Source organism: Aegilops tauschii, chromosome 3 (genome assembly GCF_002575655.3).
Source record: "Aegilops tauschii subsp. strangulata cultivar AL8/78 chromosome 3, Aet v6.0, whole genome shotgun sequence".
Lineage (NCBI taxonomy): Eukaryota > Viridiplantae > Streptophyta > Magnoliopsida > Poales > Poaceae > Aegilops > Aegilops tauschii.
This window is the reverse complement of record NC_053037.3, coordinates 464140997-464211151: the sequence shown is the minus strand read 5'-3', so window position 1 is coordinate 464211151 and position 70155 is coordinate 464140997. Positions and strand designations below refer to the sequence as shown.

Sequence of the window (70155 nt, the reverse complement as noted above, 5' to 3'; positions counted from 1 at the left end):
TTGCACCCGTTGTATTTGAACGTAGAGCCTATCACACCCGATCATCACGTGGTGTCTCAGCACGAAGAACTTTCACAACGGTGCATACTCAGGGAGAACACTTATACTTTGATAATTTAGTGAAGGATCATCTTATAATGCTACCGTCAATCACAGCAAGATAAGATGCATAAAAGATAAACATCACATGCAATCAATATAAGTGATATGATATGGCCATCATCATCTTGTGCTTGTGATCTCCATCTTCGAAGCACCGTCATGATCACCATCGTCATCGGCGTGACACCTTGATCTCCATCGAAGCATCGTTGTCGTCTCGCCAACTATTGCTTCTACGACTATCGCTGCCGCTTAGTGATAAAGTAAAACAATTACATGGCGATTGCATTGCATACAATAAAGCGACAACCATATGGCTCCTGCCAGTTGCTGATAACTGGGTTACAAAACATGATCATCTCATACAATAAAATTCAGTATCATGTCTTGACCATATCACATCACAACATGCCCTGCAAAAACAAGTTAGACGTCCTCTACTTTGTTATTGCAAGTTTTACGTGGCTACTACGGGCTTAGCAAGAACCGTTCTTACCTACGCATCAAAACCACAACGATAGTTTGTCAAGTTGGTGCTGTTTTAACCTTCGCAAGGACCGGGCGTAGCCACACTCGGTTCAAATAAAGTGAGAGAGACAGACACCCGCCGGTCACCTTTAAGCAACGAGTGCCCGCAATGGTGAAACCAGTCTCGCGTAAGCGTACGCGTAATGTCGGTCCGGGCCGCTTCCTCTCACAATACCGCCGAACCAAAAGTATGACATGCTGGTAAGCAGTATGACTTATATCGCCCACAACTCACTTGTGTTCTACTCGTGCATAACATCAACGCATAAAACCAGGCTCGGATGCCACTGTTGGGGAACGTAGTAATTTCAAAAAAATTCCTACGAACACGCAAGATCATGGTGATGCATAGCAACGAGAGGGGAGAGTGTAGTCCACGTACCCTCGTAGACCGAAAGCGGAAGCGTTAACACAACGCGGTTGATGTAGTCGTACGTCTTCACGATCCGACCGATCAAGTACCGAACGTACGGCACCTCCGAGTTCAGCACACGTTCAGCTCGATGACATCCCTCGAACTCCGATCCAGCCGAGTGTTGAGGGAGAGTTTTGTCAGCACGACGGCGTGGTGACGATGATGATGTTCTACCGACGCAGGGCTTCGCCTAAGCACCGCTACGATATTATCGAGGTGTAATATGGTGGAGGGGGGCACCGCACACGGCTAAGAGATCAATAGATCAATTGTTGTGTCTATGGGGTGCCCCCCTGCCCCCGTATATAAAGGAGCAAGGGGGAGGCCGGCCGGCCCTTGTTGGCGCGCCAGGAGGAGGAGTCCTCCTCCTAGTAGGAGTAGGACTCCCCTCTTTCCTACTCCTACTAGGAGGGGGAAAGGAAGGGGGAGAGGGAGAAGGAAAGGGGGGCGCCGCCCCCCCTCTCCTACTCCAATTCGGACCAGAGGGGGAGGGGGGCGCGGCCCCTCCTGGCTGCCCCTCTCTCTCTCCACTAAGGCCCATAAGGCCCATTACTTCTCCCGGGGGGTTTCGGTAACCCTCCGGCACTCCGGTTTTCTCCGAAATCACCCGGAACATTTCCGGTGTCCGAATATAGTCGTCCAATATATCAATCTTTATGTCTCGACCATTTCGAGACTCCTCGTCATGTCCGTGATCACATCCGGGACTCCGAACAACCTTCGGTACATCAAAACATATAAACTCATAATATAACTGTCATCGTAACGTTAAGCGTGCGGACCCTACGGGTTCGAGAACTATGTAGACATGACCGAGACACGTCTCCGGTCAATAACCAATAGCGGAACCTGGATGCTCATATTGGCTCCCACATATTCTACGAAGATCTTTATCGGTCAGACCGCATAACAACATACGTTGTTCCCTTTGTCATCGGTATGTTACTTGCCCGAGATTCGATCGTCGGTATCTGAATACCTAGTTCAATCTCGTTACCGGCAAGTCTCTTTACTCGTTCCGTAATACATCATCTTGCAACAAACTCTTTAGTTGCAATGCTTGCAAGGCTTAAGTGATGTGCATTACCAAGAGGGCCCAGAGATACCTCTCCGACAATCGGAGTGACAAATCCTAATCTCGAAATACGCCAACCCAACAAGTACCTTCGGAGACACCTGTAGAGCACCTTTATAATCACCTAGTTACGTTGTGACGTTTGGTAGCACACAAAGTGTTCCTCCGGTAAACGGGAGTTGCATAATCTCATAGTCATAGGAACATGTATAAGTCATGAAGAAAGCAATAGCAACATACTAAACGATCGAGTGCTAAGCTAACGGAATGGGTCAAGTCAATCACATCATTCTCCTAATAATGTGATCCCGTTAATCAAATGACAACTCATGTCTATGGCTAGGAAACATAACCATCTTTGATCAACGAGCTAGTCAAGTAGAGGCATACTAGTGACACTCTGTTTGTCTATGTATTCACACAGGTATTATGTTTCCGGTTAATACAATTCTAGCATGAATAATAAACATTTATCATGAAATAAGGAAATAAATAATAACTTTATTATTGCCTCTAGGGCATATTTCCTTCAAAATTATGAATAACTTGTGTACAGTTTGATCTACCCATGGGGTACACAATGGGTATGGGTATGGGTAAAGTTTCATACTTGTGGGTATGGGTATGGATAGAATTTTGTACCCATTTACTACATGGGTATGGGTATGGTATTGCTTTACCCGCCCCATACCCTATCCATTTCCATCACTACCCAGGAATGGCTAGGTATTACAGAATGTTTTTCCAAAACTATGTAGTAATTTGCAAGAACATGGCATACTAAAAAAAGACTCTTTCCATTGGACTAATGCTCAAACAAAAGCTTTTAGTCGGCTCAAACTCAACTTGACATATGCCCCTGTACTAGCTCTTCCAAATTTTTGAGCCCTTTACCCTGGAACATATGTAGAGAGGTGTTATAGCAGTGTTAATGCAAAAAGGGCGACCTTTACCTTATTATAATAATTATATTGTAACATATTTTTCTATATAAAAACAATTAACTATATAACTTAAGAAACTAGTCCAATGAAAAGATTGAAAGTTTTTGTTAGCTATAGACTTGTCGTACTTCTTTGACTCGAATACCAAAAGGAGAAAAAATATGATTGAGTGAATAGTAGAGGCATATCTTGAATGTGCCTGATAGATCCATTTTTCATGAAAATAAAGATAGTCAAATTAGGTCTGATTCCGACACCCTCAAAAATATTGAACCGGGGTTATGTAGGCATCTATCTGCTCAGAAGTAGCGAAAGATCGGTCCCAAAAATGCTTTCAAGAAAGAAAAGGACAAGCAGCCGCTGCTAAACCATGATCTCTATCTCTTGACTCTGCCAATAAATCTTACTTTATAAGGCAGAAAGGTATGTTTACCACTTCCTTTTCCACTAAGTGATTGCATAGCGAATTTAGTATACGATCTGGGTTGTCTCCCTCTCGACTTTGGATCTTAGCACCCAATTGCTACTTGTGAGTTGCGTTGTGTTTTCCTCAAAGAGGAGAAGATGAAGCAGTACAGTAGAGATAAGTATTTCCCTCAGTTAAGAACCAAGGTTATCAATCCAGTAGGAGAACAACGCAAAACCTCGTTAGCAGCACCTGCACACACAAAAGCAAATACTTGCACCCAATGCAAACAAGGGGGTTGTCAATCCCCTCGGCGGTTATTTGTAAGGATCAAATCTCGTAGTGGTAGATAGATAGAATAGAAACACAAAATAAAATGATGGTAATAAAATTGCACCAAGGTATCTTTGGATTTTATACACGATAAAGATAGACCCGGGGGCATAGTTTTCACTACAGGCTTTTCTCTCAAACAAAAAGCATATTGTGGGTAAACAAATTACTGTTGGGCAATTGATAGAAAAGCGCATAGTTATGACGATATTCAAGGCAATGATCATGTATATAGGCATCACGTCCAAGACAAGTAGACCGACTCCTGCCTGCATCTACTACTATTACTCCACCCATCGACCGCCGTCCAGCATGCATCTAGGGTATTAAGTTATAAAAACAAAGTAATGTCTTAAGCAAGATGTCATGATGTAGCCAAAGTAAATCCAAACAATATGAATAAACCCCATCATTTATCCTTAATGGCAACAATACAAATACGTGTCCTTTGCCCCTACTTTGTCACTCGGATGGATCACTAAAAGATTGAACCCATCACAAAGCACCTCTCCCAATGCAAGATAAATCAATCTAGTAACGGATAGATCAGAGGGAAATACAAAGCTATAACAATCATGCATATAAGAATTCAAAAAAGACTCAAATATTTCTCATAAATAATCTGATCATAAATCCACAATTCATCGGATCCAAACAAACACACCGCAAAAAATAATTACATCAAATAGATCTCCAAGAACATCGACGAGAACATTGTATTGAAGATCAAAGAGAGAGAAGAAGCCATCTAGCTACTAGCTATGGAGCCGTAGGTCTGTGGTAAACTACTCACTCATCATCGGAAGGGCGGCAAGGTTGATGTAGAGGTCCTTCGCGATCGATTCCCTGTCCGACAGAGTACCGGAGAAGGCCTCCAGATGGGATCTCGAAAGAACAGAGACTTGTGGCGACAAAAATAAGTATTTCGGGTGGCTCTCTGATGTATTTCGGGCATGCAATAAACTTCCTCTCAACTATTGGACTTCAATTACTTCATCGAGTATAAAAAGGGAAAGGAAAACAAAGTTGTTGATACATTCAGTAGAAGAGACCTACACTTATGGCCATTACCACAATCACTCCACTCTAGATTAAGGCATATAAAAAGGGCAGCAAGGCAATGTGTGTACGTGATGGTGGCATGTGTGGCGGCTTGCGTAGAGAATGACAAAGGTGAAATTTTGGGTATTATTGTCACAAAGGAGGTGGGTACGATGCATACGGGCAATGTTGTGGGCGCATGCACGTGGGAGGGGAGGCGGCGGTGCAGTGTAGATACTTCTCGTTACATGGAGAGACCGTACCCATTGGGACAGCAGCTCCGGTCTATTTGGAAACATGGTCAACACTGATGCATTGGTGGCTGGCATTTTATTGTGCAAACCAAACACATGATTATGATGTCTCAGGCTTGATCGGTAAGAGTATCGAATTAATTTGGGAGGGCGTCTAGGTACTCTACGTCAGGAATGGCCAGAGACATCGTCGTTGCTATTGTTCCGCGGAGACCACCATCTAGATGGTGCTATGGCTTCGATGCTAATTGGTCGATGTTTTTTTTACTCAAATGGTAGGTGCTCTACCTTTTCAATAAAGGTAAGGAATATACAAGGGGTTCGTAGTCATCATAGACGCTGCCTTTACAAGAGTTATTCTAGAAGGCTACTCTAATGAGACCTTTTTGAGTTAAAACAAAACTTTATTCATTAGAAATAACCAGTACATCGTTTGTGAGAATCATTACAATTTTAGTAAGAGGTTCCTCAAACCAATCCGAAGTTGAAGAAAATCTAGCTAATCTAGCAAGTTCATGTGCTACTTTATTTGACTCTCTATTACAATGTTCGAATCTATTCATGATAAAATCTACACTAATGAGACCTAAATTAGCTTTGATCACAGAGATCACATCGTCTGTCAAGATAGACTTGGCAGTGAAAACCCTCATGCTCCATGCAATGTACTCCCTCCATTCCTAAATATTTGTGTTTTTAGAGATTTCAAATGCACTACCACATACAGATGTATATAGACATATTTTAGAGTGTAGGTTCACTCATTTTGCTCCGTATGTAGTCACTTGTTGAAATCTCTAGAAAGACAAATATTTAGGAACGGAGGGAGTAGGCAACAATGACAGTTTGTTCCTTGGTGCTCTGGGAGCAGACCGGTGTTGGATTGAGTTCAAGTTACCAGAAAGGGTTGGGCAGCACAAGGGTCGGGCGATCTGTAGCTTGTATCAAACTTCTTGCACGAAGGTGCAGTGCCGAACAGGTGAAGCGTCAATTTTGTTTCTTGACCATAGAGGGCACAAACATCACAATTGTGATAGCATGGCTTAATAGGATGATAGACTACTCATATCAATAAGGAATTCCTTCTTTTCCGATAGCACATTCGAAAGAACTACAAATTTAAGCATGCTCAGCTTGGAGCAATTTCAAGATGGGTGACCAACTAAGAAGTTGGTCCCAGGTGCACATGAGTGAGGACAAAGTGCGTGGGAAAGACTAGTGTTGATCTATGGGGCCAGTCTAGATCCTGCCAGGAGTAACGGCCAGTAACCAACGGGTGTGTTCAGGGTGTTGCAAGTTGGTATCAGAGCAAAGTTGGTAATCAAAATGGTCCAAAAGAGACTCGAGTTTATCACTAAAAAGGTCTCTAAGGGCATGCAATAAACTTCCTCTCAACTATCGGACTTCAATTACTTCATCGAGTATAAAAAGGGAAAGGAAAACAAAGATGTTGATACATTCAGTAGAAGAGACCTACACTTATGGCCATTACCACAATCACTCCACTCTAGATTAAGGCATATAAAAAGGGCAGCAAGGCAATGCGTGTACGTGATGGTGGCATGTGTGGCGGCTTGCGTAGAGAATGACAAAGGTGAAATTTTGGGTAATTGTCACAAAGGAGGTGGGTACGATGCATACGGGCAATGTTGTGGGCGCATGCACGTGGGAGGAGAGGCAGCGGTGCGGTGTAGATACTTCTCGTGACATGGAGAGACCGTACCCAATGGGGCAGCAGCTCCGGTCTGTTTGGAAACATGGTCAACACTGATGCATTGGTGGCTAGCATTTTATTGTGGAAACCAAACACAGGATTACGATGTCTCAAGCTTGATCGGTAAGAGTATCAAATTAATTTGGGAGGGCGTCTAGGTACTCTACGTCAGGAATGGCCATAGACGTCGTCGTTGCTATTGTTCTGCGGAGACCACGATCTAGATGGTGCTATGGCTTCGATGCTAATTGGTCGATGTTTTTTTACTCAAACGGTAGGTGCTCTACCTTTTCAATAAAGGTAAGGAATATACAAGGGGTTTGTAGTCATCATAGACGCCGCCTTTATAAGAGTTATTCTAGAAGGCTACTCTAATGAGACCTTTTTTAAGTTAAAACAAACTTTATTCATTAGAAATAACCAGTACATCGTTTGTGAGAATCATTACAATTTTAGTAAGAGGTTCCTCAAACCAATCTGAAGTCAGAAGAAAATCTAGCTAATCTAGCAAGTCATGTGCTACTTTATTTGTCTCTCTATTACAATGTTCGAATCTAGTCATGATAAAATCTACTCTAATGAGACCTAAATCAGCTTTGATCACAGAGATCACATCTCTGTCGAGATAGACTTGGCAGTGAAAACCCTCATGTTCCATGCAATGTACTCCCTCCATTCCTAAATATTTGTCTATTTAGATATTTCGAATGGACTACCACAAACGGATGTATATAGACATATTGTAGAGTGTAAATTCACTTATTTTGCTCCGATTGTAGTCACTTGTTGAAATCTCTAGAAAGACAAATATTTAGGAACGAAGGGAGTAGGTAACAATGACAGTTTGTTCCCTTGGTGCTCTAGGAGCTGACCGGTGCTGGATTGAGTTCAAGTTACCAGAGAGGGTCACTACTGGAATCAGCTTCTTTGTCGTCCGCCATGGCAGACGGCAAAGGCATGGATCACGGACGGCAAACTTCTTTGCCGTCTGCCAGCAGACGGCAAACTGTCCGTCTGAACACGTGCCAGCAAAGGCCTTCTTTGTCGTCCGCTTCCTGGAAACGGACGGCAAAGGATTGTGCCGTCCGCCGTTGGTGGCCAGCAGACGGCAAAGATCGTGGACGGCGGTGAGGTGGGGTGAGAGCCGTTCGGGGTTAACGGCGTGCTTTGCCGTCAGCCAGCGGACGGCAAAGAGGCTAAGGTCTTCGCCGTCCGCTGGCGGACGGCAAAGTGCTCAAACATGCCAGTCCCAGGAATCACAGGTAGCTGCCACGTGGCATATTTGCCGTCAGCTAGCTGACGGCAAAGAGCCTGTACAGCCCTGTTTTTAATTTAATTCATTCAATTTGACAGCAATTCACAGATATACATATATACACAACAAGCATATCCAACACACAAGTTTCATCATATATACATACATAACCAACACATATATAGTTCCATCCTCACATATTACAAAAGTTTCACATTGTTCATCCAACACCGTTATCCATCCATCCATATAACAAGTTCCAACCATGCAAGTTCATTGATACAAAACAAAAGCACAAACGGAAAAGAAGCACTCCATCCATGCAAGCTTCCATGAATTAAATCAAATCTGCAAAATGATAAACAAGATGTTAGAAGAAGAAGAAGAAGAAGAAGAAGACTATAAGAAGTAAGCATACTTAAGTAAAATGGAGCTAACCTAGAAGAAAATGAAGAATACTAGTCCAAAATTACTTATGTTAGCACAAAATGACCAAGTTTACATAATAAGCTTATAGTCTTCTTCTTCTTCCTCAGCCCGATGCGCCAAGAGCGGCGAGGCGGTGGAGGCAGTGGGATGTAGTCTTCTACCACAATTGGCGTGGTCATGTCGCCCAGCTGTGGGATCACCGGCGCCACCACCGGCGCGAGGTCATTATCAGGCACCACCACCATCGCGAGGCCATCTTCAGGCAGGACAGGCACGACCATCGCTAGGTCATCCTCAGCCACCACCATCTCTTGCCCATGGTCAGCCACCACCATCTCTTGCCCTTGGTCAGCCACCACCATCGCTAGGTCATCCTCAGCCTGATGCCCACTCTGCTCCTCCTCTTCCCCACTCCAGTCCGGATCATCCTCCTTGCTATCTTTGCTGCAGCCAGAATCGCTGCTGCTTTTGCTACAGCCAGAATCGTTGTTGCTTTTGCTACAGCCAGAATCGCTACTGCTTTGGCTGTAGCCAGTGTCGCTGCTGCTGCTCCCATTGCCTGTCCAAATGCAACAATGACCGTTAACAATCGATGCGAGACAAAGCCAAATGTAGAGGAATAAGAAGAGGCAGAACGTACTGGCATCATCATCATCAGCGTAGCGCATGCGACACATAGTCGCGTTGAACACCTTCACGATGAGCATGGTGGCGTCGTCGTCGTACCTGAAGAGAAGGAAGTACCCCTGCCGCAGGTCGTAGGCACGGTAGAACTTCTCCCAGCCACGACACAGGTACATGTGGCCCTCCTTGATCACCAACTCCACGTCCCACAGCCTGCGAAACCCGCTGTCGGCCTGTCGCAGCTTCACATTATTTGGCAGATCTTCACCCAGCATGTTCATAAAAGTGTCAGGCAGCCTCTGCAGTTTGGGACAATGAGTGATGTAGCAAACAACAGAGTTATCATAATGAGATGGCTGAAGGGGAGATCTCTCCTTTTATATACCTGCCTCGTGGATGATACTAAAGTCCCAAGTATGATACTGAAGAACTCGAAAGCATCCAACTCGTACGCCGGTGTGGCAGAGCGGAGTCTGCGGTGGCGGCTTCCCCCCCCCCTCCCATCTCTGATAAGTAGCAGAAGAGACCAATTAGTACCCTTACAACATTATCATACAACATTATAACATAAGAAATTTTGAGCAGAAGATAATCAACTACACCAAGTTATCATTTCTCATTCAAAAAACAATGCACTTGTGGACATATGATGGCTCTAGTTGAATTTATTAGTAGCACTAGTCGTCAAAAATGTTGACTTTAGTTGAATTTCATATAATAACTATTTTAACTTCTTTCGGTCAGCAAACTAGGCAACTAGCTAGCAGTATAAAAACATTCAACTAAAGAAAAGAAAGAAACTGCAAAACGTGGCGGAACCCTAAATAAGAAAGTATAAAAATGTGTCTTTTTCTTCTTCTTCCCCTCTTCTTATTTTTTTCTCCTTTTCCTCTTCTTCTTATTCCTCTTCTTCCTTTTCTTCTTCTTCTTCTTCTTCTTCTTCTTCTTCTTCTTCTTCTTCTTCTTCATCTTCTTCTTCTTCTTCTTCTTCTTCTTCTTCTTCTTTTTCTCCTCCTCTTCTTCTTCTTCCTTTCCCTTTCCCTCTTCTTCTTCTCCCCCTCTCCTCTTTTCTTCTTCTTCTTCTTCTTCTTCTTCTTCTTCTTCTTCTTCTCCTCCTCCTCTTCTTCTTTTTCTTATTCTTGTTCTTATTTTTTCTTCTTTTCCTTTTTTCTTTTTCCTTTTTTCCTTCTTCTTTTCTAATATGTAAACTAACTAAAACTATTTATTATCTGAAACTATATCTAATATCTAAAACAGAAAAGAAAAAAAGAAAAGGGGGTGTGGAAGTGGAAGAGGGGGCTCGCCGTGGGGAGGTGGAAGAGGTTGGCCGGCGACAGGGAGGGGCGGCGACGGGGCGGGAGGGCGGCGGCGATGGGCGGGAGGGGGCGGCGACGGGCGGTGACGGGGCGGCAGGACGGCGGGGAGGGGCGGCGACGGGCAACAGGACGGCGGGGAGGGACGGCGACGGGGCGGCAGGACGGCGGGGAGGGGCGGCGACGGGCTGGAGGGGGCGGTGACGGGGCGGCAGGACGGCGGGGAGGGGCGGCGACGGGCACAGGGGACGGGGCGGCGGCGGGTTGGTGGGTGAGAGAGAGAGAGCAGGCGTTCACGGCCAGGGGAGGTTAGCGATTCAATGCCGTGCCCGGGTGGGCCCCCTACCCTCTTTGCCGTCAGCCTAGCGGACGGCAAAGAAATGGCAGATGGCAAAGAGCTGACCTAGCCACAGCCCTGCGTCTGTGGGCCCACAAGGTTCTTTGCCGTCGGCCAGCTGACGGCAAAGAACTCTTTGCCGTCCGCGAGCTGACGGCAAAGTACTGGCTGATGGCAAAATAACCTGTGCCATCAGCTATTTCTTTGCCGTCTGCTTTGGAGAAACTGACGGCAAAGAAGCTCTTTGCCGTCAGCTAGCAGACGGCAAAGAAGTGGATTCCAGTAGTGGGTCGGGCAGCACAAGGGTCGGGCGATTTGTAGCTTGTATCAAACTTCTTGCACGAAGGTACGTAAATTTTGTTTCTTGATCATAGAGGGCACAAACATCACAATTGTGATAGCATGGCTTAAAAGGATGATAGACTACTCATATCAATAAGGAATTCCTTATTTTCCAAGAGCACATTCGGAAAGAACTCCAAATTTAAGCATGCTCAGCTTGGAGCAATAGTGAGGACAAAGTGCGTGGGAAAGACTAGTGTTGATCTATAGGGCCAGTCTAGATCCTGCCAGGAGTAACGGACAGTAACCAATGGGTGTGTTCGGGGTGTTACAAGTTGGTATCAGAGTAGACCCTCGCGGTTACACGGATATTTGCGGGTCAGAGGCGCGGTCATGTTGTGCATGGCATTTGTGGCCCATCGTGGCACACGACATGACACATGTGCCAGACTGGACGCACATACGTGTGCCAAGAGAAAACGTTCCTGTCGCTCGACGATGACGTCGCTGCCTTGAGTGAGGGCGTATTTGATAGTCTGGCTTAATAGGACTGATAGACTACTCATATCAAAAGGAATTTCTTCTTTTTCGGGAGCCTGTACGGAAAGAACTTCAAAGTTAAGCATACTTAGCTTGGAGCAATTTCAGAATGGGTGACCGACTGAGAAATTGGTCTCAGGTGCGCACGAGTGAGGACAAAGTGCACAGAAAAAACTAGTATTGATCTGTGGGGTCAGTCTAGATCCACTAGAAGTAACGGCCAGTAACTGGTGAGCGTGCTCTCACGTGCCCTAAGCCTGTCAGTGGTAGGCAAACTATTCTGAGCTGAAGTCTACAGAAAGAATTTTACTTTTCTTTCAATCTTGGGCCTCCAGATCAAATGAAGTTCAGGATTGGCAATAGAGCTAATGAACTGGCGGAGTAGGCTGATCTGAAAGTGTACTGCTTAGCCTCCGTCCAGTTCCAGTGGATGGCCTCTCGATCTTCAGTAAGAGTAACATTCTGAACATTTTCTCAAAGCCATCTTTGGTCTTGCAGTTCCCGAGTGAGGGTATGGTTCTTCCTGCGATCCAACTTGAAAAGAGTGAGCGCAAGTTCTTTTTGTGCAACCCCATCAAGCCATTTTGACTTCCAGAAACTTGCACTATGCCCATCTCCTAGGCGTACAGTGGTTGATGCATTGAAAAGCTGCATATCTAATTCAGAGCAAGGCAGTTGCATGCCGAACCAGGGACGAGGTTGAGTCTGCCATGCGAACCAAGCCCACCATACTTTTTGAGGTGCAAACCTGCTGCCAATTGACTGCCACAGTTCTCTTAACCTCCTCATCGCCACCTTTCCATAGAAAGCTTCTTATTTTCTTTCGAAACGGAGGCAAAAGATTTACCTCATCCATTAATTAAGGAGTTTAGAGTTGCTTTTACAAACAAAAGCTTCTCCTTAGCTTATTGATCCTTTTGATTATCCATTTGCTGGGAGCGAACAAGATCAAAAAGTAGATGGTGATAGATGTAAGAACCGAGTTTATCAGCGTAAGCTGGCCCGCTTTGTTCATAAGCTTGCCTCCATCCTGCCAGCTTTGCAGCAATCTTATCGATCAATATTTGAAATCAGCACGCGAGTTGCTTGCGAAGGCTAAGGGGAAGCCCAAGGTATTTACAGGGCAAGGAATCAATGGTTTTAGCAAACTCTAAGAGCACCTCCGTGATCAGCTGGTCATCACAGCAAATGGGGAAGGGCGAGGACTTCTTTAAGTTGGTGAAAAGCCCAGACCCACATGCCGAAAGTATTGATTGGGTGGCCTTCATCTCCCGTTTGTAAGGGTTTAAGAAAAGAGCGGCAGCATCGGCGTATAGGCTTACACCGATGGAGGCCAATTTGTGCATGATAGGCTTAAAGATACCAGCTTCAATGACGCACGCGAAGATGCGCCGTAGAGGTTCAATGGCAAGCAAGAACAGGAATTGAGAGAGGGGGTCGCCTTGTTGCAAGCGTCGTCTCGTCGGTGGTAGAACAGCAGCCCAGGTGCGCCATTCTGAATTACCTGGGAGGAAGTGGAGGAAAGCGATATTGCAATTAGATCGTGGCATCTCTGACCAAAACCCACCTCAAGTAGGCAATCCCATCTGACGAAGTCGAAAGCCTTGGCAATGTCCAACTTCAGGAAGATTGCACCTTTCTTGGCCCTGTGCAGACTCTGAATGAGGTTCTGGACATAGAGAAAGTTGTCTTGAAATGCACGCTCAACAACCTGATTCACGAGTACATAAATAATGAAGATAGACGGCACAAGATGGGAGTACTTCGAAGGACGAAATGAAATTTATTGCTGAAATGCAAAATCAGCGAAGCATGGTCCTACAAGACATGCTCCCGTTCCGGCACCCACAAACTTGTTAGCACTAAACTATTTGCTACAGTGGTACTCTATTACTATAGCCATAGGCTTAAGTTGTATTACAAAAAACCTCTGCACAGCAAAATCAAAGGCAAGATCGCACTAACTGCAAACAAATCGAGAAAGATCCTTTACATGGGGGCTGCCTAAGTGTCATCTGTGCCACACAAAGAATCAATGCAATCAAAATTCAAAGAATCAGGTCACTTGGTTTACCAATCATCCGAAAGACAAGCTGGAATCACCACGATTAAGAACTTGTTCTGTCAGGGCACTTCTGTTCACCAATCATCTGAAGGAAAAGCAGGAACCACCACGTGTAAGAACCTGTGCTGTCAGAGTACTTTTGTACCAATCATCTGAAGGAGGAGAAGCATGAATCACCGCAACTAAGAACCTGTACTGTCAGGGCGCCAGAAACTCTTCCTGGCAACAAGAAATTGCCGCCTCATAATAGCGGTCTTGTAATGCAGAGAGCGAAGAACGCGGTCCATTTTTCTGATCATTCCAATATTGTCTTGCAACACAAACCATCTACCAGGTCTAAGTATCCTATCAATTTCCGCTGCTATTTCAATGATATCACACCTAAAACAAAAGCATAGGCATAAGCTTGCTAGCACAACTACAGAAGAATGTTATAATGTACAGTACCGGTTATTCAAGACTCAAGGCAAGCTAGTGTACCTATTTGCGAGGCTCTGAAGGAGATAGCTCATGTGAAGAAGATCATAGGTTCGTGGGTATGTATTAAAAGATTCACACCAGTCATGATATACACCAATCAAACCTCTGTTGAAAATGATAGGCAAAGTGTCTGGCTGATCAAAGGGTACAACGTTCATCACCCATAAAGGTCGATCAATGAGTGATGCTGCAAATCTGGAATAAGAAATCAACTTTCATAAATATTTTAACATGAAACAAAGCATGTAACTAGAGTGGTCAACATTTTGAAAGAAATTAGGAGCTGTAAAACCAAAAAATTACTATACTTCAAGCAAACGCAACCAGCCAAAGGAAATCAGGAATCATGTAAACATGTTGTATGTGCTTTAAAGATAGGTCATTAATTTAACAATCTAGTAACAATCAACTAGATACCATTTTTTCTAAATTCATTCCTGAGAACAAGTAAACAACAGTATCCACCTGTCTTCTACAACCAAAAGATTCTCAATAAGGAATGACAAGTACTGGGTGCAGTGCCTTAAATGTGCTCATCAATAGTCAGAATATAAACCAACTAACAGTCTACACTGTTCAGCAAACAAAGGGCAAACATCTTCAACGGGATCAAGCAGAAGCATATATGAATGTCATGACTTGTTAAAATAAGACTATTGCATAAAGGAACAAACTGAGTTTCCTTACCCTCCAAAGCCAGCATTCATGTCCATAACATTCCGAATACTAGACCAATTAACTGCAAATTCACTGGAATATACTTCTGAAATAAGGCCATTCCAGTTTTTTGTATCAGAATCAAAATTTTCTTGAGAAAACCAAGTAGAAGAATTCTCAGATGAAGTTGAAGATCTGATGTTAAGCCTTTCAGGCCAGGATATGGGCCAACTATTTCCTGCACCTGACTTTGACAGAGCAGGCAACAAGAGGCAACTGTCGAGAGGAGTATACCTGAATAGGATACATTAGAACATTAGTATTTATTATATCACTGGCATAAAAGAACATTACCATAAATATTATCTGATGCCTATATCTCCATAGCCAGCTACTTTCACATGGCACAAATCATACATGGCCCACCAATGCAGCAATCCATCCGACAGAATGATCCTAACCAGTGGTAACTATAAGACTAGCATATATTACAAGCCTGAACTGCATGTGAAATTATATGAACCAAAGGTCATCCGAAGAAAATGTACCATGGAGAGTGGCCATTGCTCCCAGAGCATAGAGGTGGTTCATTATTTTTCCTCTCAGTGTAGCAAGAATTTGAGGTTGGCTTTTGGTAAATAACAACTCCAATCCTATTAATATCCTTTGATTTTACAACTGTCCTCCAGCAGATCGATTTGGTCAGAGTAACCATTGCTGCCAGAAGTTGAACACATCGAATTAGCAAGAAGTTGACCACCACAAATCATAGGATGGATGCAAAATAGACAGGGTTGTTAGCCCACAAACAATTTTTTTAGCTCCTAGGTAGTAATGCAAACCTTAGTGGAAATGATGTCCAATTTTTAAAAAGTCTTACCACTTACCACTTGTCTAACTGAAAAGATGATTAGCATTCATATGTCTTGTATAGGTTCAAGCATAATGAACATAATTTTCATACCAATGAACTACATCAACTGACACAGCTACCTCATTGTCTGTCCATTGTTTTTGATGGATTCATGTTCTTAGTTAGACGGTAAGAAACGGTTTTGCATGTTGATATAACAAAATGAAAGTAAACACAAGATCACAATTTTTGTATATGGTGCTATTATATATGCTTAGAGATCATGAAACCTTGTCAGAGACAAATTATCTCTAGTTCAGTAAACATGCATAATTTGTTCAACACTAATAGTAGGCTGAAAATTTATGTTGATAACAATCATTATGATGGGAAAAGATAGATCTTAACCATTCCAGTCATCTTCATCTCTCTTGCCACGTCGATAGACTGGCGTCGCAGACCAGATGTAATATCCTCCAGGCCTGAGTACTCTATTGAGCTCCAACAATGGTTTTCCACCTGTATGCCCCAAGGTAGTAAAATTGTAAATTAAAAATGCTTGCACCAAGCCACCAACTAAAGAAAGCAAGGCCGGCAAAAGAGGTGGATTTGATGCTCCTGGAATCATATGGAACCCATTTTTATTTGCACTTCAAAAATACTCAAGCAATTCATATATTTAGAGCACATAAAGATATGTGCAAATGGAATAATTTGTGCAAAATAATGATAATACATGCACTGCAAAATGAAAAAAAAAATAGACTTAAATTACATAAGATGTGTATTGACTACTAATCAGCATACAGGTAGATCGGATTAAGGAGGAGGCCGGCTCCTGGGCCAAAGCATAAGTATGATCCTGGGAGCAGATTCCTTTCCTCCGCAAATACTGAACCTTGAAAATAAATAGTAGCAAAACTGATAAATAGCAGGAATGGTTCAAAGTACTTGCCATCAGCATACCAGTGGACCCTACACCGTGCACAATGGATCACATCAAATGAATTGTCAGGGAAGGGAAGTTTTTGTGTTCCAATCACTGCCAAAAATGCCGGAATTCCCCGCTCTAGAGCAAATTGTATCTGAGCTTCATGCTCGTCTTTTGGGGCAATAGACATAGTAATGACATTCCTGTCAAGCAAGTATCCACCAAAGCTGGCAACACCACATCCAACATCTAGCACAGTTCTTGCATGAGTTCCCCATTTAATTTGTGGCATGATCTATTGAAACAGAATGACTGCAAGCTGTGAGATATCGCAAACAAAAAGGGGAGCTATTATATTAGCAATACTGAAGTCATAAAATATGAATTTGCACCGATAATCATAGGAATGCACCATGTATTTGATGTTGATTTTAGAAGCATGTCACTGAAACAATGAACTTACGGTGTGCAGTCGTCTTAAAAGTTCAAGTATCACCAAGAATGTGCATAAACACATTTATCATCATAAATACGCAATTCCAATGGAAATTCATGAGTTCAAAAGCAAATAAAGGGCACAAAATAATATACCTGTTCAATGAATCGGATGTATCTGGTCACACCTGCTTTAAATTGAGTTCCACCTCCAGGGAAGACAAAATAATTACCAGACTTCCTAACCCAGTTCTGGTCCTTCTTGTATTCCACTAGCTTTGGGTGAGGAACATTGTTATACCAAATCTGAAATTTGCAAAAGGAGTATGCTATGACAAGGTTAGAAGTCATGTCATATAAAAAAACACGCTCTAGCTTATTGCAAGCTTGAACATAGAAGAATCAGTGCCTAAGTACGTTATTATACATGCCCGAATATCTAGTGGATACACATGTAACCACGTGCCAAAGGTCGTTCGCAAGCAGCAGTTAAAAAGGACGATTCATAAGTATTACCAAAAGGATATACACCCTTCCAACCTGAAACTAACAGTAGGACGGCATAATAGGATTTGAGTATAAAGGGTACAATCCCAACAGAGCCCTCTATTGTGTTTGGAGGATGCGCAAATATGCACATTTCTCCTTACAATCAACTGCACTAGCAAACCACACAGCACAACACTATCTCTAATCGGACATAAGATCACAAATTAGCAATATTAAATTACTACTACCGCAAACCACAGCACAAAGCTACCTATTAATTAATCAGAGCATGGGAGCACACATTAGCCATGTTATAAAAATACTGCCGCTACTATACATTGTTCAATAAACAAACAAGCAGCGAAACCGCTTCCTCGCTTACCGAAGAAGACAAGCAGGCATCCTCACCATGTCACGGCTGCGCGGCCAGGGCAGGGGAAGCCGGTACCCCGCGGGCAGCGGCACCAGGCACCTCGACCGCGGCTCCGTGGGGCAGTGCCGCTCCCGGTGCTCCATGTGCCGTATCGACTTGAGCGCCTTGACGGCCTTCACGTTGTCCAGGCACGGTATGTAGTCCGCGGGCTCGACCCGCTTCCCCACCACGCACAATTTCCACGACGCCACCTCCACCGGCTTCTCCTCCCCGCCACCGCCGACGCCGCCCCCCTCTGCGCCTCGCCCACCCGAGACGCCGGTGGTGATCTCCTTTGTGTCGACCGATGTGCTCACTTGTGCAGCGGCAGCGGGCTGCGTGCCGCGACTCAGCTGGGTTGCGTTGGTGTCGGCGTCATCTGCAGTGGCGGCAGCCTCTAGTCGGGGTAGATCGGCGGCGCTGCTGCTGCTCCCGCCAGACGCTGTTCCGTGTGGGGATGCGTCGGCGAGGACCGGAATTGGGGTTCGGGGCGGCGCTGGAGAGGAGACGGGCAATGGGGTTCGGGGCGGCGCTGGAGAGGAGACGGGCAATGGGGTTTGGGGCGGCGCCGAAGCGGAGACGGGCAATGGGGTTTGGGGAGGCGCTGAAGCGGCGCCCCTGGAGAAGGAGGAGGAGGAGGAGGAGAAGCGGGAGGTGGGGGAGAAGAAGAAGGGGAGGGCGGAAGGGGCGGGGCTGAGGAGGAGTAAGAGGGAGGAGAGGAGGATGAAGATGGCGACGGAAATCACGATGGGGCGCTTGCGATCGGAGAGGGCGGAGGAGATGGCCATTTCCTCTGCTTCCCGTGCGGGGACGGGAAGCCGGAGTTGCGGAAAATGAGCGGCAAGGGGCAGGGGGAGGAGGTATATAGATCTCGGGGAACGCCGGTAAGGCGGCCGTCGCCGGGGAAGGAGGTGCGGTGGCGCGGGATGGTTTCAGTGAAGTGAGGACCCACGGGCCAGGGAGGCCAGGAAGGTGATTAGTCTAGCCTAGTCGGCTCTGTTTGTTGCGATATTTTTTGCATGCCGCCGTGTGGGCAATTTTGGTTGGCCATCAGGCCTGAACAGCAGGACCGAGCAGGAACAAGAGCTTCTCCGGGATTTTTTTGTTATTATTATTCACACATGAGTCAGTTTATCAAGATATTTTTTATTGCTTATAGTATTGTCAACACCCCTTCTCAACCCTAGCTGCCGCCGTCAAGTGTCTCCTTCACCTCACGCCGCCATTTTGGTTCCCCTCCTCTCCACGGTCTGGCAGCCTCGTCGGCGCCAAGAGGAGGTATGTTTCTTTTGTCTTTTCCTTAGGTTTCGTTTCCCTGGCGGAATCAACGAGTTAAGGTCGTCGTGTTTGAATAAGGTCTCTCCGGCCTCTCCCTACCTCGATGACATCTGATCTGGCATCAACGAAGGCCTTGTGAGAATTTGTGTCGCCAGATCTGTTCATATATGTTTAGATCTTGGCAGTTGGTGTGATTCGGAGCCAATGCATATAATGCTAAATTCGAGGTGCCGAACTATTATTGTAAAAAGTGTTCGGACTTTGTTGCCGTACTATGTGTCGCAATGAAGCCCCCTCCCCCCCCCCCCCGCCATATTTTTAGAATAAATTTTTCTGCCGCCACAAGTTCCTTCGCGAAGATCCAATCTAGAGGTCTGTTTCGGAGCTCTACCAGAGGGGGAATTCATTGCCGGAGGCTTCTTCATCAACCTTACTGCCTCCATGACTGTGTGTAAGTAGTTCCATCGGGACCTTAGGGTCCATAGTAGTAGCTAGGTGACTCTCTCTCTCTCTATAAAAAAATACCATGTTCCCGTGAGCTGCTTCACATGATTGGGATCAATTCAAGGTGTGTTTGTTGGGACGTGATGGATTGTTACTTTATGAATCACATTGTTCATTGAAATCAATTGAATCTTTTGAGGTTTTCCTTTTATATAATTAAATAGCTTCGCGTGTTCTCTAATCTACATATCTTCTTTGGCCAAGTTCGATGAGTTTTTCTTCAGAGGGAGTGATGCTTTGTAGTGGGTTCAATCTTGTGGTGTTTCGTCATATTGATTGATGCCTTTGTCTACATTATGGCATCCTGCTTATTGTGATGCTTTGTTTCTTGTAAACTTAATACCTCGGTATGCATGCTGGATAGTTGTTGAGGTGGAGTATTAGTAGTAGATGCGGTTGAATTAACAATCTACTTATCATGAAAATGCCTATATGAGATTATACCATGAATGGCCATAGTCATAAATATTGCAATATTAATCAGTGTACAACTGTAATTTGTTTACCATGCCACTTTCTTATTTGAGGGAGATGTCACTAGTGAAACTATGCCTCCTGGATCTATTCTTCATCACTGAATTCTTCTACACAATTGGTACTGTTATTGTTTTACTTTGCTATCGATTATCACTATCTATTGCATTTAATCTTGTGACTTTCAAGACAAGGGGCTTGACAACCCTCTTGCCGTGTTGGGGACAAGTTGTTCTGTGTATTGTGTGCAGGTGATGCTTACTTTGTTCGCTGGGAGAAGCTCCTACTAGATTGGTAATTTTGGTTCTTTAACTGATGTAAATACTTGCTACTATTCTGATTCACCCTTACACTTGGGGAATCCCAACAACTCCTGCGGGAGCAAGCACACGTGCATTCGCAGGTATATAAAACCACCATCATCGTTGCCGCCGCACTCACCCTCATCGCCGCCTAAGCCGGCCGCGACCCCATCTCTTCGCCCTTCCCTATCGCCGCCACAGTCACTACCATCGACCATGTCGGTGTGGTTACACACTCTCCGCAAACCTTTCCTTGGTGAGACCGAAGAGGACCGCACCGAGAGAGATTTCTGGGAGAGGGCGTGTGACTACTCCTAGTGGGTCGAGGATGACACACGCGATAAGGTCGAATCAACTGTCAGCCGCGCCCGCCTCCCCGCAGCCCTCGAATATTTTGACCACATCTCGACAGTTGCCTCCGTAGAAATGAAAGCCACGCTCACGCCGACCTTAAAAATGTGGTTGTATCTAGCGGCAGCCCCCCCCCCACCCACCCGCGCCCCCGCGTCCGCCCGCCTATGAGGTCACTTTCTAGAGGAGGAAGAGCTCGCAGTTCATTTAGTATAGAATCATAGTGCCCAAGGTTGTTCAAATTCTAATTGTAATCCTTCTTGAAATCCATTTTGTTAATCCATGTTGAAATCGTAATTTAAAAACTTTCATTGTTGAGGTGAGGAAGGATGGTGTCTTCTAGCAATTGGCAAACGAGTCCCATGTGGGAAAAAAATGATGTAACACGCTTTTATGGCGATTCTGTGTTTGCACTTTACCTGGGCAATCTCCATATTCATATGGAGCATGCTCTATATACAGTACGGAGGTTGTCCATGCTTTTACCGTGCTCGATGTGGATTATCTTCTAAGTATACCTGGGCATACCTCGGGTCAGGCCGGGCCAGAAAAAGCCCGGTGATGAAACCTAGGCCTGAGCCTGGCCCGGCCCGATCATCGGGCCTACTAAATCAGGCCTGAGCCCGAAAAAGCCCGACACGGCCTGGCCCGGCTACGGCTAAAATTCTGTTTTCCGCAAGGCTGAGCCCGGCTCGACCTGCCCAACGGGCTCGATTTTCAGGCCCGAGCCCGGCCGGATGGCACGCTCGAGCTCAGCCCGGCCCGGGATTTGGCTGTCCGGGCCGGGCTGCCCATGGCCAGGTATACTTCTGAGTGAGGACATCGACCATAGGTCGTTGGCATTCATGCCCGAAATCTAACGGCTTTATTGTCTTTTCTTTCTTTTTAAAATTGTTCTTTGCTCTTTATGCTTTAGTAAATAACTCCTCTACTCATTCTCCTATTTTTCTATCTTAGTAATGAAATGAACAGAGCGTCTGCTTTTTCCATAAAATGAAAGCAATAACTATTTTAAGGGATGTACAATTTCCTGTTTCAATATATGCAGCTACTGCTATTTGTTAGTGGACTATCTTGACCTGCCTCCGAAAAATTCGGGTTGATCTTCATGAAGTAGCGCTTCAGAACCACAGAGCGATGCAAAAAGCAAGTACAATGGCCAACTCTCTTGGATTCCTCTGTGTTATAAGAACATGAAAACCAATCAGGCATGTCTCTGAAAATAAGCAAAAGAAGAAGAAACTAGGCTTCCATAGATTGGAAGCAAATTCTTGTCGTGCAAAGTCATGATGCATCAATGTTCATTGACATCACAAAAACAAACGAAAAAAAAACTGTCATCGCAATCCTTTCAGCAGAAGCAAATACGATTCCGATTGTAAATCGATACATCTAGACCCAGTAGGCCAGCAGAAATGCAGCATCTTATACTGAAACAAAAAAGACTAGTTGACAGTTCAGTTAATGGGGCAAACCTGGTGTCCTCGGCTTGCTCTTGTGTGCTGAGCAATTTGCAGGTGCTTTCCCCTGCATGCCTCCGGAAGTTCGCCGTCATAAGCGTTGCAAATGTAGGCTTCGAAATTCGTGTAATCCTTGCAGAATGACAGGTACGCTAAATCAGACTGATAGATTCAGGAAAGTGTTTCTCCGATGAAAGTAAGCGGCAACTCACATCGCCAAGGGGTCTCCCGTTCACGACCACCCAAGGCACAAACTTGTGTGGGGGCTGGAGAGCATTCGTCTCTGCCGCGTACCGGAGTTCAAGCTGCAAACTCAATTGGCTTCTTAGCAGATGATTGTACAGTATCAACTGCTATTGGTCAAGAGTCAAGACAAACAATTCAGCTCACCTGCCTGCCGTATCCTGAGTTGTAGCAGTCTATGACAGGCTGAGAGGGCAGACCAGTTTCGTGGAAGCACGACTGCCACGCGCCCCATTTCCGAGTCAGAGACAAATGCTCGATGCAGTATATGAAAGGGAAATGTCGTTCCTGTATGTATTCAGGAGAAACCATGCTGACACTTAGTGCACTGCCTTAAATTCAGTTGACCTGAGAGACAGATGAGCTTGAGAGATTTATCATAGATGGATGATTACTGAATTATTATTACACGCTAAAACATGAATTAGATTAAAAAAACAGAGGGTATATGCATGAAGAGGCATTACCGCATCAGGCCATACACTGATAACGCAAGCTTCTATGGCGTTGAGTTGGCATTCATCCTCCCCATGCTGAAAAATCAATGTTGCGAAAAATTAAGTAAACTAGCAAAGGTAAATACTCCGAGGAGTCAATGCATAAAACGAACTCGTAATCAAGGAATGAGCCTGCGACAGAGAGCAGACCTGGCAGGACATGGATCCGTCGGGCGAGACGCGCCCATTGCCGAAAGGGACGAGGCGGAGGTCGACATTGGAGGAGAGGCCGTTCCGGAAGATCCTGGCAAGGTCGTTCACGACGAAGCCGGAGCAGAACGGGCACAGCGTCTCGTAGTAGACGGCCACCGAGACCCTCCGAGCAGCGCAGGCCGGAGAGAGGCAGAGCAGCACGAGGGCTGGAACGAGGACTTGACGAAGAAGAGGCAGGGAAGCCATGGCGTGGCGGCGGAGAAGAAAACCCACAAGCCACTGTTGTTTAAGATCGAGGCTAGGTATGCGTGTGGATGAATCTATTCTATGCCGCGAGAGATGCTTTTCTTTGCGGGGGGTAGGGGAGGGAGGAGGAGATGCTCTCGATCTATTGGCAGGCAGCCTTTGTTGGAGCGGTTATCCTTTCCTCCCAGGTTGCGCGGGAGGGAGGTTTTTATGAAGTGATGCTTCGGGTCAGGCAGGCGCATCAAATCAAGTGACCCAGCTTTGAAGCTTTTGCCACTTGCTAGTGTATTCTGGTAGTAGTACATTTTCTTTTGAGGTTGTGGCATGTCATGTGGGGCTCAACTGTTCCAAGTTCCATATCACGCATACCTCGGAGGGCTGCTATGACTATGATCCACAGGAATTTCAAAGATTTTTGGAGGATTAGAATCCTTAAAAAAAATTCCTACATGGGTGGTTTGAATCCTATAGGAACTTTTACTAATGAATCATGTGTACTACATCTCGTAAGAAATCTAGCATCCACTGCAACCCTTTTTTACAATTTCTTTGTTTTCACCGTGGCATCAAAACATTCTCTACTTAATCCTATAGGATTCAAGTGTATATGTCACTTCAATCATGTATTTTTTTTCATTCCTTTGGAGATGTTCCAGGTGTGTAGTGGCTGCATTTGCAACCGCATGCGGCATGGAATGGTCAACAATAGTAGAGACCCCCGCCTAACCCAGCCAGCAGTGGCGGCGATTGCCGCCCTAGTTCTCGGGAGGTGTCGAAAGACATAATGTGAGCATCAATGGTGGATCGGTGCGGGTAGTAGCACATGGTTGCTCGGCTATTGTGCATGATGCCGACGGACACGAATGCGCTATCGGTTGCATGGCGTGAGCATCGCACATGGTGAAAGGGGTGGAAGAACGGGCATGCAAGGCTTTCCTGCCAGTTTTGCCTACCTGCATGCTCGGCAGCCTGTCTTGGACCGCGATCGGATGACCTTGTGTGAAGATGGAGCATGGTTGTCTGATGGCCCTGTGGGGGCCCTTGGCGGTACCAACGGTCTTTGTCTGCAATCTGTGTCCGATGGATGGCTTTTTTGGTGGGATCTTCGCGGTGGCGGTGACCTTGTTGATGCTGGCAATTGTGCCATGTTTTGCTCCTTGTATACGTGGTATGTCTGAGTGTGTGGTGTTGTCCACGTCACGGTTGTGGGCCTGTATGACTGTTGAAGCGTGACAATCTGGCTTGCAGCAGTTACTTATTTATCAAAAGTGGGGCGATAATCACAGTTACTTATGTCAGGTGGTGCTTTTGAGCACAGGGTCTCGAGCTTTGAAATGAAAACTCTAGATCTGACATGCTCTGATTGTACTTGGCAGTGGTGATGTTTCACATCATAACCTAATTGGAGACATTGCTTGGAGTTTGCTCGGACTTATTCTGAGGGTGAAAAAATTTCCAAGATATAGCCTCCATGAGTGGATCGGGCGACAACGACGCTTATACGTCGTACCCTTCTTGGAGGCATTGTTGTTGAAGCACTTTTCACAAAGTTCGGATGATGCCATTGGTGGTGGTTGATGTTGATGGTTGTTGTATACCTAAGTTCGCTTCGACATGACTTTCGTAGATCGCGGTTTTTTCATTGTGTGTGTGTATGTTGACGTTGGCTAGTGCATCTTAATTATGCAGAGGCCAGGTGTCTGTGCTCATGGTCCTTGTATTCTCTCGATGCGATATCATGAAGTCAACCATTTATCGGAGAAAAATATCCGCTCTTGACTTGAAAAACATTCAGCTCTAGAAAATACTTGCTAGTGTATTAGGGCTCAACCGCTTTGGAGAATTTTCAAATCAGAGGAATAGCAAAGGAATTTTCCATGAGTTCTCACATAATAGTAATAATCCTAAGGAATCAGGTCAGTATGGACATAGTCCTAAGAAATCTAGTACCTCAATTCCTATAAAACAAATGCTATATGGAAAAAACACATACGTCAAAATCAATTATTTGTTTATGAAGAGCATTATTTCCCCAAAACAAAACAAAGAAAATGTGAAGAACATTCCATACCAGGTGGCTTCATCGAGACTAGGATATCAACAAGTTGAAATCTTGGGACCTCTTTATTCATTTATTCAAAAAATAATAATCTTCAGCCGCTTTGAAATGTATGATTTTCATAGGAAATCTTCAGGATATCAATCCTTTCGAGGTTTTTCTCTTAAAAAACTTCAGGTCACGGGATTTGCGTTGACAAATTTCTGTGGGATGTAGTCAAACTTCCGTGGGATGTATTTCTATGCATCAATTTCATTGGAACCTAGTATATTTTTCCTTTTGAAAGTCCAATGCACATACACTCTCTCTACTATCTTTCTTTAATCACCCAATATATTACCATGTTTGTTTCATGTGCACCATCTAAAGACATCGCTAGCAAAATTCTTGTGTTTTGAGATCCTATATGAGTCCTTAGTATAACATTTCAATTGTGTTTCTCCTATTCAAAATATAACATTTCAATCAGTTTTTGAATTTGACCTAGAGAGTGATAAAATTATTTCTGTCGGGTTACCCAATTAAACAAAGTTAAGAAGATGAATGCAAAGGGATGGATCCCAAGAGAGATCAGATCTGAACTCTCTTTCCCCTATTTCTTTTGCTTTGAACTTCTTTTTGTCACTACTTGTTTCCTTTCTATTATGCTATACACTTCATAATTTTTAGCTTTTTCAGATGTTCCTTGTTGCTTTATGATGATGCTTGGTTCCTTCTTCACTTTACACTTTCAGTTCAAGTAGGGAACTGTTGCAACATGAAATGGAAAACATACATTATTGATCATGGTTACGTGCAGGACGTCAGTTCTCATACAGCAGAAAAACTTCCCCGCAACAATCTTCAAACCTGGCATACACAAAATGCATATTTCTTCAAGGCCACATGCTAGATTTCCCCTTTGCTCCTTAAGCAATCCATTGTGTCCCTGACAGTTTGTCGAATGGGGTGAAACGAACACCCAGATCGATCAGTTTCTTGGACGGAGCCTTTGATCTCACCAACCAGCCCTGTTTGTCCTCCTCGGAAACATGGCCGTCTGCGACGACACCATCACGACACGCTTTATGCCGCTGTCTTTGGCGGCGCGGAGGACGTTGAGCGTGCCGTTGACCGCCGGCAGCAGCAGCTCGTTCTGCGTCGATGGATCACAGAACAAGTTAACTTGCATCTATTCAGGCTGAGCAGTGGAACTCTGATGTCTGAAGTATGCCGCGGCAATGGAGTTACTGTGGGCAAAGAAAAGTTGCCTCAGGGTCTTGTGCGGGCTGCAGTGTCACGGGGGAGGCCAGGTGGAAGACGCCGTGGACGCCCTCGACCGCCGGCCTGACGGACGCGGGGTCGAGGAGGTCCATCTGGAACAGCCGGAGCCGCGTGTCCGCGCCATCCAGAGCCTGCAGGTGCTTCGTCTCGCCCTCGTACTCTGCAATGACAATCCGATCAAACAATCTTGCGTCGACTCGATTCAGTCACACACACACACACACAGAGGAGGATAGCTTGATACGTACGGAGGTTCTGGACGGTGGCGTGGACGGTGTAGCCACGGTCGAGGAGGAGGCGGACGAGCCAGGAGCCGATGAAACCGCTGGCGCCAGTCACGCAGACGAGCCCGCCGCGAGCACAGCCGCTGTCTCCGCCGGTCAAGGCCATCTCGCCGGTAGTCGGTACGACCCACACGTCTGCCGCTTGCCCACTCTATAGTCCTACTCGGCCTTGAAAGAAACAGAGTGGTAGAGGGGAGGTGTGCCGTAAGACAGTGACGCGGCTGCTGTCGATTTGGACGCCAAAGAATTTGTCGGCATTCTCCCGGGGAAGAATTCACATTCACCCCATGACCACCATTATTTCAGGTCGCTATAAGGATAATGGCCCACTATGACCTCTAGCCAAGTAGATTGTGCCATCTATGCAGCATACAGTATGCTGCAAGGGCAGCCCTAGTCCGAGCGTCGGATTCTTGTGAGGGTCACCAAATCACCCCCCTAAATGTTCGGACAGAACAGTCTGAACATCTTTTATCATCTATGACGGTACTAAGAATACTCAATTGTGAGGATCCTTGTGAGGATCCCCATTAGTGCGATCTGAAAATCTTTTGTCATCTTTTGTCATCCACAGCATAGTGCCGCACCTGGTGGACGGAAATGGTGTCTCCCTCCTGCAGTATGTCGACGACACCATTATCATGGTGGAGGGCTCCGCGGTCGATATCACGAACCTAAAGTCCCTCCTATTATGCTTCCAGCAAATGTCCGGTCTTAAAATCAACTTCGATTTGAGCGAAGTGATGGTGATGGGCTACTCCCCAACCGAGAGCCAGAGTATCACTAACCGACTCAATTGTCCTTTAGGCTCCTTCCCCACCACCTACTTGGGGATCCCCATTAGTGACTCTCGACTTTTCGTGGCGGACCTGCGGCCTTCGGTGCTCAAGCTCCGGCACCGTAAGCCCTGGCAGGGGAGATGGCTGTTTAAGGCGGCACGGACGATCCTCATTATTTTTTCCTTGTATAGCTTGCTCATGTTCATCATGAGCTTCTACAGCCTGCCCGAAACGCTACACCATGAGATCGGCAAAGTCCAGGCGCGTTTTTTCTGGGCCAGCGAAGGTGATAAACAGAAATACCATATGGTACGTTGGCCAGACATCTGCAAGCCTCGGGACCAGGGCGGCCTCGGGACCATGTCCTTCAAACGCATGAACATAGCTCTCCTGACGCGGTGGCTTTGGCGGATAGCTAATGGGGGGATGGCTCCACCCATAAAGGGTCCACGAAGAAGCAACCTTATTTATTCCACCATGGCCATCGTCCACGAAGGACTTGCCTCACTCGGCTAGATCTTCTTGTGTACTATATTTGTTTCAGCAGCATGGCATGATAGGGACAAAAGCATTTACATGTTTGCATCATGGTATGATTTTGTTTATGAATGTGGTTATGGTATGGTTTCATTGGTGGATATGTTGAACATTCCTAGTGAGTTACATTGGTTGTTAAAAAAATTACAGCGAGATTTTAAGCCATAAATGTCTGGAAAAAAATATCCAGTTTCATAAAGGATGCATCCTTTTTGTGCCTAGCATTGGGGATGCCTTCTATTGTGGCCCTGTGCCGAGCTGTAATTATGATGGGAGACCATTCGGCGGTGAGAAGTTTTAGATCGGGCGGTTAGGGTTTGCGCGGTCGTGGTTTTGGTTTCTGACCGGCAGCGCCCAAATTTATCACTTGTAGAATTTTGGTTACGATAAAAAAATATTGCCATGCAGATATTGGTGTATTGTTAAAAAGCAGTTTCTGAACATCAAAAAAGAAGCAATTGCAATTGGATTGCCATGCGTTTTTATTGTGTGGAGCGTGCGACGAGGCAGCCGGCAAGGTACGACCTACGCACCGCCTCCCGGCGGTCTGTGTTCGTCAAGTCCGACGCAACGCCGGAACGGGTCCGCAACGACTTTGACCCGTCGCCGCGTGGCCTCTACCGTTCCATCACCACCACACGAAATATCAAGCATTTTATATAAATTATGTTCGAACTTTAATGAAATCCATTCATCGTGTTTGATGAATTTTATTCAATTTCATCTGGTTATTTTAAATCTACTTTGAAATGCATGCAATAGAACTGAACATTCGGCTTTCGTGTCCGCGAATGGTCTCGTGTTTTTGTACTGATTTTTTTAGGGAGGTGTCTTTGTACTGATGCGCCGTAGAAAGGCCAATTGATATTTGGACGCGTCTAGGGAATGGCCGGCTGCTCCGTAGCGTTTCGGAGTGGCCTATCATTTTAGGTAACTTTTTGTCTCTTGTCATTCCTTATAGGAAAAAACGCTAAAAAACGTAATTACCAGCCAATCATTATGTATAGCCATTCACTCTATACTACACGTCCCATGAATCAAGTGTGAACATATTTAATTCAGATTTCTAAATTTTAAAAAGTCATAACTTTTGAACCAGACATCGGAATTAAGATCCGTTTCCATCGTTGGAATCCTCGTGACGTGCTCTTCAAAACTAGATTCCACATGGATATGTTTCGACAAACTTTTTCGTGTGCAATTTATTCCCCGTTTTGTGCAACTGGATAGCAGTCGATGTGCAACTACCTCATAGTCGATGTGCAACTTTCTCTTTACGCGTAGACATACAATTTTCACTAATTCGAACAGGTGTGGAAGTTTCATTTTTCTAAAAAATGTCATAATTTTTTAACCAACATCAATATTAAGATCCACTTTCACCGTTGGAATCCTCACAGCGTGTTCTTTGAAACTAGACCCCGCATGAGCATGTTTTGACGAACTTTTATGTGTGCAATTTACTTCCCGTTTGGTGCAACTGCCTGGTAGTTGATGTGCAACTGACTGACAGTCGATGTGCAACTTTTCCTCATACCCGTGGACATGATGTTTTCATTGATGACGCCTCCACCCTGGACTATACCCTACTAGTGAGGTGTGCAACTTTGACTACTGCCCTGGCCAACTGCATATAAGTCGATGTGCAACTTTCCTCGACCCGTAGATGTACAGTTTTCACTGTTCGCTGTCTTGGCCAACTGCCTAGCAGTGGATGTGCAACTTCCTATGTTGCCCCGGCCAACTATGCCAACTAGAGCATGTAACTCCGCGGTTGTCCGTCTGTGACTATGACATTGCGCGTGTGCAACTCTCGTGACCATGATTGTGTGGCTATGCCGCCGCGTGTGTGCAACTCACGTGGCCGTGCCTGAGCTACTATAACAACGAGAGTATTCAACTCTGCAGCCGTGCATGTGAAACTATCGAAAGAGAATGTGCAACTGCGCAATCTATGCGTGAGCAACTATGACAGACAGGGTGTGCTCAGCAATCGCATGTGAGCAACTACTCCATCGCGCTTGTGCAACTCTCGCGACAAACGAGGGTGGACACGTATGCCCACAAGAGTGTACACCTATGCAGCCATGCGTGTGCGACTATATATATGCGGGCGAAAGTGCAACTATGTGGCCGTGCGTGAGGTACTACACCGACGAGAGTGTGCAACTCCATGCGTGTGTGCGACTATGCCACCACGCCTATGCAACTCTCGTTTGTGAGCTACTATGCCGAGTGTGCAACTTAGCGGTCGTGCGTGTGCGACTATACCGCCGAGAGTGTGCAACTCCGCGCCCGTGCGTATGTGACTATGCAGACAAGAGTGTGCGACTCCGCTACCACGCGTGTGTGACTATGTCAATGAGAGTGTGTAACTCAGCGGCCGTGCGTAAGCTACTACGCTGACAAGAGTGTGCAGCTCCGTGGTCGTGCGTGTGCGACTATGCCACCGCGCGTGCGCGACTCCAATATCGTGCGCGCGCGGCTGTACGGATGGTGTGCAACTCCGATTCACATGTGTGCGACTATGCCGACGAGTGTGTGCAACTCTATAGCCACACTTGTCCCAATGTCAACGAGACTGTGCAGCTCCGTGGTCATGTATGTGCGATTATACCCGCGTGTGCAACTCTTGCAGTCGTGCCTGAAGCAATTATGCCAACAGAGTTTATACCTCCATGGCATAGTAGTCTTGTTGTGCAATTTTTCAATAATCAATATCCAACTAAAACTATTATGTGTGCAACTAAAATTACTGCAGATGCCAACAAATTATAGAAACATCAAAAATAGGGCTTTCGAAACATAAAAAAAGTAAAATTTACGAATTATAGAAAAATGGATGGATTTAGATGCAAAAAGACGAAGAGATAAGGTTCCTATCTATCTCTTCGTGTGTGTGGATAGGAACAAGCTGCCACGATGCGTTGGCTGAAGGTAGCTGCAGCGCATAGCGCTAGCCATTGCTGCTACCTCATCGTCTCGGGCAGCCGTAGCTCCAGGAGCCGCAACGGGAGTCCGCCTGCAGCAAGACAAGTCGGAGGGCGCCGCTATCCTATCGTGTCTCGTCGTCGTTGTAGCGCCAAATGAGAGGGGCGTACTCACGGCCGATAGCCACTCAACTTGTTTCCCCTTCCCTCAAATCAATTCCAGCCATGAGCGCCTCCTTCTACAACTCCGGCGAAGGGGAAAAGCTCACTCCACCTCTCGGATGGAGCGCTCGGAAGGTGGGTCAGCGGTGGCCGACACGAGTTGGAGCAGAGGCGGCCGCGCGCGAGTTGGAGCGGAGGCGGCCAACGCCAGAGGGGCGGCGGCGACCGGCGCGAGATGTGGCGGCAGCGGCCGGCGCGAGAGAGGCGGAGGTGGCCGGCGCGAGGGGTATGAGGACGAAGGGCGTGGACGCGGGGTGGATGGCGACAAACGCTAGCGGTTGAGAGAGCACGACCAGGTACCACCTGGCCCGTGCGCACAGCGATTCGGGCGAGATGTGCGGCCAGGAGCCGGCCGCTCGCGATGCCTAAAAAGTGCGTATGCATTTCAGGTTGATATTTCGGTATGCGCGCGTGGCTGAAACCCATCTGTCTTCTGCACTCCCTCAAAAAAAAAAATCTGTCTTCTGCACGCCCACCACGTCAGCGATCCGCGCCGAGGTGCATCCAACCCGTCCATCGCATACAGCGGCGAACGGCTGAGATCGTATCAAATCAATCAAGGCCACCGATCCGTGGCACGCACCCCTCCACCAATCAGAGCCCGCCTCTCCTCTCCAATAAATCCTCCGCGCCCTCGCCGCCGATTCCTCACCAGCCAAACAGCACCACACCTCTCCCCGTCCAAGTAGCAGCAACCAACGGCATCCATGGCCCCCAAGGCGGAGAAGAAGCCGGTGGCGGAGAAGGCCGAGAAGACCACGGCGGGGAAGAAGACCAAGGCCGAGAAGCGGCCACCAGCGTCCAAGGAGGGCGGCGAGAAGAAGGGGAAGAAGAAGAACAAGAAGAGCGTGGAGACGTACAAGATCTACATCTTCAAGGTGCTGAAGCAGGTGCACCCCGACATCGGCATCTCCTCCAAGGCCATGTCCATCATGAACTCCTTCATCAACGACATCTTCGAGAAGCTCGCCGGCGAGTCCGCCAAGCTGGCGCGCTACAACAAGAAGCCCACCATCACGTCCAGGGAGATCCAGACCTCCGTCCGCCTCGTCCTCCCCGGCGAGCTCGCCAAGCACGCCGTCTCTGAGGGGACCAAGGCCGTCACCAAGTTCACCTCCTCTTAGATAGCCTGCTCTTGTGTCTTCTCTGAATGTGTTGACTTCTCGTGGCTGTTTGATGAATCCATTGTACTCTGTAGTTAGATGTTCAGAACGCACCATTTTGTAATTTGCGAGGACACAAATGTTTCAGGATTTGGAGGAAATAGTAATGGTGTTGCTTTGACCTGTTTCATGCCTGAATTGTTGCCATGTATCTTCTTCTACTGATCTGTCAGTCCATGGTCGTCTGTAAGTGCCTGCAGACTTAAATGTATGCAGAGTGATGGCGCGGGGGTTGAAACGGAGAGCTGGTGCTCGACGAAAGAGCAGCACGTCGACGACGGTTGTGTCCAGCTTGTGATTTTGTCTGTAGAACAAAAAAATGCCATGCTACTGTGGTGACATAACTGTGCCATAGTGTTCAGGAAATCCACAACGAAGAGTTGAATTGTCCACACGAATTCTCATTTTATTGTTGTTGCAGCACAAGTGCCTGTCCATCTGCTGTTTAGTCAAGTGTCTTTATCGTCGCAAGCGACCGTAGTAATTTTGCACTGCAATACACACGCGGTTTTCAGCACTTCTCTAGTTCGATATTGCTGCTCAGGACTCTAGACGTTCTTTTGCTGAACAATTCTCGCCATCGCTGCATACATGACGGCGGCTAAGCAACACAGCGACTACGCTGCTTCAGACAGCAACGCATTTTTCCACGATCCCGAAAGATGGCTTGCATTTTACAGTCGAGCACTGTCGCCGGCTTACGAATGCCCTCGCGCTGTTTGATTTCTCTTTGTTCCATTGCAATTCAATTTGCAGTCATGGATTTTTTGTAATGAAACCTCGTCAGAGGGCAAGGTAGTAAAGATAGAAAACAATCCGATTTATAAGGAAAACTAACAAAAACTACATCATAAACAAGAAAAAAAAAAGGAAACACATAATAGCTACGAGCCTACGACGACCCAAACCGACCACCACCACCTAACACGACCACCTGAGTGACCGAGAGCAAGATCTTTGGAGATGGCTTCAAGAAGTAAAACAACACTCATGGTCATCACCTGGTTTTGAAATTGATGTGAATTTTCTAACTGAAATTGACATGTGTTACTGGAATGGATACGTTTTTGTCTACTAAAATAAATCATTCTTTCCAAAATATATGGTACTGATATATTTTTTTGGTACTAAAATTGTCATTTGTGGTACCGAAATCGTTGTCGTACTGAAATATATAATTTCACTTCTTTTGAAATGAAATTGATATTACTTATCAAAAAAATTGTTAATGAATAATGATATTGTGATGGATTGGACACTAAAATATGATATTGGTATGAATCTGTTACTCCCTCCGGTCCTAAATAAGTGTCGCAGGTTGTAAGTTGCACTAAACCCGCGACACTTATTTTAGATCGGAGGAAGTATTTGTTACTCAAATACTCGTCACTTGATTATGAAACAGGTGAAATTTTTATTGAAATTGGTGTGCGTTACCGAAATGGATATGGTTTTGTTTACTAAAATGAAACCAAGGGATAGTGCTCAGGGCTCCCTTGTGTTGGGAAACGTAGTAGAAAACAAAAAAATCGCCCTACGATCACGAACCCAAGAACACTATGAAGATGCATTAGGGTTTTAGATCGGATCGTTACCAACTTTGAGTTTCAGCAGAAGAAGAGTCGGTGTAGATCGTTGGTGTAGTCCCTCAAACCGTCCACGAACGGTCCCTCGAACCAAAGACCAAAAGCATGACCTCTCTATGGATTGCAGGCGTACATGCTTCACGATCTGGCAGCGCTTCGCCGTCCAGAGCTAATCGCCACCGGAGAATTAGAGGGAGAAGAAGAGAACGACACAAGGCTTCTCAATTATGAGGATTACATACAAACATGTCTAGATCTAATTCACGAAGTAGGGAGTGTTTGACAAAAAACTACCAGTTTAGGGGTTCGCGTCCCACAGAACTACCACTTTTTTAAAAGTGGCCGAAAACTACCAAAAAAAGTAATCACGTGACTAAAAACTACCAGGTTGACTGAATGGTGGTTTTGACCGTTTTAACCGCGATTCTGACGTGAGTGGCCCACGTGCCAGGCTGGCGGCCCGCCTAACGGCTAACGGCGCGCGCGCGCAGGGCCGTTAGAGCCGCTCGTCGGTCGCACCTGGTCGGACCAGGTCAGACCTGGCCGGCTCCCCATCCCCACCCTCTCTCACTCTCCCCCGAGCTCCTCCCTAGCCCTAGCCGTCGCCAGCCATGGCGGCTGTGGATGCAAACTCCGGCGGCGATTCAGGCATACCTCCGGGCGGCAGCGCGGCGCAGCAGCCTTCTCAGTCCGAATCTAATCCTTCCGCGGGCGGTGCACAACAGAGGTTGGATTGGTCGGCGCCGGCGCGACCACCGTCGACGACAAGAAGCAGAGCTCAAGGTCGGCGGAAGCTTCCTCGTTATGCGGGCGGCGGCAGGTACGGCATCTCATCCAGTAGATCCCACCATAGATTGTGAGATTCAGAGAATCAGTAAATTAGGCTAGTTTTTTGCATGGTTAGATTCAGTTTGGTGACCTTGCAAATTGTTAGTATTGTGCATACTTTGTTGTGTAAGAAACTGAAAAAAGCAGTTTGACAGAAACTCAATATTGTGCCTAGTTAGGTTCAGTTATCCTGTTTTCAGTTAATAAAGGTTTTTCATTTTATAATTTTCAGAATTGATGACCCAAAGTGGTCAATTTGGTTCCATTTCAATGCCAGAGAATCTGTGGTTCGAAATTTATACCAGTCAGACATATCATATTTGACAATGCTTTCTCTTATTGGGAGTGAGGGCTTTGTGGCTGATGATTATATGTACTATCTATTTGATGAGGAGAAAGGATTAGAAGGTTTAAATAAAATATGCTGTGAAGATGATGTGCAGCAGATGTTGGCACACTCTCATAATGAAAAGTTTCTGAACATAAGAGTAGTGGGAGCTCTTGAGGAATGTAATGCATATGAAAATCATGAAAACAGAGATAGTTATTTTGCTGAACATTGCATTAACACTCAACAAAGTTGCACTAAGTTGGTGGATATAAGCATGGACAGAAAGGAAGAGCTGAAGAAAAGCATGGTGCAGAGAGAGGCCGACCTTAACCATTTGGAAGGTGACACTGATGTGTCTGAATTTGTTTCTGATGATGAAGCTGCAAATTCAGGTTCAGATGGGAACAATGTGGATTTTCAGTCAGAGTATTCCTATGAAGATGAAGCTGCAAAACAAGATACAACAGTGGTACAGAAACTGAAGGTAGTGAGAAAACCTGGTCCAACCAGTAGATCCCACCATGAGGTTGAGAAAATGGAGAAAGCAGATTGGTTCCCTGAAGCAGATGAAAAATGTTTCCCTGATGATTATGGCATCAGTGATGAAGAAGATGAGCCTGAAGGATCCTATAAACTACCAAGTGGTAGGAAGAGAAGGAATAAGAAGTTGAAAGACAGGATATGGTATGCACAAACTCCAAGGACCAGTAGAACAGTTCTGTAAGGGCTTGTGCTTCACCACTATGTATGAGTTCAGAGATGCACTTAGGGATTTTCACATTAGGATTTTGAGAAATTTTCAATACCACATAAATGCCCCAGATAGGATTATTGTTTGGTGCTCAGAGAGAGCCGCCCAGGGATGTGATTTTTATATATGTGCCTCTAAGTTATCTCATGAAAAAACATTCTGCATCAAGAAGTGTGATATGTTTCACACTTGTGGAGCATGTGCAGAGTCCACAAAGGTTACTACTAAGTGGATGTCAAGGTCAGTAGAGGCAGCATTGAGAGAAGACATTGGATCTCCTGTGGATGCATTAATTAAGAAGACCAAGACTAAGTTTTCAGTGGATGTATCAAGAAGTGTGACATATAGGGCAAGGAGGAAGGCTGTTGATGTAGTTCAAGGTGACCACAAGCAGCAGTACTTGAGGCTTAGGGATTATCTTCAAGCAGTTCTTGACACAAACCCAGGTAGCAGGTGTATAGTAACAACATTTGAAGATCCAGAGAACCCAGCACCTACTCCTAGATTCAAGTATATGTTCTACTGTTTAGCAGCTTCAAAGGAAGGTTTCCTTAATGGTTGCAGACCATTCATAGGTCTTGATGGATGCTTCATCAAGTTAACCACTGGACAACAAATTCTTGCAGCCACAGGAAGGGATGGAAACAACAATATTTATCCTATAGCTTTTGGTGTGGTTGACAAGGAAGATGGTGAAAGTTGGAATTGGTTTTTAACTCAGTTGAGATGTTGCATTGGCAGTGGCAACAAATTTGGAACATACACTATCATGTCTGACAGGCAAAAGGTCGGGAAGAATTTCATTGAGCAATTTAGTGTTATTACTTTTTTTTTAATTATTTCATTTTTTTTCAATTGTGTTAATAATTTGTGAATGTACAGGGCTTGCTTAAGGCAATAAATGAGGTATTCCCTGATTCACCTCAAAGGTATTGTCTTAGGCACATATATGCAAATTTTCAATCTGCTGGATTTAGAGGCCAGGAACTAAAGAAGTGTATTGACAAGGCTAGCTACTCCTACACTAAACATGGGCATGAACTAGGCATGGCAGAGCTGAAAGCATAGTCTGAGGATGCTTGGAAATGGCTCAAAAAAATTGACGTCTCTACTTGGGCTAGGTTTGCTATGGACCATACTTGCAAAACAGATTTAGTTGTGAACAATCTAAGTGAAGTCTTCAACAAGATGATACTGGATGTTAGGGCCAAACCAATAAGGACAATGTTTGAAGGGATAAGGACCAAGCAAATGATCAAGAGGCAACAAACTAGGGAGAAGTTACTGATTAGCAGGTGGACAATCACACCAACCTATTCAGAGATTTTAGAAGAGAACAAGCAGTATGCCAAGTATTGCCAGGCTGACAGAGCTGGTCCAACAATTTGGCAAGTTACTAGCAAAGAAAAACAGTATTGTGTGGACATGGAAGGGTATACAATTGACTGCAAGAGATGGAACATGACTGGTGTACCTTGCAGTCATGGCATATCTGTAATGACAAAGCAAAAGCTGCATCCTGAGGACTTTGTCAATGACTTTTTCAAGAAGCCACTTTATTTGGAGACATACAAAGAAATTATATACCCTGTTCCTGGTCCAGATTTCTGTCCTCACACAAACACTCCAGACATTGAACCTCCTGTGTTCAAAGAAAAGGCAGGCAGAAAACAGACTGCAAGGAGGAAAGGAGAGTCTGAAGTTCCTGCCCCAAGAGACACCAGTAGGATGGGAACAATTACCTGTGGAAATTGTGGGTTGGAAGGACACAAGTATACAAGTTGCAATAAGACTCTTAGGCCTAAACTGCAAATGAGGAAAAACAAACACCAGGTAATTATCAAGCATCAGAGCAATGTTTCCTTTTACATAGTCTAATCTAAGTTAAGTTGGACCTTTAATGTAGGAAAACAGGGCAGTCTATGCACCTGCTCCATCTTCTCCAGTACAAACTCCAAGAGCATCAGCTCCTGCTGCATCTGCACCAGCACCACATGCAAGAGCACCAGCTCCTGCTGCATCTGCACCAGCTCCTACTACAACAGCTAAAAGGGGTAGGCCTGCAGGTGGAGGGAGAGGCAAGGGATTCAGTGCACCAAGATCTGTTGCTGCAACTTCAGATGTTTTGGATGGTAACAAAAGGAAGAGGTTTGCAAGCAGCAGATTGAGGGGTTATTTCTATGCAAGTGGTAACTGACACTATAAAAGGTAGAACTTCTCTCTTTGAACCTGTTTGAATTAGTTTAGAACCTGTTTCACTTTGTTTTGAACCTGTCTGTACTTTTCTGCATGAGTCTGTCTGAATTTGTGTGAACCTGACCAAACCTGACTGTACTTCTATCCAATTTGTGGTGTAACATGGGCTTCCGTGTTGGACCTAACTAACCCACCAAGCCTGCCACACTGTCTACATAAGAGAGGCCACCAGAAACCACTGGATCCCTGCGCCTCATTCCCCTTGACCAAAACCTAGCCGCCACTGATGGATCCACAGTTAGGGGAGGTAGTTGATGAACAAGACGAGGTTGCTAGGGCTGAAAGGAGGGCCAACCGTCGAGCACAGGCACAGGAGCGACGCCAGAGGATTGCTGCCATGATTATGGCAGAACGCAACCAGAATGACGTGAAGCAGTTCAAGGAGGTGTTCCCAGAAGGAACCAACATCATAGATGAACTAATCATCTGGTGGGCCAGAGACAGGGCATCTTTCCATCGATTCCAAGCAACAAGGAAGAGATGGACTCAGATCCTGGCTGCAGTAGAAGGAAGACATGATTGGGATTAGTTCAACGCGGTAGTTTTTGACTAAATTGTGGTGTTCTGAATCTGCTTGTCTTGTGCTCAATATTGCCCTGAATCTTGTTCTTAGTCTTGTTTTGAATCTTGTCTTGTTCTGAACTTTATGATTGCAGTGAAGGATGCAGTTCAGGGAATGCACCAACCGTGACGAAGACGATGCAATGTGGCTGCCTGAATCTATGTTAAAGACTATGCTTATTTTCTGAACTATCTATGTTTGGGTTGTTGAAAAATCTATGATAAAGACTATGCTTATTTTGTAAGAAATGTATCCATGGCACAGTATTTTTAAGTCTGAACTTATGCCTGAATCCATCTATCTGCATTTATCTAAATGTTTCTATACTTGGGCTTTGCTGAAATGTGATTTTTTGGTCACTCTAATTTTTGAAATACTTTGACCAACAACTACTCCACTGTTTGAGCACATAAGTTCCAATCTGCTGGGTTTCAACAAAGACTTCAATTGTTGGGAATCGTAGCGTAATTTAAAATTTTCGTACGCTCACCAAGATGCATCTATGGAGTCTACTAGCAACGAGGGGAAAGGAGTGCATCTACATACCCTTGTAGATCGCGAGCGGAAGCGTTCCAATGAACGTGGATGACGGAGTCGTACTCGTCGTGATCCAAATCACCGATGACCGAGTGCCGAACGGACGGCACCTCCGTGTTCAACACACGTACGGTGCAGCGACGTCTCCTCCTTCTTGATCCAGCAAGGGGGAATGAGAGGTTGATGGAGATCCAACAGCACGACGACGTGGTGGTGGATGTAGCGGGTCTCCGGCAGGGCTTCGCCGAGCTTCAGCGAGAGAGAGAGAGGTGTTGCAGGGGAGGAGGGAGGCGCCCAAGGCTGTAGGTTGCTGCCCTCCCTCCCCCCTTTATATAGGCCCCCTTGGGAGGGGGGGGGGCCAAAACCCATCTAGGGTTGGCGGGGCGGCGGCCAAGGGGTGGAAGGGGTTGCCTTGCCCCCCAAGCCAAGGGGGAAGTCCCCCACCCTAGGGTTCCCAACCCTAGGCGCATGGGGAAGGCCCATGGGGGGGCGCCCAGCCCACTAGGGGCTGGTTCCCTTCCACTTTCAGCCCATGGGGCCCTCCGGGATAGGTGGCTCCACCCGGTGGACCCCCGGGACCCTTCCGGTGGTCCCGGTACAATACCGGTAACCCCCGAAACTTTCCCGGTGGCCGAAACTTGACTTCCTATATATAATTCTTTACCTCCGGACCATTCCGGGACTCTTCGTGACGTCCGGGATCTCATCCGGGACTCCGAACAACTTTCGGGTTTCCGCATACACATATCTCTACAACCCTAGCGTCACCGAACCTTAAGTGTGTAGACCCTACGGGTTCGGGAGACATGCAGACATGACCGAGACGCCTCTCTGGTCAATAACCAACAGCGGGATCTGGATACCCATGTTGGCTCCCACATGTTCCACGATGATCTCATCGGATGAACCACGATGTCGAGGATTCAATCAATCCCGTATACAATTCCCTTTGTCCATCGGTATGTTACTTGCCCGAGATTCGATCGTCGGTATCCCAATACCTTGTTCAATCTCGTTACCGGCAAGTCTCTTTACTCGTACCGCAATACATGATCCCGTGACTAACGCCTTAGTCACATTGAGCTCATTATGATGATGCATTACCGAGTGGGCCCAGAGATACCTCTCCGTCACATGGAGTGACAAATCCCAGTCTCGATCCGTGCCAACCCAACAGACACTTTCGGAGATACCCGTAGTGCACCTTTATAGTCACCCAGTTACGTTGTGACGTTTGGCACACCCAAAGCACTCCTACGGTATCCGGGAGTTGCACGATCTCACGGTCTAAGGAAAAGATACTTGACATTGGAAAAGCTCTAGCAAACGAAACTACACGATCTTTTATGCTATGCTTAGGATTGGGTCTTGTCCATCACATCATTCTCCTAATGATGTGATCCCGTTATCAATGACATCCAATGTCCATAGTCAGGAAACCATGACTATCTGTTGATCAACGAGCTAGTCAACTAGAGGCTTACTAGGGACACGTTGTGGTCTATGTATTCACACATGTATTACGATTTCCGGACAATACAATTATAGCATGAACAATAGACAATTACCATGAACAAAGAAATATAATAATAACCATTTATTATTGCCTCTAGGGCATATTTCCAACAGTCTCCCACTTGCACTAGAGTCAATAATCTAGTTACATTGTGATGAATCGAACACCCATTGCGTCCTGGTGTTGATCATGTTTTGCTCTAGGGAGAGGTTTAGTCAACGGATCTGCTACATTCAGGTCCGTATGTACTTTACAAATATCTATGTCTCCATTTTGAACACTTTCACGAATGGAGTTGAAGCGACGCTTGATATGCCTGGTCTTCCTGTGAAACCTGGGCTCCTTCGCAAGGGCAATAGCTCCAGTGTTGTCACAGAAGAGAGTCATCGGGCCCGACGCATTGGGAATCACCCCTAGGTCGGTAATGAACTCCTTCATCGAGACTGCTTCCTGTGCTGCCTCCGAGGCTGCCATGTACTCCGCTTCACATGTAGATCCCGCCACGACGCTTTGCTTGCAACTGCACCAGCTTACTGCTCCTCCATTCAAAATATACACGTATCCGGTTTGTGACTTCGAGTCATCCAGATCTGTGTCGAAGCTGGTGTCGACGTAACCCTTTACGACGAGCTCTTCGTCACCTCCATAAACGAGAAACATATCCTTAGTCTTTTTCATGTACTTCAGGATATTCTTGACCGCTGTCCAGTGTTCCATGCCGGGATTACTTTGGTACCTTCCTACCAAACTTACGGCAAGGTTTACATCAGGTCTGGTACACAGCATGGCATACATAATAGACCCTATGGCCGAGGCATAGGGGATGACACTCATCTTTTCTATATCTTCTGCCGTGGTCGGACATTGAGCCGTGCTCAATTGCACACCTTGCAATACAGGCAAGAACCCCTTCTTGGACTGATCCATACTGAACTTCTTCAATATCTTGTCAAGGTATGTACTCTGTGAAAGACCAATGAGGCGTCTTGATCTATCTCTATAGATCTTGATGCCTAATATATAAGCAGCTTCTCCAAGGTCCTTCATTGAAAAACACTTATTCAAATAGGCCTTTATACTTTCCAAGAATTCTATATCATTTCCCATCAATAGTATGTCATCCACATATAATATGAGAAATGCTACAGAGCTCCCACTCACTTTCTTGTAAACACAGGCTTCTCCATAAGTCTGTGTAAACTCAAACGCTTTGATCATCTCATCAAAGCGAATGTTCCAACTCCGAGATGCTTGCACCAGCCCATAGATTGAGCACTGGAGCTTGCATACTTTGTTAGCATTCTTAGGATCGACAAAACCTTCCGGCTGCATCATATACAACTCTTTCTTAAGGTAGCCGTTAAGGAATGCCGTTTTGACGTCCATCTGCCATATCTCATAATCATAGTATGCGGCAATTGCTAACATGATTCGGACGGACTTCAGCTTCGCTACGGGTGAGAAAGTCTCATCGTAGTCAACCCCTTGAACTTGTCGATAACCCTTAGCGACGAGTCGAGCCTTATAGATGGTCACATTACCATCCGCGTCCGTCTTCTTCTTAAAGATCCATTTGTTTTCTATGGCTCGCCGATCATCGGGCAAGTCAGTCAAAGTCCATACTTCGTTTTCATACATGGATCCTATCTCGGATTTCATGGCTTCTAGCCATTTGTCGGAATCCGGGCCCGCCATCGCTTCTTCATAGTTCGAAGGTTCACCGTTGTCTAACAACATGATTTCCAGGACAGGGTTGCTGTACCACTCTGGTGCGGAACGTGTCCTTGTGGACCTACGAAGTTCAGTAGTAACTTGATCCGAAGCTTCATGATCATCATCATTAACTTCCTCGCCAGTCGGTGTAGGCACCACAGGAACATCTTCTTGCGCTGCGCTACTTTCCGGTACGGAAGGGGTGACTATCACCTCATCAAGTTCCACTTTCCTCCCACTCAATTCTTTCGAGAGAAACTCCTTCTCCAGAAAGGACCCGTTCTTGGCAACGAAGATCATGCCTTCAGATCTGAGGTAGAAGGTATACCCAATAGTTTCCTTAGGGTATCCTATGAAGACGCATTTTTCCGACTTGGGTTCGAGCTTTTCAGGTTGAAGTTTCTTGACATAAGCATCGCATCCCCAAACTTTTAGAAACGACAACTTTGGTTTCTTCCCAAACCATAATTCATACGGTGTCGTCTCAACGGATTTCGACGGAGCCCTATTTAAAGTGAATGCGGCAGTCTCTAAAGCATAACCCCAAAATGAGAGCGGTAAATCGGTAAGAGACATCATAGATCGCACCATATCCAATAGAGTGCGATTACGACGTTCGGACACACCATTTCTCTGAGGTGTTCCAGGCGGCGTGAGTTGTGAAACTATTCCACATTTCCTTAAGTGTGCACCAAACTCGTGACTTAAATATTCTCCACCACGATCTGATCGTAAGAATTTTATTTTCCTGTCACGTTGATTCTCAACTTCACTCTGAAATTCCTTGAACTTTTCAAAGGTTTCAGACTTGTGTTTCATTAGGTAGACATACCCATATCTACTTAAATCATCAGTGAGAGTGAGAACATAACGATATCCTCCGCGAGCTTCAACACTCATTGGACCGCACACATCGGTATGTATGATTTCCAATAAGTTGGTTGCTCGCTCCATTGTTCCGGAGAACGGAGTCTTGGTCATCTTACCCATGAGGCATGGTTCGCACGTGTCAAATGATTCGTAATCAAGAGACTCCAAAAGTCCATCTGCATGGAGCTTCTTCATGCGCTTGACACCAATGTGACCAAGGCGGCAGTGCCACAAGTATGTGGGACTATCGTTATCAACTTTACATCTTTTGGTATTCACACTATGAACATGTGTAACATCACGTTCGAGATTCATCAAAAATAAACCATTGACCAGCGGGGCATGACCATAAAACATATCTCTCAAATAAATAGAACAACCATTATTCTCGGATTTAAATGAGTAGCCATCTCGAATTAAACGAGATCCAGATACAATGTTCATGCTCAAAGCTGGCACTAAATAACAATTATTAAGGTTTAAAACTAATCCCGTGGGTAGATGCAGAGGTAGCGTGCCGACGGCGATCACATCGACCTTGGAACCATTCCCGACGCGCATCGTCACCTCGTCCTTCGCCAGTCTCCGTTTATTCCGTAGTTCCTGCTTTGAGTTACAAATATGAGCAACCGCACCGGTATCAAATACCCAGGAGCTACTACGAGTACTGGTAAGGTACACATCAATTACATGTATATCACATATACCTTTGGTGTTGCCGGCCTTCTTCTTGCCCGCTAAGTATTTGGGGCAGTTCCGCTTCCAGTGACCACTTCCCTTGCAATAAAAGCACTCAGTCTCGGGCTTGGGTCCATTCTTTGACTTCTTCCCAGTAACTGGTTTACCGGGCGCGGCAACTCCCTTGCCGTCCTTCTTGAAGTTCTTCTTACCCTTACCCTTCTTGAACTTAGTGGTTTTATTCACCATCAACACTTGATGTTCTTTTCTGATCTACCCTTCCGCTGATTTCAGCATTGAATATACCTCGGGAATGGTCTTTTCCACCCCCTGCATATTGTAGTTCATCACAAAGCTCTTGTAGCTTGGTGGAAGCGACTGGAGGATTCTGTCAATGACCGCGTCATCCGGGAGATTGACTCCCAGCTGAGACAAGTGGTTGTGCAACCCAGACATTCTGAGTATGTGCTCACTAACAGAACTGTTCTCCTCCATTTTACAGCTGAAGAACTTGTCGGAGACATCATATCTCTCGACCCGGGCATGAGCTTGAAAAACCAGTTTCAGCTCCTCGAACATCTCATATGCTCCATGTTTCTCAAGACACTTTTGGAGACCCGGTTCTAAGCTGTAAAGCATGCCGCACTGAACGAGGGAGTAATCATCAGCACGTGATTGCCAAGCGTTCATAACGTCTTGGTTTTGTGGGATTGGTGCATCACCCAGCGGTGCTTCTAAGACATAATCTTTCTTGGCTACTATGAGGATGAGCCTCAGGTTCCGGACCCAGTCCGTATAGTTGCTGCCATCATCTTTCAGCTTGGTTTTCTCTAGGAACGCGTTGAAATTGAGGACAACGTTGGCCATTTGATCTACAAGACATAGTGTAAAGATTTTAGACTAAGTTCATGATAATTAAGTTCATCTAATCAAATTATTTAATGAACTCCCACTCAGATAGACATCCCTCTAGTCATCTAAGTGAAACATGATCCGAGTTTAACTAGGCCATGTCCGATCATCACCTGAGACGGACTAGTCAAGATCGGTGAACATCTCCATGTTGATCGTATCTTCTATACGACTCATGCTCGACCTTTCGGTCCTCCGTGTTCCGAGGCCATGTCTGTACATGCTAGGCTCGTCAAGTCAACCTAAGTGTATTGCGTGTGTTTCGAGGCCATGTCTGTACATGCTAGGCTCGTCAACACCCGTTGTATGCGAACGTTAGAATCTATCACACCCGATCATCACGTGGTGCTTCGAAACAACGAACCTTCGCAACGGTGCACAGTTAGGGTGAACACTTTCTTGAAATTATCATAAGGGATCATCTTACTTACTACCGTCGTTCTAAGCAAATAAGATGCAAAAACATGATAAACATCACATGCAATCAAATAGTGACATGATATGGCCAATATCATTATGCTCCTTTGATCTCCATCTTTGGGGCACCTTGATCATCTTCGTCACCGGCATGACACCATGATCTCCATCATCATGATCTCCATCATTGTGTCTTCATGAAGTCGTCACGCCAACGATTACTTCTACTTCTATGGCTAACGCGTTTAGCAACAAAGTAAAGTAATTTACATGGCGTTATTCAATGACACGCAGGTCATGCAAAATAATAAAGACAACTCCTATGGCTCCTGCCGGTTGTCATACTCATCGACATGCAAGTCGTGATTCCTATTACAAGAATATGATCAATCTCATACATCACATATATCATTCATCACATCTTCTGGCCATATCACATCACATAGCACTTGCTGCAAAAACAAGTTAGACGTCTCTAATTGTTGTTGCAAGTTTTTACGTGGTTTGTAGGTTTCTAGCAAGAACGTTTCTTACCTACGTATGACCACAACGTGATTTGCCAATTTCTATTTACCCTTCATAAGGACCCTTTTCATCGAATCCGTTCCGACTAAAGTAGGAGAGACAGACACCCGCTAGCCACCTTATGCAACTAGTGCATGTCAGTCGGTGGAACCTGTCTCACGTAAGCGTACGTGTAAGGTCGGTCCGGGCCGCTTCATCCTACAATGCCGCCGAAACAAGAAATGACTAGTAGCGGCAAGAAGAATTGGCAACATCAACGCCCACAACTTCTTTGTGTTCTACTCGTGCATAGTAACTACGCATAGACCTGGCTCATGATGCCACTATTGGGAATCGTAGCATAATTTAAAATTTTCCTACGCTCACCAAGATGCATCTATGGAGTCTACTAGAAATGAGAGGAAAGGAGTGCATCTACATACCCTTGTAGATCGCGAGCGGAAGCGTTCCAATGAACGTGGATGACGGAGTCGTACTCGCCGTGATCCAAATCACCGATGACCGAGTGCCGAACGGACGGCACCTCCGCGTTCAACACACGTACGGTGCAGCGACGTCTCCTCCTTCTTGATCCAGCAAGGGGGAAGGAGAGGTTGATGGAGATCCAGCAGCACGACGGCGTGGTGGTGGATGTAGCGGGTCTCTGGCAGGGCTTCGCCAAGCTTCTGCGAGAGAGAGAGGTGTTGCAGGGGAGGAGGGAGGCGCCCAAGGCTGTAGGTTTCTCCCTCCCTCCCCCTTTATATAGGCCCCTTTGGGAGGGGGGCCGGCCAAAACCCATCTAGGGTTGGGGGGGCGGCGGCCAAGGGGTGGAAAGGGTTGCCTTGCCCCCCAAGCCAAGGGGGAAGCCCCCCCACCCTAGGGTTCCCAACCCTAGGCGCATGGGGGGAGGCCCAAGGGGGGCGCCCAGCCCACTAGGGGCTGGTTCCCTTCCACTTTCAGCCCATGGGGCCCTCCGGGATAGGTGGCCCCACCCGGTGGACCCCCGGGACCCTTCCGGTGGTCCCGGTACAATACCGGTAACCCCCGAAACTTTCCCGGTGGCCGAAACTTGACTTCCTATATATAATTCTTCACCTCCGGACCATTCCGGAACCTCTCGTGAAGTCCGGGATCTCATCCGGGACTCCGAACAACTTTCGGGTTTCCGCATACACATATCTCTACAACCCTAGCGTCACCGAACCTTAAGTGTGTAGACCCTACGGGTTCGGGAGACATGCAGACATGACCGAGACGCCTCTCCGGTCAATAACCAACAGCGGGATCTGGATACCCATGTTGGCTCCCACATGTTCCACGATGATCTCATCGGATGAACCACGGTGTCGAGGATTCAATCAATCCCGTATGCAATTCCCTTTGTCAAACGGTATGTTACTTGCCCGAGATTCGATCGTTGGTATCCCAATACCTTGTTCAATCTCGTTACCGATAAGTCTCTTTACTCGTACCGCAATGCATGATCCCGTGACTAACGCCTTAGTCACATTGAGCTCATTATGATGATGCATTACCGAGTGGGCCCAGAGATACCTCTCCGTCACACGGAGTGACAAATCCCAGTCTCGATCCGTGCCAACCCAACAGACACTTTCGGAGATACCCGTAGTGCACCTTTATAGTCACCCAGTTACGTTGTGACGTTTGGCACACCCAAAGCACTCCTACGGTATCCGGGAGTTGCACGATCTCATGGTCTAAGGAAAAGATACTTGACATTGGAAAAGCTCTAGCAAACGAAACTACACGATCTTTTATGCTATGCTTAGGATTGGGTCTTGTCCATCACATCATTCTCCTAATGATGTGATCCCGTTATCAACGACATCCAATGTCCATGGTCAGGAAACCGTAACCATCTATTGATCAACGAGCTAGTCAACTAGAGGCTTACTAGGGTCATGGTGTTGTCTATGTATCCACACATGTATCTGAGTTTCCTATCAATACAATTATAGCATGGATAATAAATGATTATCATGAATAAGGAAATATAATAATAACCAATTTATTATTGCCTCTAGGGCATATTTCCAATAGTTTGTTCTTGGGCTACAAAATTTGAGATGCCATTTATTGCATCCTTCAACTATTTTTCCTGCTGAACCTGCCGGCTCGACCCAGGAGCGGCAGGTGCAGATGCGTGTGCGAGGAGCGCCGTCGGTCGACCGACGTTCTTTCTTCGTCAGGAAGGGTGCAGCCTGCTACTCAAGCCCCTCTCCTTCGCTCCTTGCAGAGGTACATCGACCTTCTCCTTCCCTGTTTATCTTGCCCCGTTGTGCTCTTGCCATAGCTGCTCCTAACCCAGGCTTTCGCCGCTCCTCAACTCTCAGCAGGAGAGGCATGGGCACCACCACACTTGAGAGATGGACGAGGACATGAAGCTTTCGTGGAGAGGACGAGGTGGCCGCCGCAGCACCCCCACGCCGCGGACGTGGAGATTCCCATCCTGTCTGCCCCCGATAACCACTTCGGTGGCGCCATGAACGGAAACAATCGCCTCTTCACGACATGCACAGACCGCATGGTCGTCTTCCTCTCCGGCTTCTTCTACACCATCAGACTCAGACCCTGTCCCGCTCCCTCTCCCTCTGCATCTCTGTAAAAATATGGTAAGCATTTCTTCAGAGTATCTCTATTGACTGATTTGGTTCCTTCTGTATTGACCTGTGCAAAATAGGGTCAATGAAATCAGAGTATTGACCTGTATTGCATTTGTAGCTCAGGTCAACTAGGAGATGATGCAAGCCAAGGCGCTCACACCGATTTAAGACGGTATATTCTGAACTTCCTTTGGTTTATGAGACAAAAAGTATGTTATATCTGCATGCTACTACAGTTTAGGCATTGATGTTATTTGAGCATCTTTTGGTCCTGATGCCATATTTATTGCAGTTACAAAATTATTAACATTAATTTTCATTTATCATTTGTTGATCTAATTTTTTAGACCAAAATGAGAAGCCATCATTTTATTTTCATTTCAGGTGTGGGTGATCAATAGAAGACAAATGAATACACTGATGGAAGGCCATGTCAAAGTACCTTTCTATTTTGTATTTTATTTTTGTTTAGGATCTACTATAATTTCCCAAAAAGTTTTTATTCCTGAAATTCATTGTATATACATGCTTGGTTTTACTTCAGTTAATATATAATGGGCATTCTATGATTACTAAGAACTGGTATGTGAGAGTGTGCCTCCCTGTTTTGATAAGATAACTACTTTTGGTTATAGATCATGACTAGATTAAGTAGGCTTATATAAAAAAAATTCATTGTTCCACTCATAGAAACTTAACTGCTGTAGTGTTAATACATTATAGTCATCCTTCACGACCTTGTGATTGGCTGCCATGTCCGCGCAATATCCTGTGCCATGTCGTATGGTTATTTTTTGCAACAAAGGTACCTTGTGGTCAGCGGACTTGCCAAGGTAGCGGTGTTTGACCTAGGGTTGTGGCCATCATTATGCTTGATCGCGAGATGGCACTATCCCCTGCGTTGTTGTGGTCACTAATGTGGGAGGAACGATCGGTCATCGCTTGATCTCAAGATGACCATGACACCTAGGCTGTGGTCATGTGGCCGCCGCCGACGGGGAAGCATTCCCATTAATTCCGAATCTGCAAGTTTGGAATCATCTCCCCCATTCAGCTAAGCTACACATATTTTGCTTCTATTTTTTTCTTTCTAGGTCCCGGACCATCTCCATTCTGGTAAATACCTCATCACATAAACGTCGTTGGTCCCTGGTGTGCCCATTCCCTTCCTTACTTTCTCCATATTGGTTATGATGCATGGTCTCTTTCCAGCTATGACAAATGATATACTGCATACTGCATACTGATGATAGGATAGATGATTTATGATGTACTATTTTAGATAACGGTACTAAGTTTTTATTCCATAGATGATATTTGGTTTTATTCTACATTTTTTTCCTTTGCAAAGATAGATATTATAAGAGATAAATAGCATGTACAGGTTAACCTTTTTTTTGCGGGGATGTACATGTTAACCTTATATAGCCTTTTTTATGAGCGATAATCTAACACTTACAAGATCATCTTAGGATTTCCTAATGGATCCTGTACACATTCCACCAAGGATTATTTTAGATGCTATGCTGAAAGACACTATAGCTCCCAAAATCTTTATATTACACCCAGCCTACAGGAAACGTTGGTATAGAGACTGTGACTGAGTTTTATCCATTTCAGCAGCACTTGCCAAAGAGCACTGTCAAGAGATTTGTTTTTTGGTCTGAGTCATCTTGCTACTTTTTCAGGTTTATTTACATATGAAATCACCATAATTTTTGCCATGGCTCTGGTTCTAGATATAGTGCTTAAAAGCACTATCCCATCCTGATTATTCCCATACAGTTTTTTGTCTCACTGAATATCGTATTCGAGAACTGGGCAATCTTTGAGTCCATGAAGAGCACTCGCACGGTCAAGCACCATGAGATCTTCATCCGCAACGCCGAGTGTGTTGTGCTCTTCACAGACCTTGAAGATGAGGCCAGAGAGATCCGCCGCCTACTGGGTTCGATCCGATGCCATCGATTTCACCCACCGCCAATGACGACGAGGCCGGTGGCTTTGGCATTGAGCGATATACTTCACCTCACACGTGAAGAAATAAGATTTTTGAGGATTAGGAATATTTATGAAATATAATGAGCATCTTTTACCACCAATGGCCTATGAAGTCTCACCGTATTAAGACACATGCATCACTGTTAGTCATCCAAGCTAAAACCACAGTCAGATAAATCAGCTTAATTATTCTACTACTTCTTTCAGATGACAGCTGTTAAACAAGAGGAGGTAGACACAACCAGTGATACCAGCGGTGACCAATTACCCATGGTAATTCTGAAAAACATACTTATGATTGATCAGTCTTTTTTTATCACTTATGCATGCAAGTTGATCAAGTATGTAATAAAACAAATTCTTTCAGGGTCCAGTAGGTGTTCTGTTTGCTATTCATTAATGCTCTAATTTATTTGCTGTTACATGTACAAGCACTGCTTACTGCTTCCCACTGACCATATACAATAGATAGTCTTTTCTACCTTTCACGAGTACACACAAGCTAATTAGCCCCTCTATTTGTTTATGTTGTCCTCTATTTGCTATTGCAAACTCTTACCATGATCTCCTTATCTATTCAACACAAACGAACCACTGTGTCAGAAGCACAATAAGCCATACGAGTAAATTCATCGCCCACGGAAAGCAAACTCAATCCAAAAGTTCAAAGGCAAGAAAATCCATGGTAAGAGCTACATTACTCTTCTCATTCCATCAACTCTCGCAACAACTGCTAAAAGATATAACTTTGTACAACTTAACATAGGCGAGCCTTGCATCCACTACTTAGATGAGTTTAGTCACCACATTGTGTGGGTCAACACAGTTAAGCTCTACAACCATAATGTCCGTACACTGCGAAAGATCATCCGCAGCACCACCACGCCTGATAACTACTATGTGTGCCACATGACAGAAACATTTGCAACACAAGGCAAAAGAATGGTAGTCCTTTGCAATTACTCTGTCCGGTTTCATATAATAGCATGGTATAAAATGATATAGTGACTAACCTTTACTATTATTTTCAGTACTTTAGCGTTCCTTTTTCTAGGGGTTCCATTTCCCACACATGGATGCTGACCATGGTGAACTGCCAATCACTACTGGAGACGGAACTGCCGCTGTCACGGCCCGCTTTATCAAGGGTGTTGACAAAAGGGCAACCATCACTGAAGGCTGGAGCGACTTCTTCCGTCAGGCACACATGAACGAAGGGCAAGTATACGCTTTCGCCTTCAAATGCACTTCCAAGGGACTGTGCCTGATCGTCTACTCAATATAAGCAAGTTGCAAGAGCCCCTTGTTATATAACTTAGATTAGTATAGATACCTACCAAGACTTCCGTGTTTATCATCCTTTTGGATCTTATGTAATCCCCTAAGACCATCCTGTGCATTTAACTATCGGTTATTTGCTGCTTAGACTGCTATGCGGTATGCTTTTGAAACAACCTTAATGGAAGAAATATATGCTTTCATCTTTAAGTGCACATCCAAAGGCCTTTGCATGATTGTCTATCCAATCTAAACAGATCAAAAGAGTCCTTTTCTACATGACTTATTGAATCATTTCCAATCTTATGTACTTCCTGCGTATAGAATGAGCTATTCTTTTCGAATAACAATATGTTAATGCACGCTCTTACAATAATTAGCTTACACCCGGCCTTTGCGCCATTGGTGCAACGGGTCATCTAGTTGTATGGAAACACTCGTAAGACAATAAAACATTGTCTGTAATCAACCTTTCGGGAACGAAAGAATTCTGAGTCAGACTAAGAATACCAGGTAGAAAAGCCTTCAAACGAGATGACTCCTTTTTTTGCAATTATTTTATATACCACATTACAAAAGCTGATCGCCCTAAATTGCGTTACCTTTTCCGAGGAATTAACCTTTGGGATCATCACAATCGTTGTGCCATTCCAACGAGAAGGAATAATACACGTTTAACTGCTTGCAAGACCCCCTCAATCAAATGGTCCCCTAACATGGACCAAAAAGTTTTACAAAAAATAACGTGAAGCCCATCTGGTCCCGGGGCTTTTAAATCACCAATATCAAACAAAGTCTTACAAACATCTTGAGCAATATAAGAAGCAAGAAGGGCATTGTTCATCTAAGTGGACATTCTTCTGCGGACAAGGGATAAAACCTGCTGGTTAGGTTGCAAAACTTCTAAGGTGAAATATTAGAAAAATATTCTGTGATATGATCCTTCAACTCCATAGCTTGCCGCCAAACCCCTGAATCATCAAGGAGTTTCTTAATACTATTCTTTTATCCTGGCCATGGCTGCGTTATGGAAAATGATGTATTACGATCCTCATACATCAACCAATTTGCTCGACCTCTTTGTAACCCTTTTTTTTCATCTTGATCCAAAAGATTCTCTATGAGAACTAGAAGTTCCTTTTGCCGAGAGTGAGACTTGGCATTCAAAGGGCCACGCTCCAGCCTCTCTAATTCATTCTTTAAATTTTTATTCTACATTTCAGTCTCTTCAGAGTTTCACGATCCCAAGAATGCAAATCGGCATGCGCCACTCGGGTCCGCTCTGCGAGGGACGGACCAACACCCGCCATATTGGCCTTTTTCAGGACGACGTGACAATTTCAACAACGGTCTCTTGTTTCAGACACCTGCCTTCCAATTGTTTCACACGGCTCTTCGGACGACTAAACATATTGTCACCGAAATAATCCATATCCAGAACCAACATGCTTTGGTCAGAGTGTACGTGTTCCTCGTTAATAAATGCAATCCGAAGAAATTTATGTGCCCAGTCCACATTGCAAACTGCCCGGTCCAGTTGTTACCTGATTTGACCTCTTCTCGAGGTAAAAGGATCGCCAGGGAAACCCAAATCGTCCAAACCACGCTCTATGAGACAATCACGGAACTCCATCATTGCATTAGGTCTCGCATTACCACCCATGATTTCCAAAGAGTATAAAATTTCATTAAAATCTCCTAAGACGATCCAAGGATGAGTGTCCTTATTATGAAAATTACGAATATCACCCCAAGACAAGTGACAATCACTCCAATTTGGATTACCATAAAAACCCGTGAAGCGCCATTGTACAACATCCTCACATAGTAGTTCAACTCAACTTTATTCGCTTTATGTCTATGCACCGCGGCAGTTTTCCAGCAGAATTTATTCCTGCAAATGTACATTTGTTTGGAGGCTAGATTTCTCCTTTGTTCCTCAAGCAATCCACCGTGTCCCTGACAGTTTTGTCGAATGGGGTGAAACGAACGCCCAGATCGATCAGTTTCTTGGACGGAGCCTTTGATCTCACCACCCAGCCCTGCTTGTCCTCCTGGATCCTGAAGTGAAGAGAAGAAATCAGCAAACATTAGAACACTCCATCTGAGGAAGAGACGATCGATGTTGCTAATCAGTAGATGTATCACCTGTGAACCGGAAATTCGGGGTAAAGATTAGCAAGTTCATCGTGGAAATCGACGAGGCGTACGGCTGACTCCATGCACAGGTGGCGTCCCTGCGCCGACGGGTTCTCATAGAGCACCACCAGAGATTGTGCCACATCTCTGACGTCGACGCAGCCGACGAAGAAGGGTTCCATGTCAAGCTTCTGGCCTGGGTAATGTAATTTGCAGTTTTCACTCTTAGAAAGTCGAAATAAAGCTTTTCTGCGTTGCAACTTGCAACTCAGCAGCAGAAGACAGAGTTCAGGAATTGCCACGGAGCTGCAAGACTCTGTATGTTGAACTTGTAATCGACCGACCTCCCAGAAGCAGCATCAGCAGACGGAGGCTACCAGTAGGTGCCGGGGTCAACGTCGGGCCCAACACCAACCCCGGATTCAGCACAACCAGCTGCAATCCTTCCTCTCCGGCGAAGTCCCACGCCGCCTTCTCGGCCAGCGTTTTGGAGACGTTGTACCAAAGCTGCAGTTCAGACAGAGGGATTGAGCATGAGTGCTTAACTCTAGAAGTGCAGTATCTAAATGGATCTTGCAAGCGTTGACATGATGCACCTCAAGTTTCTTGAGGATCTCAACGTCGGCCCAGCAGTCGTCGTCTATGACCTTGCCGGCAGGCCAGTCGGCGGCAGTCGGACACATGGCCGTCTGCGAAGACACCATCACGACACGCTTGACCCCGCTGTCTTTCGCCGCGCGGAGGACGTTGAGCGCGCCGTTGATCGCCGGCAGCAGCAGCTCGTTCTGCGTCGATCGATCAGAGAACCAGTTAGCTTGCGTATATTATTCAGACTGTGCAGTGATGGAACTCTGAAGTCTGAACTATGGCGCGGCAATGGAGTTATTATTGTGGAGAAAGAAAGAAAAGTTGCCTCGGGGTCTTGTGCGGGCTGCAGTATCACGGGGGAGGCCAGGTGGAAGACGCCGTGGACGCCCTCGACCGCCGGCCGGACGGAGGCGGGGTCGAGGAGGTCCATCTGGAACAGCCGGAGGCGCGTGTCCGCGCCATCCAGAGCCTGCAGGTGCTTCGTCTCGGCCTCGTCCTCTGGAAAATCAGTCCGATCAAACAATCTTGCGTCGACTCGATTCATTTACGGAGAGAGACAGAGGAGGAGAGGTACGTACGGAGGTTCTGGACGGTGGCGTGGACGGTGTAGCCGCGGCCGAGGAGGAGGCGGACGAGCCAGGAGCCGATGAAGCCGCTGCCGCCGGTCACGCAGACGAGCTCGCCGCGAGCATCTCCGCCGGCCAACGCCATGTCGCCGGTGCTCGGGACGATCCGCCCGTCTGCCGCTCACCTACTGGACACAATCAAACGGTCAACTCGGCACTTCCCTGGCTCCTTGTGAACTGTACCTACTTCCTCAACCATAAAAAAGAAGCAGAGCGGCTTGGGGCGTTGACGCGACGAGAGGGGAGCCCCGTGACGCGGCTGCAACCAAGGTGTCGATTTGGACGCCAGAGAACACGATCGAATGCTGAAGTTTATCAGCATTATTATCCCGGGGAAGAATCCACATCTACCCGCGTCGATGACCGCCATTATTTCAGGTCGCTGTTGATCGTGTACGCCGTAAGGACAAGACTGGCCCAGTTTGGCCACCAGCCCAGTAGATTGCAGCCATGTAGCATGCTGCAAGGACGGCACTAGATAGAGCGTCAGATTCCCTCTGATGCACACCCGGGACGGGAGGCCACTAGGAAACGATAGACACGTGACATGACCGCACCACGAAGCTTCAGAGTCCTGCGGCAAGAGGCAGGAGTACGACCCGGAGAAATGCGTCACACATGATTGGTGGTGTTTTCCGCCCGCAGGAACGGTGGTGTAACAGTGGTGGAGGCAGGATTTGATAAATATGCATGTTGAGAGGGGCCGATTAGAGCAAACAATTTAAATCATGCATTGCTCATCTTCAAATTAGGAGCAAATAAGTGACCTTAGGGAGGGGAAAAGAATTCTACGAGATCAGGTCTCACGTGAGACCCATCCTGATGGATGACACGTGGCATTCACAAATCACAAAGCATCTACCCCACCCCCCACTTGAAATCAGGGGGGAGAGATTAGATGCTTTATGATTTGTGAATGCCACGTGTCATCCATCAGGGCGGGTCTTACCTGCTAACCGTGAGACCTGGTCTCATATAATTTTTTTCCTTAAGGAGGGACCTGCCCATGTTGACCTCCTTATCTCCGCTCGAGGGCATGTTTACGAAAAAAATCATATACGACCAGGTCGTACGCCTCGCTACCTTAGACCCATTCCGATCCAGGACACATGTTAATACCGATCTCAAAGCACTAGTCCTCGATTACGACTGAGAGGGTTCTTGGATCCAAGGGACTATTTTTAGTTTGACTAAAAATAGTCTTTTTTAGAGGCTAAAGTTTCAAGCACCCCTGACTAAAGAGAGGCTAGAACTAGTTTTGAGACTAAATATTTTTAGTCAGGGGAACCCTACTAAAATATGGATTACCCCTCCCTCTCCTTGTTTAATTCCTCTCTTTAACACAGCCGGCTCCCCTCCTGTTCCTTCGTCTCCCCCTCGAGCGCTCCTCCCCCCCTCCCTGTTCTGTTCGTGCGAGGAAGAAAGCAGCGGGACTCCGCAGGACGCGCCGGGCCCCCGCAGGACGCGCCGGCGGCCGCCTCCACCTCCGCTGATCGCCGCCGGCTCGGCCTACCGCCGCGCCTCCGCCTCCGCCTACCCGATTAAGGTGAGACTGAAGGCTAAGATCCATCCGCCATGGACGGCGCCGTTCGATTTCTTTAGTTTTGTGCTTGTTTTTCCATTAATCGGATGAGAGTCTTGTCTCAGATCCATCCGCCATATGCATGGACGGCGCCCCGTTCGATTTCTTGTCTCAAACGGAATAGTCTGGTGCTGCTGCGGAGGCCATGGACGGCGAAGGGTGGGGCTTGACGCCGCCTCATCTCCGGCGTGATAGTTCCGGCGGCCGCGTTCCGAGGGCCGGGAACGTCGCCGCACCGCGCATGGACCTGGGGAACCTTGACCTCAACGCCGACTGCGGCGCCGCCTCGTACCCCGACATGACCATGTACACGCATATCCTTCAACGGGACAGCGGCTCCGGTCAAGGTTTCCCCCCACAGAGGGCAAGATCAGATGGCTTGCCGCTGCGAGGTCGTCCACCTCGCAAGGTCTGTCCGTAGCGAGGGCACCAGGTGCTCGCGGCAAGGCCGTCGTGGTGCCGGGGGGAGGTGATGCTGCTGCCATGCGAGTTGCTGCACGTCGTGGGGGTTCAAATGGCGCGAGCAGCAGCAGGCAGCCGCAGGTAGCGCCGATTCCGGTGGATGATGATGACGGCATCGAAGAAGACGAAGATGAAGATGAGAACACGCTGAACCAGCATAGGAAGGTATACAATTTTCTTTGAAATTCTGCTCACACCATTTCTTTGAAACAGAGAGATTTAGGATGTTTACTTATGCATATTTCTTTTAGAAGCCAAAAAGCAAGGCTAATTGGACCGACGAAAATACGTACATTTTGTGTGAGTTAGCTTGTGAGGAGATAGAGGATGGCAATTTTACTGCTAAAGTTTGGACCAGTCAGGGTTACAAAAATATTATGGAGAAATATTATCAAAAGACAAAATTGTGGCATCTAGGGAGGGAAGTGAAGAACAAAATCCAGAACCTGAAGGGTGTGTACAATGATTGGGTATGGTTGCAGCAACAAACCGGATGCGGCCGCGGCGAACATGGAGAAGTTACGGCAACTACAGCTTGGTGGGAGAGGGAGATCAAGGTACGACAACTAAAGCTTTTTCAATGACAAGTACATGAGCAATGGAGACATATGCTAATGTTGTACAAATACTATTTTGCAGAGTAGACCAAATCTCAAGAAATTTAGAAAGGGTAACCCTGAGTACATTGGACTGTTGCATGAGGTAGCTGTGGATGGTACTTCTGCTTACGTACCTGGGCGACCAGAGATCCTGAATTCAGAGTTGTGCATGAAAGGTTAAGAAATGCTCAGTGGCATCCATGGTTCAATGACAGCATTGGGGCAATAGATGGGACTCATGTGCAAGTTGTGGTGCCACCTACCAAGATTCCGCAGTACTTAAACAGACATGGCTACTGTAGTCAGAATGTTATGGTTGTATGTGATTTCAACATGAGATTCACTTTCGTTCTTGCCGGGTGGCCTGGATCGGTTCATGATATGAGGCCCTTCAAGGATGCCCTTAGCCGGTTTAGTCACAAGTTTCCTCATCCACCTCCAGGTACCATACTTCACATTCAATACATGATTGAATTGTGTATACATTGACACTGACTTTGACTGAAATGCATTTGCCATCAATAGAAATTTTTTATCTTGTTGACTCGGGCTACCCCAACAAGGCGGATTATCTTGCACCATATAGGGGGCAGAAGTACCATTTCCAAGAGTTCCATCAAGGCACCATGCCGAGAGGTAAAAAAGAGCACTTCAACTACACTCATTCTAGACTACGCAATGTCATTGAGCGTTCTTTTGGAGTCTTGAAAAATAAGTTGAGGATCCTTTTTAAAATACAAAGTTATCCTCTACACAAGCAAACAAAAATTATTGTTGCATGTATGGCCTTGCACAATTTTATCCGCGAAAGTCAGTTGGCGGATAAAGAATTCGACAGGTGTGATAGAGATGAGAATTATCAACCTCTCCTTGAGGAAACGAGGAGGCGTTGTAACAGGAGGGATCTAAAAATAGAAAATTTTAGTTCCATTATTTTTAGTCATGGGACTAAAACGTATCCAAGCACCCTCTGAGCCGGGCCTTAATCCTGATTCGCACTGAAGCTGTGTAGGTTTTGCACAACCTTTGCGGCAACAGCGGCCATGCGGCGGATAGGACGGTGAGGAGGACGCGCAGAACTCTAGGGAATTCCGAACTCTAGACGGCGGCGGCGACGAGAGGTCGTGCAGAACTCTAGACTTCCTGTGGGATTAGACTAGCCACAATGGGTAGTTGGCATGTTACTACTCTATGTTAATACCTCTATAGTGGGGAGTAACATATTTGTGGTAACATGCAATACTTCATTTATTATGCTATAGACTCATCTTGCCTTGATATGTGCGATGTTACTCATACTAGTAGTAACTAGCTATGTTACTACATGTCTCTCTTTCTTCATTTATTGCTTGCCACATCATCTATTTTATCTAGATATGTGTGATGTTACCACTGTGGGTAGTCTTAATAATGGCCGGTTGGAAATCAGAATTAAGGCTTGGCTGGATATAATCGGGGACTAGTGCTTTGAGATAGGTACTGACACGTGTCGTGAATCTGAATGGCGTAGCGAGGCGTACGACCTAGTAGTATAAGATTTTTTCCCATGTTTACGTTGGCGCGCAGGAACGGGCAACGATCAGGAGTGCTAATAAATACACCGATATCGAGATGGGCTCACAGGATTTGTGACTTGTTGTCGTGTGCAGTAAAGAGAAAGTGAGCGCCAATTTCTATTTGACGCTTATTACGTTAAGATGTCGTTGTTTCGCACAAGGAACCGAGCGAGGGAAGTTCAGATGTGCTAACCCATTTAAGCTATTATTATACATCCACAAATAGCGGTTTTGTGAACCTTTCTTTCATTTCTGATTTTTTTTCTTTACCTGCTTTTGGTTTCTTTACTTAAAAAAACACAAAATGTAAGCGTTTAAAAAATATTCATGGTTTTTCTAGAAAATGTTCAAAATTTCAAAAATATGTTGTTTTTCAGAAATGTTCTCAAATTTAAAATATTGTTCACTTTTAAAACTATATATATATATATATGTAATAATATTTTATATATTCATATTTTGAAAATAAAAAATCAATCTGAAGTAAGTAAAACAGAAGAAGAAAATGTGTCGCAACAAGAAGAACGTCTTGCTATAGGACAATCAGGCTCGCTCGCTATGCGTCGACCTAGTCAGGAAGGATGTCCCGTGCGAAATAACGACTATTTGACGCCACTAGCATCAAATGGCGTCAAATAGGAGCACTCAGAGTGGGCGGTGGGGGAGAAAGGAGAGGCGATGAAGGGATGGGTTAAGCCTCTTGGCATACTATCATGGTATGTCCTCCCTCCGCCCCTTAATATCAGACGTCTTTGCATTTGAACTGCAAAAACGTCTTATATTATGGGACAGAGGTAGTATATTTTTGGGGTAATATTGACTAAAGATTATTAGGCTCAAATCCAAATCAGATGATACGATGGTATTTATTTAATTTATACTAAAACCTTCCAATTAATGCGCGTGGCCAGCGATGTCTCTCCAGGGAGCTCCTATTCAGCGACCCGTGCGGTGGAAATCGAGGAAGCGCGCGCTTTTGGGCCGGCCCATGTAGGGGGCAGGCGCCACTGTTTATTTATTTATTTTTTCTATTTTTTTGCTTCTATAAAATTGTTTGGGATTTCGAAAAAAAATCGAATTTAAAAATGTTAGTGATTTAAAAAAACGTTCGCAAATTCAAAAAAATATGAATTTAGAAAATGAAAAAAAAATCACAAATTCAATAAATGGTCATGAAATTGAAAACATGTTCATGAATAAATCAAATGTTTGCACATAAAAAAATGTCTACCCGAGCATATCAAAGAACATTTTGACGAAGTATAGGTCCATGTCCATTAAAGGAGAGGTCGTTTGCACGTCAACGGTAAAAAAAAATCATTACCCTTGCTTACTCTAAGCTTAGGGAGGTTCCTCTTTCTTTACTGGCCTTTAAGAAATTGCACTTTCTCTTTTCATTTTATAATTTATTTTGAGATTCGTTCTTACAAAATTCAAAGCTTGGGGAAGTTACTTTTGCATTTGTAGTCTTGTGCAATGATCTTCATCTGACAAATGCTATGCAATCATGTTTTCACTGTTTGACATGCTTGCTTAGGTATGATTGGTCTGTATTCGCATAAGGGAATCACTTGCGCAAGTCAGTCCCCATATTGCCAAGTTAATGTTTCTATGCACTTTGTTCAAGTTTTTGCTTATCTTGGAAACAATCTTGTGATCGTCTAAAAGACATTGCCATGACCTATACTTTTTCGAAAGAAAAGAAAAATGACGATTGAATAATTTTTTCGAGACTTGTTAGATTTTTTTTAAAACAAAAAGTTATGGAGTACCTCAACCACATAGTGTTTACAACAAGAGGTCGGGGGTAGGGAAAAGAGTCGAGTCGATCGGCCGGGAGAAGCAAAACGAAATCCGGACTTAATAGTTCTTGCTTTGGTCGTTATTTATACAGAATCAATAGTCCATAATATTTAAGATTATGCCAAAACCTATGTTGCAATACATGACGTTTCAGCTTCTTGCTGGTTCCATGGCCTTGTCACCTTATGTTGTTTTATGCCACATGGGTGTGACTTCGTCGCCTCTCTTGAGTTTATGTCGAGGACTCCGCTGGCCAATGAACAATCCACCAGACTTTTCGCTCGGATTACGGCCATGAATTTTTAACGTTAGTAGTGCAACACTACATCAATTATTATTCGATTTTTCTCTTGAGAGTGCGTGTATGTGGTAATAAAAGAATATTGATCATTGCGCTCGAAAGAGACAATTCTTGGTCCATTGTATTCAAACATAAGCCACAGTGAAACCCCCTCATTTGTATTTCGCCTTTTGGCATAATCTTGAGAACTTGGAGATACCTATTCTGGATGCGTCACAACTGAAGTAATTACTTGAGAGCTTTGACTTGAAAACCTTACTGGGCATGAATGACGGATATTCCCTTTTGCTCCTACGTGCATATGCACCCATTGTCGAAATACACATTTCGAAAAGTTGAAAAATTCGGAACAAAAATCCCGCGTGTATATCCGGACATTTTATGTCCGTTCACAAGGTTTCGGTGAAAAACGACATTTTTTGTGGCTTGTGTAAAAAAGACAATTTCTGATGTTCATTCTAACTATTCACGAGGCATTTCTTTATCTTTTTTACACAAGCCACAAAAAACGTCGTTTTTCACCGAAACCTTGCGAACGGACATAAAATGTCCGGATATACACGCGGGATTTTTGTTTCGAATTTTTCAACTTTTCAAAATGTGTGTTTTCGACAATGGGTGCATATGCACCTAGGAGCAAAAAGGCAGCGTCCGCATGAATGAGCTATATCTTTACTTTCTTGACAACTTTATGTGCTCAAGTTTGTTTGGAAAGAAAAACAACAAAAAGAGATGAATATACTACTTCCTCCGTTCCTAAATATAAGTCTTTGTAGAGATTCCATTAGGAACCACATACGGATGTATATAGATGCATTTTAAGCGTAGATTCATTCATTTTGCTTCGTATGTAGTTCATTTAGTGGAATCTCTAGAAAGACTTACATTTAGGAACAGAGGGAGTATTAAGTAAGAGGATCCAAGTATTTGTTTTCATGCTAAATTAAACTTTGATATGAAGCATAGATACTTGTTGAAGCTCTAAGTGGATTGGATGTCAAAATAGATTATATAACTGAGCATGTGCTACCTTGTACAAATATGTTCTATCATGCTTAGAGCTTGCATAGAAGACAAGGATACGCTTCTGGGTAACAATTTTTATTGATGAGCTAGATGGACAACTCTAGTTTACCAACCTTGTTGCTCGAGGACGAGTAAAGTTTAATATTGGGAAGGTTGATGAGTGGATTTTATGCATAACTTTTAGAGTATATTTTAGTGCCAAAATCACTCATATCATATCCATCTAGCACTTATTCATGTCCTCAATGTATAGTTTCCGCTATTTACTTGTTTTACCGAGTTTGTTGCACAAATTTTATTTTTATTAGTTTCCTTTTGTATTGGGGTCTTTGTAGGTATGTTGGCATGTACATGGACTTGGCACATCAAAAGCACCAAGTTGGAGTCATGGCGGAGAAGTTCCAGGCATCAGATTAAGGCCCTATAGACTTTTTGATGTTTTAACATTTATTAAAGTTACAAAATTGAATATCTAAGGCCACTGGCACATCGGGATTTTCACTAGCAATCCAATGATCCCAAAAATGTCAACATTGTAGTTCATATGAAGAAATGACGACCAAAATACGAAAGTGCTCCCGAAGTCTAGAATGAACGATGACATGTGGTTCATGTGCTCGCGCACATACCGGCGCTCGTACTAGAGGCCGACGCTGCAGTAATTCGGCCATAACTTACCCGATTTTGCTCCAATTTTATCTCAGTTTGTTCCTACGGGATCCTTGACGACTAAGGCTTGTTTTGGGATAGGATTTAACTCCCCTAGAACCCTTGGATGAAAGGAGGAGATGCGACATCCACGGAGGAGACCCGAGGAGGCCTCCTATAAATCCACCTCCAACCCTAGCCACCGGGAATCAGGATCTTCATCCTCCACAATAGTTTCATCTGCCACTTCCACACCTTCATAGCAACAACACCATCATAGGGAGAGGGCCAAGCCAAGAAGGAGGAGAGGAGACGCCTCCCATGTCCTTCGGTCGGTGCCATCTCCATCAACACCGCCGCCATGCTCCTCTCCACCTCTAACATGATGTTGGCTTGTAACTTGTCTCTACCCTCTATGTACACCATTGATAACCCACAAGTATAGGGGATCACAACAGTTTTTGAGTGTAGAGTATTCAACCCAAATTTATAGATTCGACACAAGGGGAGCCAAACAATATTTGAAGGTATTAGCAGCTGAGTTGTCAATTTAACCACACCTGGAGATTAATTATCTGCAGAAAAGTGATCAGTAGCAAAGTAGTATGATAGTTTTGATAATAGTGACAGCAGCAATGGTAACAGTAACAGTGATAGCAGTAATTTGTAGCAAGTGTAACCGTGATGATAGCAGTAGTAACTTAGCAGAAACAATATAAGATAAATTCGTAGGCATTGGATCGGTGACTTGTTGGATGATATTCATCATGAGACAATTATAACCTAGGGCGATATGGCACTAACTTCAGTTCGTCAATATAATGTAGGCATGTATTCCGTAAATAGTCATACGTGCTTATGGAAAGAACTTGCATGACATCTTTTGTCCTACCCTCCCGTGGCAGCAGAGTCCATATTGGAAACTAAGGGATATTAAGGCCTCCTTTTAATAGAGAACCAAAACAAAGCATTAACGCATAGTGAATACATGAACTCCTCAAACACGGTCATCACCGGGAGTGGGCCCGATTGTTGTCACTCCGGGGTTGCCGGATCATAACACGTAGTAGGTGACTATAACTTGCAAGATCGGATCTAAAACATGGATATAATTATGATAATATAAACGGTTCATATCTGAGTTCATGGCACCCGGGCCCAAAGTGACAAGCATTAAGCATAGCAAAGTCATAGCAACATCAATCTTAGAACATAGTGGATACTAGGGATCAAGCCCTAATAAAACTAACTCGATTACATGATAAATCTCATCCAACTCCTCACCGACCAGTGAGCCTACGAAGGAATTACTCACTCCCGGTGGGGAGCATCATGGAATTGGCGATGGAGAAGGGTTGGTGATGATGAAGAACGAAGATCCCCTTCTCCGGAGCCCCAAACGGCCTCCAGATCTGGCCTCCCGATGAAGAACAGGAGATGACGGCGGCTCCGTCTCGTGGATCGCGATAATTCTTTGTCCCTGATTTTTTTTTCTGGAAAAGCAGGAATTTATAGCGTCGGTTTCAGGGTCTATGGAGCCACCAGGTGAGGACAACCCTCCTGGGCACGCCAAGAGAGGGGGGCGCTCCCTGGTGGATTGTGCCCACCCAGGGGCCCCTCTCCGGTAGGTCTTGTCTCCAGAAATTCTTATATATCATATAAAAATTCCTCGCAAAGTTTCGTTCCATTCCGAGAACTTTTATTTCTGCACAAAAACAACACCATGGTAGTTTTGCTGAAAACAACGTCAGTCCGGGGTTAGTTTCATTCAAATCATGCAAATTAGAGTCCAAAACAAGAGGAAAAGCGTGAGAAAAAGTAGATACGTTGGAGACATATCAACTCCCCCAGCTTAAACCTTTGCTTGTCCTCAAGCAATTCAGTTGATAAACTGAAAGTGAAAAAGAAATTTTTTTACGAACTCTTTTGCTCTTGTTTGCATAAATAAGCTTAAACAGCACCCAGGTTTTCAGCCAACATTATAACTAACCATGCCGACAATAACTTTTAAAGATTATATTAACTCATATCAATGACATAATTAACTAGCGAGCAATAATAAGATATCTCAAACGGCAACACGTTGTCAAAATAACCATGATATAATATGACAATAGTGGTATCTCGCTAGCCCTTTCTGAGACCGTATAATATAAATGCAGAGCGCCTCCAAAGTTCAAGCAGCGACTTAACATTGTAATTCATGGTAGAAAAGATCCAGTCATGATGCACCCAACATTAGCTACACACAATGCATAAATCATGGCAGCTGTGCTCTCTCAGTTTCTGGCGCTTGTTTAAGAAGGTGATGACACAACATAAAAGTAAATAGATAGTCCCTTTGCAGAGGGAAGCAGTGATTTGCAGAGGTGTCAAAGCTCAGGTTTTAAAACAGAGGTAAATGATATTTTGAGACATGCACCCTTCTCATTTACTTCACGACCATCAGTTATCAATATCTTCCATGCTAAGCACACTAGTGGCGGTTCTCAAGCAATAAAAGTAAAGGTTTTGACTCCATTGGGAGTTTTTGTTTGATTATTTAAGAGATTAACTCTTTTTCATGTTTGCAGTTTGGGACTGGGCATCCCTATTACCGCCTTTTCCCGTGCGATGGCGAGTGAATAAACACTCAAACTGAGAATAACACGCTTAGCATGGAAGATACCGACCACCTCCTATCGTTCCATGAACGATCCAGGCACACAAAAAGGATATTTATTTAGAAGTTTTTAGAGGTGGCACATGCAAATTTACTTAGGACGGCAGGGTAATAGCGTATATAGGTAGGTATGGTGGACTCATCAGGAATAACTTTGAGTTCAAGGTTTTTAATGTACAAGCAGAATTCCCACTTAGTACAGGCGAAGACTAGCAATTAGATTGAGAAGCGGCCAGCTAGAGAGCAACAACAATCATAACCATGCATTATGCATAGGTAACATTGGACACTAGCATGAGTAGGATATGAACACCATGAACATAAATATCATAGAGGCTAGGTTGGTTTTGATTCAACTACATGCATGAACATGTGCCAAGTCAAGCCACTCGAACATTCAGAGGAGGATACCATATCGTCATACTACATCACAATCATTTTAACGCTATGTTGATATCCAAAATAAATCATTATCCACTCCTAGCTACTTATGCATGGCATGAGAAACTATAATATCTAATTGTCATTGCAAACATGTTTAATCATAATGGGCTGAATCACGGATACTAGGTTAAACATATTTACACAAACAGAACAAGTCGAGTTCATACCCGTTTCTCTCTGCCATGGCCAGTTCACCGAATATCGTCATTATTGCCTTTCACTTGCACGACCGAACGATAAGAAAATAATAATAGTGCGAGAGTGTCGTGGACTAAGCTGGAATCTGCAAACATTTTATTCAAAAGGAGAAGACAAGGTAAAATGTGCTCTTTATTAGTTCAACAGTTATTCATATGAGAGCCACTCAACATTTTCATCATGGTCTTCTCCTCGGTACAACTCGAATAAAAAGAAAAGAAATTCAGAGAAACACACTGAAATGTTTTTGGAGTTTTTGGTTTTCTTGAACAAGGAAATAAAAGGGAAAAGCAAAAACGAGAAAAACTATTTACACGGGAAAGCTCCCAACAAGCAAAAGAAGAATAGGGAAATATTTTTGGGTTTTCTTTTTAATATTACTACTAAGCATGCATAGAAAGTAAATTACTACAACTATTTTTTTTGGTTTTTCTAAAGTTTTTCAAACTCACAAAAAGAAAGCAAGAAAATAAATTTAAGCATGGATGGTACAATAAAAAAGTGTGAACACCGACAAGTAGAATGATATGTGGACATGAATATAATGTCGCTAAGAACACGTACTCCCTCAAGCTTAGGCTTTTGGCCTAACTTGGTAGTAGATCAGTAGTCTGGATAGTAGTCGGCATGGTAGCTCACGGAGGCTCTTGGTGTGGATGCCTCGGCCTGCCGTGCTGCCTCCACTATTGCGTTGTGCGCTTGAGCCTCGCTCTCAAGAACAAAATATTTTCCTTTGCTGTGATAGTCAAAAAGAGCAGGCGCAGGAAAATATGTATGCACAACAGATTTTTGGTTAAACAATAGATTATAAGTGAAGTTATCAACCTTTCCCTTGAGAATCTTATGCTCTTTTAATGTGTTAAAATCTAAATACTGCGTGGGTAGGATAGGTTCAAAGGGCAAAGGTGAAACACCCAGCCCACGTGCTAAACGCGTGGCATAAATTCCACCATAGAACCAGCCACTATTAGCGTTGTGCTGAAGTCTACGTGCAACAATAGCTCCAAGGTTATAGTTCCTTTCACCAGTGAGAGCGGTGCAAAAATGAGGTTCAAGTCTGGCGCACAAAGTGTGCTACAGTCTTGCTTGCCTACTATGCATTTTCTGTTAAATAATGCAAAATACTGAATTGCGGGAAAATGAATGCTCTTTATTCTTCCTTGATGCCCACACGCATCATATATTCATCGCAAGGCCATAAGCATGTTTTGGTGGCGGCATCTCGTGTGGAACTTTCACTTGGTTCTACATAAGACCGCGGGCAGAACTGTCACTAGAAGATGCCCCCGAGGATCGCCTCCTCGAGGAACTCCTTCCAAATAGGTTCATCATGTCCGCGTACAAATTTCTGAAAATAAAAAATTTTGGTGACAAAAATTTGTCAACAAAACTTTATTAAGTTGATAGCAACTACTCACAGGGATACATAGAGGCCATAACAAGCATTCAAACTACTTAGAACACTAAGAATTCAACATGCAAGCTCATCTACAGTAGCACCAAGAGTAGCTACTTATTCAAACTATAAACCACAAACAAAAACTAATTGGACAAACGGTGGAGTCACATACCAAGCAACAATCCCCTGAAACAGTTTCTAAAACGGAGCTTCGAGCAAAGAGATCGAAATCCACGGGTTTGAGAGCAAGAACACGGGAGAGAGAGCAATGGAGAATTTTTTCTAGAGGTAAGTGATGATGTGGGATGAAGAGGTAAGTGAGGGGGCCCAGGTGGGGACCACAACCCACCAGGGTGCGCCTGGGGGCGCGCCCAGGTGGGTTGTGCCCACCTGGTGCACCTCCCTTTGATATTATTTGCACCAGAAATTCAGAAATATTCAGAAAAAATTCGTATTAAATTTTCAGGGCATTCTGAGAACTTTTATTTTTGGATCATTTTTTTATTGCATGGGAAATTCAGAAAACAGACAAAACATGGCATTTTATTTTATTTAACTAATAAAAACAAAAAACAAAAAGTAAGGACAGAAGGTAGTGCTTACTAAATTTATCGACTTCATACTGCTCAAAAATGATTCATTAATAAGGTTGATCAGGTCTTATTAACAACCACTTTCGATTAGCATGAAACCGAAGAACTTTCGTAAATCACTAAGTTACCTCAATGGGGATATGAATGTCCCCAACAATAAGCATTTCATATTTCTTTTTGACAGTAGGTAGAGGTATTTGAAAACTTCCAATAGTGATTGTCGGAGATTTTTCAATAACATTAATACCATTCACTTGGAATTGTTTCTTCGGAAAGTGCACCGTATGCTCATTACCATTAATATGAAAAGTGACCTTGCTTTTATTGCAATCAATAACAGCCCCTGCAGTATTCAAGAAGGGTCTACCAAGGATAATCGACATGTTGTCGTCCTCGGGCATCTCAAGTATAACAAAGTCAGTCAAAATAGTAACATTAGCAACAACAACAGGCACATCCTCACAAATACCGATAGGTATGGCAGTTGATTTGTCAGCCATTTGCAAAGTATTTCAGTAGGTGTGAGTTTATTCAAGTCAAGTCTTTTATATAAAGAGAAAGGCATAACACTAACACCAGCTTCTAAATCACACAAAGCAGTTTTCACATAATTCTTTTTGATGGAGCAAGGTATAGTTGGTATTCCCGGATCTCCAAGTTTTTTAGGTACTCCATGTTTGAAAGTATAATTAGCAAGCATAGTGGAGATTTCATCTTCCGGTATTTTTCTCTTATTAGTGATGATTTCTTTCATATACTTTGCATAAGGAGGCATTTTCAGGATATCAGTCAAGCGAGTACGCAAAAAGACTGGCCTCAGCATTTCAGCAAAGCATTCAAATTCTTCATCATCTTTCTTTTTAGTTGACTTGGGTGGAAAAGGCATAGGTTTTTGAACCCACGGTTCTCTTTCTTTACCGTGTTTTCTAGCAATGAAGTCTCTTTTATCATATCTTTTGTTCTTAGATTGTGGGTTATCAAGATCAACAGGTGGTTCTATCTCAACATCATTATCTGGTTCTTTTTCATTTGGTTGAGAGTCTTCGTGAACATCAGCATTATCTTTTTCATTATCACTAGGTGGATGTTCATTGCCAGTTTGAGTTTTAGCATCAGAGATAGAATTTTCATTATCATTATTAGGAGGTTTCTCTATTTCAGGTTCACTAGAAGCATGCAAAGTCCTATCATTTTTCTTCTTCTTTTTCTATTTAGAAGGACTAGGTGCACTAGTGTTATTTCTTTGTGAGTCTTGTTCAATTCTTTTTGGGTGCCCCTCAGGATAAAGTAATCCCTGAGTCATTTTACCTCCTCTAGTTGCAATTCTAACAGCAAAGTCATGCATATTATTATTCATTTCATCAAGTAATTCTCTTTGAGATTTAGCAACTTGTTCTAACTGGGTTTGAACCATAGAGGCATGTTTTCCAACACCTCTAACATCATTTGAGATTCTAAATAACAATTCACTCAAGCGAGCAATCATATTAGAATTATATTTCAACT

At 44.9% G+C, this 70155-nt stretch overlaps 7 protein-coding genes across 10 annotated transcripts; 3 read left to right on the top strand and 4 right to left on the bottom strand.

Annotated features, from left to right (window-relative positions):
- Positions 1-13355: 13355 nt before the first annotated feature.
- LOC109739441 (probable methyltransferase PMT23) lies at positions 13356-18921 on the bottom strand. The gene is made up of 8 exons (XM_020298531.4): positions 17911-18921; positions 17170-17319; positions 16603-16873; positions 16056-16166; positions 15343-15511; positions 14825-15088; positions 14138-14332; positions 13356-14038 (listed from the first exon to the last, which is right to left on the bottom strand). The coding sequence occupies exons 1-8, from the start codon at positions 18700-18702 to the stop codon at positions 13840-13842; spliced, it is 2151 nt and encodes a 716-aa protein (XP_020154120.1). The 5' UTR covers positions 18703-18921; the 3' UTR covers positions 13356-13839.
- A 2780-nt stretch (positions 18922-21701) lies between these two features.
- LOC109739473 (gamma-interferon-responsive lysosomal thiol protein-like) lies at positions 21702-23580 on the bottom strand. Its single transcript, XM_020298562.4, has 6 exons — positions 23174-23580; positions 22994-23059; positions 22674-22814; positions 22496-22588; positions 22299-22415; positions 21702-22001 (listed from the first exon to the last, which is right to left on the bottom strand). Exons 1-6 carry the CDS (start codon positions 23420-23422, stop codon positions 21945-21947), a joined length of 723 nt encoding a protein of 240 aa, XP_020154151.2. The 5' UTR covers positions 23423-23580; the 3' UTR covers positions 21702-21944.
- Positions 23581-26231: 2651 nt separating this feature from the next.
- Positions 26232-27172, bottom strand: LOC109739466 (phenylacetaldehyde reductase-like). Its single transcript, XM_020298553.3, has 3 exons — positions 26993-27172; positions 26732-26904; positions 26232-26616 (listed from the first exon to the last, which is right to left on the bottom strand). The coding sequence occupies exons 1-3, from the start codon at positions 27132-27134 to the stop codon at positions 26479-26481; spliced, it is 453 nt and encodes a 150-aa protein (XP_020154142.1). The 5' UTR covers positions 27135-27172; the 3' UTR covers positions 26232-26478.
- A 4137-nt stretch (positions 27173-31309) lies between these two features.
- LOC109739431 (histone H2B.3-like) lies at positions 31310-32789 on the top strand. Its single transcript, XM_020298521.4, has 2 exons — positions 31310-31868; positions 31981-32789. Exon 2 carries the CDS (start codon positions 32204-32206, stop codon positions 32618-32620), a length of 417 nt encoding a protein of 138 aa, XP_020154110.1. The 5' UTR covers positions 31310-31868; positions 31981-32203; the 3' UTR covers positions 32621-32789.
- Positions 32790-36387: 3598 nt separating this feature from the next.
- Positions 36388-37223, top strand: LOC141043026 (uncharacterized). Its single transcript, XM_073511943.1, has 2 exons — positions 36388-36942; positions 37038-37223. The coding sequence occupies exons 1-2, from the start codon at positions 36388-36390 to the stop codon at positions 37221-37223; spliced, it is 741 nt and encodes a 246-aa protein (XP_073368044.1).
- A 16465-nt stretch (positions 37224-53688) lies between these two features.
- On the bottom strand, positions 53689-55719 carry LOC109739415 (phenylacetaldehyde reductase). The gene is made up of 7 exons (XM_020298510.4): positions 55573-55719; positions 55329-55504; positions 55076-55248; positions 54759-54947; positions 54507-54669; positions 54172-54358; positions 53689-54084 (listed from the first exon to the last, which is right to left on the bottom strand). The coding sequence occupies exons 2-7, from the start codon at positions 55459-55461 to the stop codon at positions 53943-53945; spliced, it is 987 nt and encodes a 328-aa protein (XP_020154099.1). The 5' UTR covers positions 55462-55504; positions 55573-55719; the 3' UTR covers positions 53689-53942.
- A 979-nt stretch (positions 55720-56698) lies between these two features.
- On the top strand, positions 56699-63277 carry LOC109739407 (uncharacterized). Of its 4 annotated transcripts, none has more exons than XM_073510853.1 (6): positions 56699-56922; positions 57024-57585; positions 57675-57977; positions 58060-58461; positions 58545-58655; positions 63041-63277. In XM_073510853.1, the coding sequence occupies exons 2-4, from the start codon at positions 57442-57444 to the stop codon at positions 58198-58200; spliced, it is 588 nt and encodes a 195-aa protein (XP_073366954.1). In that variant the 5' UTR covers positions 56699-56922; positions 57024-57441; the 3' UTR covers positions 58201-58461; positions 58545-58655; positions 63041-63277. The 4 variants fall into 4 exon arrangements, with proteins under 4 accessions (XP_073366954.1, XP_040260328.2, XP_073366953.1 ...); XM_040404394.3 differs by having other exon boundaries at positions 57672-57977; XM_073510852.1 differs by lacking the exon at positions 63041-63277 and adding an exon at positions 59024-59359 and having other exon boundaries at positions 56733-56922; positions 57672-57977.
- The last annotated feature ends 6878 nt before the right edge of the window (positions 63278-70155 follow it).

Bases quoted from the DNA above. Each gene is read 5' to 3' on its own strand.
- LOC141043026 (XM_073511943.1), top strand. From the start codon at position 36,388: ATGTCAAGGTCAGTAGAGGCAGCATTGAGAGAAGACATTGGATCTCCT. The intron at 36,943-37,037 runs GTCGGGAAGAAT...GTGAATGTACAG, and splicing joins TCATGTCTGACAGGCAAAAG to GGCTTGCTTAAGGCAATAAA.
- LOC109739431 (XM_020298521.4), top strand. From the start codon at position 32,204: ATGGCCCCCAAGGCGGAGAAGAAGCCGGTGGCGGAGAAGGCCGAGAAG.
- LOC109739466 (XM_020298553.3), bottom strand. From the start codon at position 27,134: ATGGCCTTGACCGGCGGAGACAGCGGCTGTGCTCGCGGCGGGCTCGTC. The intron at 26,905-26,992 runs GTACGTATCAAG...TTGTCATTGCAG, and splicing joins CGCCACCGTCCAGAACCTCC to AGTACGAGGGCGAGACGAAG. The intron at 26,617-26,731 runs GCAACTTTTCTT...CCATCGACGCAG, and splicing joins AGCCCGCACAAGACCCTGAG to AACGAGCTGCTGCTGCCGGC.
- LOC109739473 (XM_020298562.4), bottom strand. From the start codon at position 23,422: ATGGCTTCCCTGCCTCTTCTTCGTCAAGTCCTCGTTCCAGCCCTCGTG. The intron at 22,815-22,993 runs GTAATGCCTCTT...GAATACATACAG, and splicing joins TCAGTGTATGGCCTGATGCG to GAACGACATTTCCCTTTCAT. The intron at 22,002-22,298 runs GTTTGCCCCATT...CTTATAACACAG, and splicing joins GAGCAAGCCGAGGACACCAG to AGGAATCCAAGAGAGTTGGC.
- LOC109739407 (XM_040404394.3), top strand. From the start codon at position 57,442: ATGCGAGTTGCTGCACGTCGTGGGGGTTCAAATGGCGCGAGCAGCAGC. The intron at 57,586-57,671 runs GTATACAATTTT...TATTTCTTTTAG, and splicing joins CGCTGAACCAGCATAGGAAG to AAGCCAAAAAGCAAGGCTAA. The intron at 57,978-58,059 runs GTACGACAACTA...ACTATTTTGCAG, and splicing joins GGTGGGAGAGGGAGATCAAG to AGTAGACCAAATCTCAAGAA.
- LOC109739441 (XM_020298531.4), bottom strand. From the start codon at position 18,702: ATGGCCATCTCCTCCGCCCTCTCCGATCGCAAGCGCCCCATCGTGATT. The intron at 17,320-17,910 runs GTGAGGATGCCT...TGCAAATTTCAG, and splicing joins GGCCGCGCAGCCGTGACATG to ATTTGGTATAACAATGTTCC. The intron at 14,039-14,137 runs GTACACTAGCTT...CTTTTGTTTTAG, and splicing joins CTTCAGAGCCTCGCAAATAG to GTGTGATATCATTGAAATAG.
- LOC109739415 (XM_020298510.4), bottom strand. From the start codon at position 55,461: ATGGCGTTGGCCGGCGGAGATGCTCGCGGCGAGCTCGTCTGCGTGACC. The intron at 55,249-55,328 runs GTACGTACCTCT...CTGATTTTCCAG, and splicing joins CGCCACCGTCCAGAACCTCC to AGGACGAGGCCGAGACGAAG. The intron at 54,085-54,171 runs GTGATACATCTA...TCTTCACTTCAG, and splicing joins CCCGAATTTCCGGTTCACAG to GATCCAGGAGGACAAGCAGG.